Consider the following 72,089-nt stretch of genomic DNA (forward strand, 5'->3'; position numbering starts at 1 on the left):
CATTATTTTCTTTCTACCACTCAGATTAGATAATCTCCATTGGCCTATGTTCAGCTTCACTTATTTGTTCTTCTGCCAGCTTAAGTCTTCTGTTTTGCTCATCTGGTAATTTTTTCATTTCAGTTATTTCACCTTTCAACTCCAGAATTTCTACTTTTTAAAAAAAAATTATTTCTATGGCTTCACTGGTATTTTCTATTTGATGAGAACTTGTTCATCTACTTTAATTCTTTAGACATGGCTCCCTTTAGTTCTTTGAATAGTCTATTACACCTGATTTAAAGTATTTTTCTAGTAAGCTCAAGGTCTGGACTGCCTCATGGACAGTTTCTTTCTATTTTAAAAAGTATTTATTTATTTATTTATTTGAAGGGCAGAGTGACACAGAGAGGGAGAGACACAGAGAGAAACAAATCTTGCATCTGCTGGTTCACACCACAAATGGTCGCAAATACTGGGGCTGGGCCAGACTGAAGCCAGGAGCCCAGAACTCCATTCAGGTCTCCCACATGTGTACCCAAGTACTCGGGCCATCCTCCTCTGCTTTTACAGCCGTGTTAACAGGGAGCTGGATGGGAAGTGAAATGGCGGAGCAGGCAGGACTCAAACCGTGATATGGGATGCCAGCATCCCAGGCAGCAGCTTAACCTGCTGTGCCAAAACGCCAGCCCTGACAGCTTGTAGTGATTGCTATTTTTCCTATTTGTGCACCATAGGAAATGTTCATGTTTCTTCACCTAACAATTTTTTTGAACATTGGATGTGTACAATACATTGTAACAACTCCAGTATCATATCCTCTTCTGAGAACTTACTCTTGTTGCTTTTCCTGGGTTAATTCCATATATTTTGTATTCCTTATATTACGCAGTCACTGAGTTCTCTGATAGATTTTTATAAGTCTTGGTTTTATTTTTAAACAATTTCCCAAAGATCACACCTGGGGCAATGTCATGGCCAGCCAATGATTAGTTAGAACATTTCCTTGAGCAAGCCATGAGGACTTGAGTAGGAAGGCAAACCTTCAGAATCCAGATGGTTGATAAGTCGGCCTTGGCTTTCATTTTATGCTTGCCAAGACCAGCCAGAGTTGAAAGAATGAGATCTTTCCCTTTTCCTGCCCCTTCCTGGATATATGCAATGCCCTCTACATTCCAAAGAATATGTTGAACCTTTTCAATATTCCCTATGATCATCTAATTTAAAAGGTCTTCTTTTATTTTAATTTTTTTTAAAAATTTATTTATTTATTTGAGAGGCAGAGTTTCAGAGAGAAGGAGAGACAGAAAGAGAGAGAGGCCCTCCATCCGCTGGTTCACTCCCCAGATGGCTGCAACGGCCGGAGCTGAGCTGATCTGAAGCCAGGAGTCAGGAGCCAGGAGCTTCTTCCAGGTCTCCCACGTGGGTACAGGGGCCCAAGGAATTGGGCCATCTTCCACTGTTATCCCAGGCCATAGAAGAGAGCTGGATGGGAAGTGGAGCATCCGGGTCTCGAACCGGCGCCCATATGGGATTCCGGTGCTTCAGGCAGAGGCATTACCAGCTATGCCACAGCGCCGGCACCAAAAGTTCTTCTTTCAAAGGTTTGGATCAAGTTCTTCCTTTCCCTAACTGTAATCATAGCCTTAGGTAGCTGCGATATTATTCAAAAATTACTGTTTGGGGGTGTAATGCCTTGGAGATAGGACTTTGTTCTCAGAGCTTCAACACCCTGGGAATGAACATTTGCCAGGCAGTTGCTCGTTCCTTCAAAATGGTGACCATGTGTTAGGCATGGAACTTTTAAGTAAACTCCAAAAGAAATTAGTCCTCTCTATTGGTTGTGAGACTGCTAGCTTTTAATGGCTACATCACTGCTGAGCTGGGGAAGAAGAGAGGAGAGGTCTAGCCCCAAGTTAAAATATCACAGATCCCACTGTTCTTACTGAGAGGTAGACATTTTTCTTGGATGAATGCTTTTCAGCTGATCCTGGTCCTGTGACTTCTGTGTCTTTGTTTAATCCTGGAAGCATTAAATAGCCCATCATTTTGGTCTCACAAATATTTTTATTGCTTTTGTGGGACAGTGGGTTCATCTAGTCCTCACTCACCCATTTTGGAAATCCTTATTTTCAAAGTATGTGCCTCATTCTTTTTAAACAATGCATGACCATAGTATGCATGTAGCATAGTCAGTCTGTTATCATTTTGATAAATGCTTGTTTCCGAATATTTACAAAGAACAAAAGATTATTCTTATTTACGTCTCTGGGCACATATGTGAATAGAATGAAATTCCAAGTTCAGAGAGCAGGCACATTTTGAATTTTAATAGACATTGCTAACTTGTTCTCCAAAATGGCTTTACTAATTCACTTTACAGACAACAGCATATTGGTGCACAATTTCCCTATACCCTTGCCACCCCCGACATAATCAACCTAATGTACTAATAAATCAAATTACACTGTTGATTTAGCTTTTATTTCCCTGAATACCAGTGAGATCAGGCAACTTTTCATGTTCATTGGCATTTTTTCCCTCTTTTGAAAACCCTTTGCCCAATTCGTATTTTTCTTATTGATTTATAAAAGTACTTTATTTATTTTGGACACAAATACCTTTTTGATTTCTATATATTGTAAATATTTTCTCCCATGCTATTGATTTTCTCTGTGTATGGTGTCATACATTGTATAAATGTTTTATTTTATTTAAGTAAAGTCAACTTCATCTATTCCTTTAGGATTTCTGTATTTTGTCTTTCTGAACAACGAATTCTCTATTTCAAGATGATAAACAAATTCCCTTTTACTACAGTTTTGTCTTTTTACACTTACTCTTTTACTCCAGCTAGAATTTCTTTGGTACATGGTATGAGTTAGAGATTTAACCTAATTCTTTTAAAAACGGGTAAATAATTGTCCCTACACTTTTTTAAGATTTACTTATTTATATGAAAGAGTTACACAGAGAGAGAAGGAGAAAGACAGAGAGAGAGAGAGAGAGAGAGAGAGAGTCTTCCATCCACTGGTTCACTCCCCAGATGGCTGCAATGGCTGGAGCCTGCACCGATCTGAAGCCAGGAGCCAGGAGCTTCTTCCAGGTCTCCCATGAGGGTGCAGGGGCCCAAGGACTTGGGCCATCTTCTATGACTTTCCCAGGCATAGCAGAAAGCTGGGTCGACGGTGGAGCAGCCAGGACTCGAACCGGCGCCCATATGGGATGCCAGCACTGCAGGCAGTGGCCTTAACCTGCTACACCATAACACTGGCCCCTCCCGACACTTTTACTTGGGCATTCTTCCAGCACAAATTTGAATTGCCACCTTTATCATATTAAAACAATGCCAGAGATACAAGATTCTATTTCTGGATATTTATTCCCTTCTACAGTAATCTGGTAATTTCTACATCAATTCCACACACATGTAATTAACATAGCTTTTTATTAGACTACAACTTTTCTTCTTAGTAGTGCCTTTAGTCATATAGTAAAACATTTGAAAGTCAAGGCTGCCATTATGCATCTCCAAATGGTTTGCATATTTCTGTTTGATTTCTTCTTGATCCCAAGAGTTATTTTTTCTTAACTCCAACTGTGTTATGCTTGTTTCTTTGTTATCAATTCCTTGTAGTTTTGTTTGTTTCAGAAGATTGACGCTGTTCCTCAAGGGTTTTCTCACATGCGGTACTGTCAGTGAGAAATGTGTCACTCATAATCACATTTCCTTGTGGCCAATCTGTTTTGCTTTCTCTGGAATATCCTAGAATTCTCTTAGCCCTTTACTTTTGAAACTATCGTCACAATATTTGTACCAGCATCCTAGCAGGAAGCCAACACCACACTCAAAAGAAATAACTTAAGAGAGTTTAATGGAAGGTCAATTTACAAAGATATGGACTGGTCAAAAGGAAACAGCAAGGGATGGAGCAGTGCCTAGAGACTAGCCAGAAAGAGTCAGCGACCTTCGGTTTGAAGGGGCAGGGGAAGAGGACTACTTTTGAAATGGTGAGAGCCATAGCTATTTGAAAGCGGCTTCCTGCCAGGAGCTGTGGCCTCAGGTTGCATCATGAAGCCATTGCTACATCATGGCTCAGCTGGGAGGGAGCAAGGTGAACAAACATCTTGACCTTGTTGCCCGGCTGTTCTCTTCCCTTGGCAGTTCCTCTACCTGGCAAAAAAAAAAAAAAAAAAAAAAAAAGAAGTTCAGAAGCAAGGAAGCAAGCCCTGACAGTGCAGGGCCTAGTGGTCAGCCTCTACATACCTAGAACAGGCTGAGAAAGGGTGAGCTGGAGGTACAAAATTTCAGTCTTTTTCATTCACTGCAGTTAGCACACTGTGGCACCTTTCACTCTGCACACTTTCTTTTTCTTTTTGCAGCTCAGAAAAAAAAAGGCTTTAGCTTTTGTTTTGAATAGTTTTTCTAATCTAAGTTCTCTATTCTTTCCTGGAATATTGTATGCGGTGGTTATTAAGACGCATGGATCTAGCGTTCTCATTGTTCAATGTTTTGTACAGTATTCTAGACAAACTCTTTGGCTCTATCTTCTATTTCAACAATGAATTCTTCTCCAATGCCTCTTTTGACTGAGTTTTAGATTTGTGAATGGTTTCTTTCTCAAAATCAGCGTATGAAAGAGTGATCTGTACCCCCATGTTCACTGCAGTTCAAATCAAGTAGCTAAGACATGGAATCAACCCAGATGTTCATCAGCTGATGACTGGATGAAGAAATTATAGTATATATGCACTATGGAATCCTACTCAGCCATAAAAAAAGAGAATGAAATCCATTCTAGGTGTACAAAAGCAGTATCCTCCTTTAAAACTCTGAAAATGTAAATTATCTTTAAGTCTTACTTTGTTTACTCAAATTTACTCTTTCATCTCAATTATCTTGGTTTGGATTCTGTTTGTTGGTGTGTGTGTGTGTGTATGTGTGTGTGTGTGTGTGTGTATTTTCATGATATTGACTCAACAACAAATGTTTGTTGTTTCTTCCCTGTGTCCTCACTGAGCTTTGGAATCTGTATTTGTTTCCGGCACTCTACTTTCAGGGGTGATGGAAGATGTATAGGATGTCCTGCCAGGTAGGACGTAGCAGAGACTAAAACAAGATCAAAATGGCCGCTGTCATTTTTAGACAACACTGTTGTGCAAGTTAAACCTAATCAAATAGGCAAAGAAAAATGAATGAGGTATAAATAACAAAATGGGAAAAAGCATCACTATTTGCACAAGATATCATTGTCCACATAGCACACCCAAATGAGATGGTTCAGAGAAGGCCAGCAGTGAGGTGAAGATAAAGAGATCATTACAATTCTATGACCTGGGATGCTATTTCCAGGAAAGATTGGGCCAACACCTTCCACCCTTGAAAACCTCTATAGAATACATGGAACAACTATTTGAAAACTGACAAACAAACTTTGAAACGAACTTGGAATTGGGAGAAGAAGACCAGAATTCAAAATATCATCTAGATGGTGATAATTTGACCATTTGTACCTTTCTGATAGCCTCCAGCCTGGTCTCAATGCAGCCTAAAACTCAGAAGTTGGTCTCAGTTGCAGAGAGCTCTCCAGGAAAGGTCCTCTAGCTCAGGATTCAGAAATAAGAAAGGGGCTTCCTGGAACTTACAGTCATAGACTGAAAGCCTATAGTCATTTAAATGTCTACAGAAAGGAGGGTCTCCCTTTTTTCTTTTTTTTTTTAAGATTTATTTATTTATTTGAAGGCAGAGTTACAGAGAGGCAGAGGCAGAAGCCGAGAGAGAAAGGTCTTCCATCTGCTGGCTCACTGCCCAAATGGCCCCAATGGCCAGAGCTGGGCTGATCCAAAGCCAGGAGCCAGGAGCTTATTCCAGGTCTCCCACATGGGTTCAGGGGTCCAAGTAGTTGGTCCATCTTCCACTACTTTCCCAGGCCATAACAGAGAGCTGGATTGGAAGTGGAACAGCTGGGTCTTGAACTGGCGCCCATATGGGATGCCCATACTGCAGATGGTGGCTTTACCCGCTATGCCACAATGTTGTCCCAGGCCCTCCTTTCTGATTAGAGGAGCTATTGTCCCATGAGGGCAGAGTCAACCACATTACTGTATCTTTCTCTCTGTCATGTAGCCATAGAACCCCAATACAGACAAAGTCACAGAAAGTACATGGCTGAGCAGGATAAATAAAGCCCCAGATTTATGGCTAGAGGACCCAAAATGGGGATCCCAGTAAATGCAAAGTATCCAGAAGACTTTAGGGAGAAAAGAACTTAGGAAATTGACTCTATAAAATTGTCTATGAACTCCTGGGTTCATTCATAACTTGTGGATCTATGGATTTGATCCTAAACAACATACCAAAAAGGTATCACACAAATATTAATAAAAAGAAACCAACAATGGCTTTATTTTTTAGTTACTTGACAGGTAGAGTTATAGACAGCAAGAGAGACAGACAGAGAGAAAACTCTTCCTTCCATTGGTTCACTCCTCAAATGGCTACCATGGCTGGCTCTGCGCCGATCTGAAGCGAGGAGCCAGGTGCTTCCTCCTGGTCTCCTATACAGGTGCAGGGGCCCAAGCACCTGGGCCATCCTCCACTGCCCTCCCGGACCACAGTAGAGAGCTGGACTGGAAGAGGAGCAACCAGGACTAGAACCCGGTGCCCATGTGGGATGCCGGCGCCGCAGGTGGAGGATTAACCAAGAGAGCCACGGCGCTGGCCCCCAGTGGCTCCATTAATATCAGAAAAGGCACAAAGAAAGTGACACACACAAGGAAGAACATTATATATTGATGAAGGAGTCAGATCACCAAGAATACACAATAATACTAAATGAGTGGGCAGCAATCAGACCCTCAAGGTAGGTGAGTAAAAAATATTATAAAAGGCTGAAAGGGGAAATAGACAAATCCACAATTGTAGCTGGAGACTTCAATACTCCTCTACTATTAACCAAAACAAATACACAGAAAATCAGCAAGGATATAGAAGAACTGAGTAATGCCATCCACCACATAAATTTAGTTGATATTAATAAAACCAGCCCATACATTATTTTCAAGTGCACATGGAACATTCACAAAAATATACTATATATCCTATATTAGTAAATATACTATATAAAGTAGAAGGTTATAAAAATTTAAAATTTAAGATAGCCAAAATTATATGAAGTATGTTTTATGACCATAATGCAATCAAAATAAGAATCAATAGCAGAAAGATAAAAAGTTCCAATGCCTGATAACTTAAAGACATATTTTAAAATAATAAATAAATCTAAAGAAAAATTTAAAAAACATTTTAAATAAAAACACGAAATAGTATAATTTGTGGAACACAGCTACATGTGTAGTCATAAGAATATATAATATTAAATACATCTATGAAAAGAATGTCTTTATTTGATAAACCAAGAGTCTTCCTTGAGATACTAGAAAAGGATGAGCAAAATAAAATCAAAGAAAGCAAAATGAAGGAAATAATAAAGACAAGGACAGGGGCCAGCACTGTGGTGTAGTGGGTAAAGTTGCAGCCTGCAGAGCCAGCATCCCATATGGGCACCAGTTTGAATCCCAACTGCTCCACTTCCAATCCAACTCCCTGCTAATGCACCTAGGAAAACAGTGGGAGATGGTCCAAGTCCTTGGGTCCCTGCACCCATGTGGGAGACCTGGAAGAAGCTCCTGGCTCCTGGGTTCAGATCGACCCAGATCCGGCCATTGCAGCCATCTGGGGAGTGAACCAGCAGATGGAAGATATCTCTCTCTCTCTCTCTCTCTCTCTGCCTCTGCCTCTCTGTAACTCTGCCTTTCAAATAAATAAATAGATCTTAAAAAAGGACATTATTACAAAAAATTCAAGGACAGAAAGCAAAGACATTTAAAATTAGAAAATGGAAAATGAAAAAACATGTAGACCATAAATTGTGAGAAAAAAACAGCATTCAAATTATAACCAAGTTGGTGGTAAGTTTAACCATAGAGAAAAATCAATGGCACCAAAAGCTGTGTGTGTGTTTTTTCAAAGATTGATAACATTTATACAGTGCTAGAAAACTACCAGATAGAAGACACAAATAACCAATATTAGCAACTGAAATGGGGGCTATTATGACAGGACATACAGATGCTAAAAAACATTAAAGATAAACTACAAGAATTTTCTCCAAATGAATGGCGAAGAGAAAAATGGGGGAGAAATGAAACACAGTATCTAAGTAGTGTAGGATAATTACAAAAGGCCGAGCACATGTGTAATAGACATAACAGAAAGAGAAGAAAGGAACAGAAGAAATATCCGAAGTAAAAATGGATGAGAAAATTCCTGCATTGATGAGAGGTGCCCAATCACAGAGCAGTAACACCATTACACCAAACAGGATCCTGGACTAAACATATCTCATTCAAACAGCAGAAACTGATCCCAGGAGGGTAGAGTGAACCCACATTACTTTCTGTCTCTCACTTTCTTTGTCATGTAGCCATTAGACTCCTGATAGAGACAAAGGAAGTGCCTGAGAGAGCAGAGCAAGTAAAGACAAAGTGAAAATCTTGAAGAAGCCCAAGGAAAGAGATACCTCACTTAAAATAACCTGAAATTTTATATACAGTGAAATGATCCTCCAAAAGTGAAGGAAAAATAAAGACTGTAGGAGACAAACAAAAGCTGAGTCTACCACTAGTAGACCTGCACTGAAAGAAATGCTAACAGTGGGGCCACTGTTGTGGCATGGGGGGCTAAACTACCACCTGTAACGCTGGCAGCCTGTTGGAGTCCCAGCTGCTCCACTTCCCATCCAATTCCCTGCTCATGCACCTGGGAAAGCAGCGAAAGATGGTCCATGTGCTTGAGCCCCTGCCATATGGGAGACCCTGATGAAGCTCCTGGCTCCTGGCTTCAGCCTGGTCCAGCCTTGGCTGATGTGACTATTTGAGGAGTGAACCAGCAAATGGAAGACCTCTCTCTCTCTCTCTCTCTCTCTCTCTCTCTCTCTCCTTCTCTCTCTATAAATCTGCCTTTCAAATAAATAAATAAATCTTTTAAATTCCAAAAAAGCCACAAGAAGGCAAAAAGAGAGAGGAACACAAAAAAGAAACAGAAAACAAGTGTAACAAATAAAGTTACATATATTTATCATATTAATCCAGTTATATCATTAATCACTTTCAGTGGAAATGGTCTAAATACACCAATTAAAAGACAGAGACATGCTTCCTATAAGAAATTCACTTTAATATAAAGATATAGATAAATGAAAGGTAAATGGATGAAAGTGAGCATTTAGCCTAGCAGTTAAGAAACTAGTTAGTACACCTGGATTCAAATCCTGGCTCTGCCCCTATTTCCAGCTTCTTGCTGGTACTCCCCCTGGGAGGTTCCACCTAGGTGATGACTGATAAGGTTGAGTGCCTGTCACCAACATAGCAGACTTGGATTGAGTTTCCGACTCTCAGCTTTGGCCTAGCCCAAGCCCAGCATTTGCCGGCATCTGTGGAGTGAACCAGCAGATGGAGTCAGAGAAAATCTCTCTCAATCACTTTCTCTCTCTCTCTCTCTCTCTCTCTCTCTCTCTCTCTCTCTTTCTCTTTCTCTCTTTCTCTCTCCATCTATCTCAAATAAGCAAAAATTTTAAAAAGTCGGTGATGGAGAGTGACAGCCATTGTAGAATAGTGGTTTAAACTATCACTTGGAATGCCCACATCCCGTATCTAAATGCATGAGATTGGGTTCCTCCTAGCTTCTGATCCAACTTCCCACTAATGTGCACCCTGGGAGGCAGCTCAGGTATTTGGGTCCCTGTCACCCATGTGAAAGATGTAGTCATGGAGTTCCTGGCTCCTGGCTTCAACCTGTCCTAGCTTTGGCTGCAGTAGGCATTTGGGGGAGTGGAGCAGCAGATGGAAGATCTCTCTCCATCTGTCTCTATCTCTATCTCTATCTCTACCTCTATCTCTGTCTCTGTCTCTGTCTGTCTATGTGTAGGTCTGTGTGTCTCCCTCTATCACTCTGCATTTCAAATAATAAACATTAAAAAAAGTGATAGGGAAAGACATTCCATGCTAACACTTAACAGAAGAAAATAATAGAGTAGCTTGTTTATTTCAGACAAAGCAGACTTCAGGGCAAGGAAAATTATCAGGTATAAAGGGATGCAGCAAAAGCCATGCGTTGAGAGAAATCTATAGCATTGAATACATACCTTAGAAGAGAGGAACATCTAAAGTCAATAAAATGAAATTTTCAGCTTTGACCAATTGATATTTTGTAAGGACGTAAACAAGGAAGAGAGTTTTTGCAACAAATGGTGGAACAGTTGTATATCCACGTGCAAAAAAGAACCTTTACCTAAATCTCACACCTCATAGGAAAGTTATTTCACAACCAGTGTTAGGGTGCAGTGGGTTAAGTCACCGCCCGTAATGCTGGTATCCCATATGAGTAGCAATTGCAGTCCCAGCTGTTCCACTTCTGATCCAGCTCCCTGCCAGTATCCCTGGAAATCAGTAGAAGATGGCCCAAGTGCTTGGGCCCTTGCACCCATGTGGGAGGACCAGAGGGAGTTCAGGCTCTTAACTTCAACTTGCCCAAGCCCTAGCCATTGTGGCAATTTGGAGAAATGAGCCAGAAGATGAAAGAGCTCACTCACTCTCTCTCTCTCTCTCTCTCTCTCTCTCTCTCTCTCACTCTGTCTTGCAAATACATAAAGTAAATCTTAAGAAAAGTTGAGGCCGGCGCCACGGCTCACTAGGCTAATCTTCCACCTTGTGGCGCCGGCACATCCGGTTCTAGTCCCGGTCGGGGCGCCGGATTCTGTCCCGGTTGCCCCTCTTCCAGTCCAGCTCTCTGCTGTGGCCAGGGAGTGCAGTGGAGGATGGCCCAAGTACTTGGGCCCTGCACCCCATGGGAGACCAGGATAAGTACCTGGCTCCTGCCATCGGATCAGTGCGGTGCGCCGGCCGCGGCTGCCATTGGAGGGTGAACCAACGGCAAAAGGAAGACCTTTCTCTCTGTCTCTCTCTCTCTCACTGTCCACTCTGCCTGTCAAAAAAAAAAGTTGATTAAAAATCGATCTTAGATCTAAATGTACATTTTTAAACTTTAAAACTTAGAAGGGGCCGATGCTGTGGTGTAGTAAGCTAAGCTTCTGCCTGAAGCCCCGGCATTCCATATGAGTTCTGGTTCAAGTCCTGGCTGCTCTACTTCTGATCCAGCTCTCTGCTATGGCCTGGGAAAGCAGTAGAAGATGGCCCAAGTCCCTGGGCCCCTGCACCCGCGTGTGAGACCTGGAAGAAGCTCCTGGCTCCTGGCTTCAGATTGGCGCAGCTTCGGCCGTTGCAGCCATTTGGGGAGTGAACCAGAAGATGGAAGATTTCTCTCTATCTCTCTCTCCCTCTCTCTGTCTGTAATTCTATCTCTTGTATAAATAAATAAAATCTTTTTTAAAAACTTAGAAGAAATACAGAAGAAAATATTCATAATCTCGGCTCAGGTAAAGACTTTTTAGTCATGGCATCAAATGATGACCTATAAAGGAGAAAATTGATAGGTTAAACTAAAAAACAAAATTTTATTCTGCAAAAGATCCTGTTAAAATAATGGAAAGACAAGCTGCAAGCTAACATTTTTTCTAACTACATAGCTAACAAATTTAAATCCTCAAAATTTGAGAAGGAATAAATAAAATAATCACAAATGTTTAAAAAACTTCAAAAGGACATACAAAAGACAAGCACGCAAGAAGTTGTTCAATATCTTCAGAGAAATGCAAATTAAAATAACAATGAGCTACCATGACACATCTGTTAGAATAGCAAAAGATTTTCTTTTTTTTAAAATTATTTTTGTTTATTTTAAAGGTAGAGTTACAGAGAGAGCAAGAGGGAGAGATAGAGAGAGAGGTTTTCCATCCACTGGTTCACTCCCCAAATGGCCACAATGGCCGGGGCTGCACCAATCTAAAGCCAGGAACCAGGAGCTTCTTTTGGGTCTCCCACGAGGGTGCAGGGGCCCAAAAACTTGGACCATCTTCTGCTGCTTTCCCAGGCACATTAGCAGTGAAGCAATCCAAGACTCCAACCAGTGCCTATATGGGATGCTGGTGCCACAGGCACCAGCTTAACCTGTTATGCCACAATGCTGCCCCCGGCAAAAATTTTAAATCATATACTGATGATACCAAGTGCTTTATCATCAAGGCTGTACAGAAACTGGAATACAGGGCTACATTGCTAGTGAGAATGCAAAATGGTACCACCATTCTGAAAAACACCATGGCAGTATTTTAGAAAATGAAATATACTCTTACTCTATAATCCAACAATTTCACTTCTGAATATTTTCCTTAGAGAACTGAAAACAAACATCCACACAAAAGCAAGAATATGCATAATAGTATTGGTCTTTATAGTCAAAATATAAAACTAATCTAAATGCCGTTCAATGGCGAATGGTTAAACAAATCGTTCTACACCTCTACCAGGGAATGTTTCTCAGCGATGTGAAGGGGGAAAACTGTAGGTACATTATTGATTCAGTTACATATGATTGTGCTGCTGAGTGAAAGAAATAAGTCTCAAAAGATTCCATATAGTATGATCCATTTATGTGATATCCTTGAGAAGATAAAAAATATGGAGATCGCCCATGATTAGCACAAAGAGACAGGATGGGGGAATTGCTTAGAGATATGGAATTGACCTGATTCCTGATTGAGGTAATGGTTATACAGATCTATATATAAGGGTATATAGTGGGTAAAGCTGCTGCCTGCAATGCTGACATTCCATATGAGTGCCGGTTCAAGTCCCAGCTGCTCCATTTCCAATCCGGCTCCCTTCTACTGCACCTGGGAAAGCAGTGAGAGATGGTCCAGGTCCTTGGGCCCCTGTACCCTCGTGGGAGACCTGGAAGAAGTTCCTGGTCCTGGTTTCAGCCTGCCCCAGTCCCAATCATTGCAGTCATTTGGGAAGTGAACCAGCGGATGGAAGATCTCTCTATCTCTTCCTCTCTGTAACTCTGTCTTTCAAATAAATAAAATAAATCTTTGAAAAATAAGATTTATTTATTTATTTGAAAGGCAGAGAGAGAGAAAGATATCTAACTTCTACCTGTCGATTCATTCCACAAATGGCTACAACAGCCAGGGCTGAGCCAAGCTGAAGCCAAGAGCCCAGAACTCCATGTGGGTCTCCCGTGTGGGTGGCAGGGCACAAGCACTTGGGCCATCTTCCACTGTTTTCCCAGGCACATCAGCAAGGAGCTGGATTGGCAGTAGAGCAGCAGAGAACCAAACCAGTGCTCCAATATGGGATGCCTGCTTCCCAAGTAGTGGCTTAGCCTGATGCACCATAATGCTGGCCCCAAATTTCTCTCTCTGTTTTCCATGAACTTTTGGAAGTATCCTCTCATGTGAGTGACTATACACCAAAGAAGTAAATTTTACTGTGTGCTAGTTTTTTAATTACTAAATTTGCTTTTTCCTGGCACTTTTAGGTTCACAGAACAATTGAGTGGTAAGTATAGAATTCCCACATATTTCCTGTCTACAATGCAAGCCTTCTCCAGCACTGATATCTTGTTCCAGAGTGGCACGTGTGCTACTATTGATGAACCCACCCTGATCCATCATTATCAAAGTCTATAGTTTACATGAGGGTTCACTCTTGTATTTTTTTTAAAAGATTTACTTATGTATTTGAGAGGCAGAGTTACAGAGAGAGAGAGAGAGAGTGGGAGAGAGAGAGAGAGAGGTCTTCCATCCGCTGGTTCACTCCTTAAATGGCTACAATGACTGGAGCTGCGCTGATCTGAAGCCAGGAAACAGGAGCTTCTTCCGGGTTTCCCACATGGGTGCAGGGGCCCAAGCACTTGGGCCATCTTCCGCTGCTTTCCCAGACCATAGCAGAGAGCTAGATCAGAAGAGGAGCAGTTGGACCACAAACTGGTTCCATTATGGGATGCCAGCGCAGCAGGTGGAGGCTTGACTTACTATGCCACAGCACCGGCCCCTCATTCTTGGTATTGTACATTCTATGGATTTTGACACATTTGTATTGACATGTACTCAACATTATAGTATCCTAAAGAATCACTTTCCTGGCTGGTGCTGCGGCTCACTTGGCTAATCCTCCGCCTGCGGCACCGGCACCCCGGGTTCTAGTCCCGGTTGGGGCGCCGGGTTCTAGTCCCGGTTGCTCCTCTTCCAGTCCAGCTCTCTGCTGTGGCCCGGGAGGGCAGTGGAGGATGGCCCAAGTGCTTGGGCCCTGCACCCGCATGGAAGACCAGGTGGAAGCACCTGGGTCCTGGCTTTGAATCGACACAGCGCGCCAGCCGTAGTGGCCATTAGGGGAGTGAACCAAAGGAAAAGGAAGACCTTGCTCTGTCTCTCTCACTGTCTAACTCTGCCTGTCAAAAAAAAAAAAAAAAGAGAGAGAGAGAGAGAGAGAATCAATTCCCTAAGAATTCTCTATACTCTGCCTATTGACTCTTCTCTCTCCCACAATCCCTGGCAATCACTATCTCCATAGTTTTGCCTCTTTGAGAATGTCATATTGTTAGAATCATATGTGATACCATAGCTTTTTCAGATATGCATGCTTCATTTACTAATATACAATTATGTTTCTTCTTGATAGCTCATTTCTTTTAAGTATTGAATAGTATCTCCTTGTCTAATTGTACCACAGTTTGTTTATCCATTCACCTACTGAAGAATATCATGACTGTGTCTAGGTTTTGGACGTTATGAATAAAGTAGATGTAAACATCTATGTGTGGGGCTTTTTTTGTGTAAATATAAGTTTTCAATTCAATTGTGTAAATACCAAGGAGCACAGCTGCTGGATTGTACAATAAGAGTATGTTTAGTTTTGTACAAAAATGTCTAAGTGCCTTCCAAAGTGGTTGTATCAGCTGGCATGCCTACTAGCAACGCATGGGAGTTCCTGTTGCTCCACATCCTCACCAGCTATTGGTGTTGTCAGTGTTTGGGATTTGGGCCATTGTAGTAGGTATGTAGTGATATCTGTTGTCTTCATTTGCAATTCCCGAATGACATATGATGTTAACCATTTTTTCATATGCTTATTTGCCACCTACATATCTTTTTCAGTGAGGTGTCTGTTCTCTTGTTTAATTTTAAATCAATTCACTGTAATAGTGTGGATTTATTTCTGAGCTCTTTATTCTGTTCTATTGGTCCAGGCATCTGTTTTTATTCTAGTACCATGCTGCTTTAAGGATTATAGCTTTGTAATATATTTGCAAAGAGGTAGTGTGATGCCTATAGCTTTTTAAATTTTTCTCCAGATCGCTTTGGCTGGTTGGGATCTGTTGTGTTTCCATATGAATCTTGGGTTGGCTTTTTTTCCCTATTGTGTGAAAAGTATCATTGGAATTTTCGCAGGAGTTGCATTGAATCTGTAAATCACTCTGGGGAATATGAACATTTTAGTAATATCAGTTCTTCTAATCTTTGAACATGGGATATCTTTTACATTTATTTGCATATTCTTTGAGTTCTTTCATTAATGCTATATAGTTTCCAGTGTACAAATATTTCACCTCCTTGGTTAAATTTATTCCTAAGTATTTTTGGAGCTATTGCTTGAATCTTAGTTCTCCTGGAGTTTGAGGCTGACCTGGTGCTGGGGCAGATCTAAAACCTAGGACCTAGTGTAATAGGCATGGACTCTGTATCTGCTGAAGTGTGGGTGTGCAAAGACCAGTCTGGAGTCTGTGTCCACGACCCGTGAGTCCCAGCCTAGTGCCCAAGGCTATGAGGACCAATACAAAGTTGGCATTTGGAGGTGCCAACCTGGTGCTAGGGGTGGGCCTGAATCCAGAGAATATGGAAGCCAGCTCTAGGGTGGGCCTGGAGACTGGATCTGCAAGACTAGGCATGGATCCTGGGGCTGTGGGTGCCATCCTGCTGCCTAGGGCTATGGGAGCTTGCCTGGATCTGGAGATCAACCTGAAGACTGGGTCCTTGGGGATGGCCTGGAGTTGGAGGCAGTCTGGAGCCTGGGCATCAAGGGCTGGCTGGAGTTTGGGGCCATGAGAGCATGCCTGGTGTATTGGGGTCAAAGGCAAAGTCCTGGGCTTACTTTCCTCTCCTCTCACAGAGGGTATCACTCTGTGTACTATGGTACCTGAGGTTAGGAGATGGTAACGTGAACCTGTCCTTCCTACTCATTTCAGTTTATCTTTCCTCATTTCCGTATTATACCCAGTACTGGGATCTCTCACCTGGTTTTCTTACCTCTTGTGATGGTACTTTGATGCATGTACACAGGCCCTTCACAAAGTTTGTGGAAAGATGGAATTAAAAGCTATATTTATTCTGGCGGTGCAAAAAAAGTTTTTAAATTCATGCATAGTCTTTCATCATATGCATTTTCCATGAACTATTTGAAGACCCCTTAAGTAATTTTTCAAATGGATGTTAACGCAAGAGTTCAAGTGCTGGAAAGTTCTATTCTGCCATCTTGCTGATGCCACTGTTCCTTAGTTTTTGTTTGCCTGAGATTGTCTTTATTTCTCTCTCATTTTTGAAATATAATTTCACAAGGTACAGAACTGCAGGTTAGTAAATTTTTCCTCTTAACACATTAAATACTTCATGCCATGTTCTTCTGGTTTGCATGATTTCTGAGAAGTCAGATAAAATTCTTTGCTTCTCTATGGGTAAGCCGTTTTTTTTTCTATCCCTGTAACTTCTTTCTAGATTTCATCTTTAATTTTCTGAAGTTTGAATATGATATGCCTAAGTGTAATTTCGGGCACATTTATCCCACTTCTCTGAGATACCTGGATATGTGGTTTAGTGGCTGACATTAATTTGGAGAAAATCTCAGTCATTGTTGCTTTATACTTTGTTTCTATTCCTTTTTTTTTTTTCTCTTCTTGGTATTCCCATTAAATGTATGTTACCCGTTTTGTAGTTGTCCCATAGTTTTTGAATATTCTGTTATGTCTTTTTCAGTCTATTTTGTCTTTGTTCTTCAGTTTTGTAAGTATCTATTGTCACGCCCTCAGATTTAGAGATTTTTTTCTCAGTGTGTCCTGTCCATTAATAGGTCCATCAAAGGGATTTTTCATTTTTGTTACAGTGTTATCACTAGCATTTCTTTTTTATTTTCTCTTCAAATTTCCATCTTTCTGCCTATAGTATCCATCTATTCTTATATGTTGTCTGCTTTTTCCGTTGGAGCCTTTAGCATAGTAATCATAGATTTTTTTTTAAAAAAAGATTTATTTATTTATCTGAAAGGCAGAGGCAGAGAGAGAGCAAGAGAGAGAGAGAGAGAGAGGAGTTCCATCCATTGGTTCACTCCCCAGATGGCCGCAACAGCTGGAGCTGCGCCAATCCAAAGCCATGAGCCAGGAGCTTCTTCTGGGTCTCCCGTGTGGGTGCAGGGGCCCAAGCACTTGGGCCATCTTCTACGACTTTCCCAGGCCATAACAGAGAGCTGGATAAGAAGTGAAACAGCCAGGACTCGAACCGGCACCCATATGGGATGCCAGCACTGCAGGTGGTGGCTTTACCCACTATGCCACAGCGCCAGCCCCTAATCATAGATTTTTAAAATTCCTAATCTGAAAAGTGAGAAGTCCAGAATTCCTGCCATATCTGATTCTAGTGTTAATGCTTGTTAAGTATCTTCTAACTGTTCCTTTTGTCTTTCAATGTACCTTACAGTTTTTGTATTGGAAAATGAATCTGAAGTCCCAGATACAAGGAGCAGCGGTAAATACACGTTTAATAATGCAGTGGTCAGGTATAGGGCAGGAAAGAGCATTCTATAGTCCTGTGTTAGGTCCCAGGCTTCTGGTGAGCCTGTGCACCTGAACTGTGACCATCCTGTGTGCTTTGTAGTCTGTTTCCCCTTAAGTGGGTTCAGCTAGCCAGTGGGGCCTGAGTTGGGTATTTCCTTTTCTCCAGGTGAGGGATAGAGCCAGCTGGAGTTGGGTATTTTTCTTCTCACAGGTAAATTCAACTCTGATAAAGCCCGTTCAGGTTAGAATTTGGTAAAATACTTTCTCCTGAGTTCGGGCCTCTTAAGAAAAACAGACCACCCTGGTATATTTAAAAAAAAAAAAAAGGTTACTCCCTTCCCCTCCCTTTGCTGGAAGTATGCAGTGATTTTTCTTTGATATTCTCTGTGAGAATCTGGCAGAGCTCCTGGAGCTAAAATTCAGCAAACCCCAGGTCCCTCTGGAGTCTTTAAATTCTCCTACTGTCCTGTCTCAGGGTCTAGCAATTCGTCAATTACAGTTCAGGATTTCCCACCCCGGCACTAATTTCTGCACAGATGTTCGCTCATGGGTTTCATTTCTGATACATTGTGACTATCTGGATCTGCCCATCTGTCCCTCCAATTTTTGAGGCAGTCATTTGCCCTGTGACCTTACTTCTCTAATGGATCTAAAGAGTTGCCAATTTTTCCTTTTGCTCTGATTTTTACTCATTGTTATGGTAGAGTGATTTCTAAGCTTCTTACATGCTAGCCTAAAGTCAGGGGCATCAAAAGTTAGATTTACAAAAAATAAATCCGACCCCCATCACCAAAATTTCTGAATCAGGAGGTCTCAGTGAGGCCTGAGGAATGGTTGATTGGTTTGTCCTTGATTTGGCTTCTCATTTAAATTTTTATTCTCAGCCACCTGCTGCCCAGAGAGGTTTAGAAACTACTAGTCTAGGTCTCTCTAGGTCAGAATTCCAAGATTTAAATTCCAAATAGTCAATGTGCATTTCTTTGATATGACCTGTAGGTGGTGCTGCTGTAGTATTCCAATTTAATCAGAACACAAAGCTAAAGAAAGACCAGGGTTAGGGAGGAAATGAAGATGAATTCAGAGCCTTAGATCCAACGAGAATAAATGATGTCATTCTGTAGGTGACAGAAAAATAGAAGTTAATTCATACCTGCAAAGAATTATTTGATGTTACCCCGAGTGGATCTGAAATGCCATGTTCCACTCTTTCTTTTTTTTTAAAGATTTATTTTATTTATTTGAAAGAGTTACAGAGAGAGGTAGAGGCAGAGAGAGAGAGAGAGGTCTTCCATCCTCTGGTTCACTCCCCAACTGGCCACAATGGCCAGAGCTGAGCTGATCCAAAGCCAGGAGCCAGGAGCTTCTTCCTGGTCTGCCATGAGGGTGCAGGGGCCCAAGCACTTGGGCCATCTTCTACTGCTTTCCCAGTCCACAGCAGAGAGCTGGATAGGAAGTGGAGCAGCCAGAACATGAACTGGCACCTACATGGGATGCTGGAGCTTCAGGAGGAGGCTTAGCTTACTACACCACAGTGCCGGCCCCGCAAATAACTTCTTCTAGGGTTTTGTTACAGTGCTGAAAAGCTAACTGATGCAGACATCCTAACTATAAATCCAAGAATCAGTTGAAGACCTGATGCAAGCTTAAACTTAACATCTCCTGTTCTGAAAGCACATTCAATGAGAGTTTATTTGACAAAGTAAATAATTTGATGGACCACAAGTCAGACCCAAAGTTAATGTTGGCAGCAATCATCACAGGTAAAGTTCAGGGTCTTGGTTGCTCCAGGAGATGATAAGTTTCTAGCTCACAAGATAGCCATATATAAGGTCAAGTAGGGAGTGGGGGTTTAAATCGCCTAGCTCTGTGTCCCAAGGTGCCATTGGAAGCAAAAACCCTTCAATAAAGTAGAGCTCTGATACCAGTGTCCTGCTACAATGACAGTAATTTCCTCAGCCTTAGACCTGGGCCAGAGCCTGGAACAGTCACCTCTGCGCATGAGCACTCGCCTTTGCTTATTCCCTGGTGCTAAACAATCATAACTAGGAAAATCTCTCCTTCTCTCTCTCTTTCTCTCTCTCTCTCTCTCTCTCTCTCTCTCCAACCCATATCCTCATGCACTAGCTTCTCTTTATCTGCCCAACATGTGATTTACAGTGGCCCTTATATAGGTGTGGCCAGGAGGTAAAGCCACATGACCAGCTTGGTTCGTGAGTCTAGGGTATCTAGAATTTTGGCTGGTTCAATAGTCCAGGCTACTTTTTCTCAGATGAGACTTCCTCTTGAAAATGTGAGCTCATAGCAAGATAGTTCCTCAGTGGAGATGGATCAGTGAACTATACGGCGATGATAGTTTATTGGCCTTTACCCATAACTGAGACCAAAAGGATGATGGTTGGTCTTTTCTATCAGGATATGGATAAAATACTGCTTGAAAGCTCATGAAATCTTTCCTGAGGGGTGTACCAGACTATATGTAAGGAATAAACTATATCTCTATGACCCCACCCAGGTCAGGAGATCCGTGAGAAATGCCACTAGCCTAGAATTTCCACGAAAGTCTACAGCAACACAAACAAAAACCTGGAGTTGAAAGCCCAAAGGTGGTAGTCTGAGCATCCTGGGCTCTCCAAAAAGTTCACTGAAGATAAAATGTGTATGTACGAGGGGATTTCACAAAGTTCATGGAAAAGAAAATTGATAGATTCTGTTGTGAAATATTTTGAAATCCATGCATGGGCAGAATCTTCAAAAACTCCATGGACAATACATTCTATGGGGAAAAAAAAAACTACATATGGATTTTAAAACATTTTTCCACCAAAAAAAACCACTTATCTTTTAAATCTATTTTTCCATAAACATTTTTTTTGTAAAGGATTTTTGTACCGATGGGAGACAGAGCTCAGTCCTCACTGATAGCTACTTTTTCTTATGACAGCCAGGACATTGCCTTGTCCCTCCTGCTTCCTCTTGGTATAGAGGTGCGTCCCTATCAATTTCTTGATGAATTCTAGGGCTCATTTATCTGTGGAGAATTTGAGCAGCTCCATGAGGGCAATGCTCTTGGGGAAAAGCCACACATTTCCCGGATCACGTCCTGAAGTACCCTTTAAAAAGGTCACAGGGATGGCCAGGCCTCCAAACACAAGATAAACAGTTATGCCATGGCCTGTGTCAATTGACTTTTGGCGAAAATATAACTTCCCTACATCACTCCAAATTGTAAGCAAAGTCTTATCCCCAATCAGACTACTGTGGTGAATTGTGTTGAATAAAGGGCAAGGGCTTCCAAAGGGAATATGTCCTATCTCTTTGAGTTCTGAGCAGAAGTAGCAACAGCAAATCAAGGGGACAAATCAAGTTCAGGACTATTCGTGGTAACAGTGAAGCCAAGAGAGATGGTAGCAGGGATACACATGCGGAACAGCAGAGCAGTGCTCAGTGCACAGCTCAGTGGTAGAGGAGAGAAACCTTGCCTGTCCCCTCCCCAAATACACAAGAGGATATGACCCTTGAGGAAAGAACTTTGATATTTGAGAAACAGGCAATCATCATGATCTTATTTTTTGAAAATACTCAATAGTCTGTAAACTGTTCACAATGTAACAAGTGTAAAGGATGCAAAATGGTATATATGGTAGTTCACCATTTGGGAATTATATATCTATATCTACATCTATTTACCAATATATAAGGAGATACAAATTATACCAAAATTGGAACAGGAGTTCCCTTGAGCCAAGAGGATACTCAGTGATTTCATTTCCAGTCTTTATACATTTCTTATTTTTGAATAATCACTTTACTCACATATGAAACATACAACATAAAATGCACCCTATGAAGTATATGACTAAGCGGTTTTTAATATATTCAGAACTTGTGCAATTGTCATCACAACCAATTGTAGAACATGGTCAACACTTCCAAAAGAAACCCCACATCCATTAAGCAATCACTCCTCATTCTTCCATTCCTCTAGCCCCTGGCTACCATTCATTAATTAAGGCTATTTTGTCACTGTGAATTTGCCTATTTTGGAAACTTCAAAAAATGGAATCATATACTATGTGGCCTTTTGTATTGGGTTTCTTTCACTTAACGTGTGTTTTCAAGGTTCATCCATGTTGTAGAATGTATCAGTACAACATTTCTTCTTGTGGCTGAATGCTATTTCATTGTATGGATATAGCACATTTTGTTTTTCCATTTGTCTATAAATAGAAATTTGAGGTGTTTTCACTTTCTATCTGTTGGTAATAATACTGTTATAAATATTGACGGGCAAGTCTTTTTTAAAAAAGATTTAATTTATTTATTTGAAAGACAGAGTTACAGAGAGAGAGAGAGAGAGAGAGGTCTTCCATCCAATGGTTCACTCCCCAGATGGCCACAATGGCCGGAGCTGTGCCGATCCGAAGCCAGGAGCCAGGAGCTTCTTCAGGGTCTCCCATGGGGTGCAGGGGCCCAAGGACTTGGGCCATCTTCTACTGCTCTCCCAGGCAATAGCAGAAAGCTGGGTCAGAGTGGAGTAACCAGGACTTGAACCGGTGTCCATATGGGATGCCAGCACTGCAGGTAAAGGCATAGCCCACTACGCCGCAGTGCCAGCACCAGGATTTTTTTTTTTTACTAATAAATTAGTTGACAATGCCCCCTGTTTGACACCCTCCAGTGACTTTTCATCATGTTCAGTAAACTAACATCTTTGTCTGCAAGTTCAGTGCCTGGCTTTGTCCTTATTTGCATACTCTCCTCCACCTTCCCTCAGCTTCATCCATGCTGGACTGCCTTCCTTCTTACCCTTCCCTACTCCCTCACCAGGCTCATTCCTGACTCAAGTCTCTGGAACTTTCCTTCTGTTTGAAAACTCTTCTCCAAGCTCTTCTCCTTTATCATTGAGATCCCAGCCAAAATTTCACCTCCCAAAAGAGCCCTTCTTTGTCCACTCATTATAACGCAGCCCCTGGAGCCCTCCCTTTCATAACACCCAGATTTCTTTTTTTTAAGGTTTATTTATTTTACTTGAAAGTCAGAATTACACCGAGAGAGAAGAAGAGGCAGAGAGAGAGAGAGAGAGAGAGAGAGAGAGAGGTCTTCCATCCACTGGTTCACTCCCTAACTGGCCACAACGGCCGGAGCTGTGCAGATCTGAAGCCAGGAGCCAGGAGCTTCTTCCCGGTCTGCCATGAGGGTGCAGGGGCCCAAGCACTTGGGACATCTTCCACTGCTTTCCCAGTCCACAGCAGAGAGCTGGATCAGAAGTGGAGCAGCCGGGTCTCGAACTAGCCCCCATATGGGATGCTGGCGCTTCAGGCAGTGGCTTTACCCGCTACACCACAGCGCCAGCCCCATATCCAGATTTCTTCCTTCTCAGTGGTTGTCACTCCTTGGTAATCGTCTTGCTATTCACTTATTATCTAAGTTTGTCCTTCGAAAGGGGGCTCCAGAGGATTGGGACTTCGTTGTGTCCAACACTGTGTCCCCAAGAAGCTAGGACAGTGCCGGCACATAGTAGAAGTTTAAGAAATTCTTCCTGACCAGAGTAATGAAAGGCAATCATGCCTTTTCCTTTGATTCCACTGGTGCTACAGAGACAGCCTAGTTTTTCTCAAAAGAAAATGTAGAAAAAGTAATGGAGGCTAAAAATGAAACAAAGCAAGTATAATAAAGCATAGCAGAACTTTACAATAAAATTCGGGCCACTAAAAGAGTTAGTGAGACTGCATCTACCTAAAAGCCACAGCTACTTAATGGTGAAAGGCTGAAAGCTTCCCACTAAGATCCTTGCCCATTCTATTCAGTGTTGTACTGGAAGTTCTAACCAGCGCAATTAGGCAAGAAAACAGAACACGAGATGTCCAGATTGGAAAGAAAGTATCTCTATTTGTAGATGGTATGATCGTGTATATAGAAAATCCTGAACAATCCACTAAAAACTATCAGTACCAATAAGAGAGTGCAGCAAAGTTAGTTACAGAGTGCTTCCAGGGCTAGGGGATAGCATTTCCTTTCTCTCCCAGAGCTGTTAGAGGAGTCCTCATACTTCCTCGGGTACTGTTTCCATGGAATGAAACAGTTGAGACATACAAAGACACTTTCTGCCTTTCTGTAAACCCTCCCCCCACCCCATCCTCATTGCCCCTTTGTGAAAGGCTGAAGGATTATATTCTCATATCCTGTGCGCCCCGTGAGCTGTGCCAGCCCAGCCAATCTGCAGCCAGAGTGTAGTTATCTCAGGATAAGCAATGGAGGCTCTGTAATGTCTCCTTTCTTAAGCTTTTGCATCCTCTCTCCCTCACCCTCCCTCTCCCTGGGTTTGTTTTTCGCTCGGTTTCCTAGCAAATTTCCTTATGAGAAATTTCAATATTGTCTCATTTGAATCAAGGGGAATAGCGTTTGTCTACATCTCAGTCACTGCAAGGCGAGCTTGGAGGTCAGAGGTCCCTTGAGGCTAGGTGTGGGGGTGCCTGCAGCCAGCACAGCTGGAGATGCAAGGAAGGGTTGAAGCTGCACAGATCTATTTCTTGGACGATGGCTTAAGATACTGGAATGATAGGCTTTTGGCTAAGGATCGAGTGCATCTCACTAGGGAAGAATGTGGTTGCCTGGAGACTTGCCGATCTGATCAAGATGACTTTAACTGGGGGGTGCGGGGGGAGCCACAGCCAAACATGCTCATTTGAGACTGTAAGGCCAGATACTATAGACAGCAGCAAGCATGTCAACTACGGAAGAATAATAGCGAGAGAGACACCCAGTGATTTCCAGGAGAAAATGACTGAGAAGGAAATTGGGTATGGCACTTCCAGCCTCGACTGTCAATATGCCAGTGTGAAGAGTAAGAGCTGAAAACAAAGCACATGGAGATTTTTTAACACAAAGAAATAAAGGAAAAAATCAAAGCTATCGCTAAGACTTAAAGGAAAGGGATTCACATCAAAATATATACATGGACCATTCTAAAGATGTACCTCTGATAGGAGGATTTAGGTTACCTGCCCTAGGCAGGTGTTCCTTTGCCCACCTGCACCGACTTTGTGGCATCCTGAATGTCAAGTTAAGAACAGAGACTCCAAGGAGGAAGCATTAGGGGAAATGAACATGGACTCCACGAACTGGGGAAAGTCATCATTTGCCTTTTCATTTAGTGCCCTGCGCTGCTGATAGGGCAGTGAAGAAATCAGACAAGCTTCCTGCCCTCATGGAGCTGATATTGAGGGTAGATAAACAATAAACACATGAACAAGTAAATAACAGAGGTACATTCACATAGTGGAAAGACTCAGGTGTCAACTATGGATGAATGACAGAGAAAACTGATAGATAAGGAAAGGGAGGGAGCAGCTCTTGAAGATGGGGGAGTGTTGGACAGCCGAACTGCAGAGGTGACTTTTGAGCTGAGTACGAGCAGAGCAAGGAGGTCAGCCATTCAAACATCCCAGGGAAGAGCAGGCAAGCTGAAGGCACAACACAGGCAAAGGACCGTTAAGACTGGTGGAGAAAGTGGAAGAGGATCATCAACTCAGTCCAGTCCTCCCAGATCCAGCCCCTGAGACCAAAATGTGAACGCACATGGTTTATTGGCAACTGTGGGAACGGCGGTTAAAGTGGTGGCAAAGCAAAGGGAAGGGAAGGCAGCCAGAAAAGGGTACCTTACTGAGCTAGAGACACAGTGGGTGATGCTCTTCATACCTGGAGGAAACCCTGGCAAGTGGGGCAAAACACATGTGTCAGAATGACCTCAGCCTCCTCGGGTCATTAGTTGAGCCATGAGCAGAATAACCTTCCAAACTTCCCGAAAATGCAACCAGGTACAAAAGATACGAGAAGCGTGGCCGGAAGTAACAAATCCGAGGCATCTCAGAAGTAGTTGACAGTATATGTTAAAACTAGTTGCCTGTCCTGGCTGCTCCACTTCCGATCCAGCTCTCTGCTATGGCCTGGGAAAGCAGTAGAAGATGGCCCAAGTCCTTGGGCCCCTGCACCCACGTGGGAGACCTGGAAGAAGCTCCTGGCTCCTGGCTTCAGGCTGGTGCAGCTCCGGCTGTTGCAGCCAATTGGGGAGTGAACCATCAGATGGAAGACCTCTCTCTCTCTCTCTCTGTGTGTGTGTGTGTCTGCCTCTGTCTCTGTCTCTGTCTCTCTGCCTCTCCTTTCTCTGTGTGTAACTCTGACTTTCAAATAAATAAATAAATCTTTTAAAAAAAACTGGTAGCCTGGACCAGAGGTAGGAAAGGGTAAGCCGGGGAGGTCAAGCAGGAGTCAAGATCAGCTGACGTCTAATAGCCAGTGTTTTCTCTTTTTTCCACTGGTCTTCTTTTTTAAGATTTATTTTATTTATTTGAAAGACAGAATTATAGAGAGAGGCAGCAAGAGAGAGAGAGAGAGGTCTTCCATCTACTGGTTCACTCCCCAGATGGCTGCAATGGCCGGAGCTGAGGCGATCCGAAGCCAAGAGCCAGGAGTTTCTTCTGGGTCTCCCACACGGGTGCAGGGGGCCAAGGACTTTGACCATCTTCTACTGCTTTCCCAGACCATAGCAGAGAGCTAGATTGGAAGAGGAGCAGCCGGGACTAGAACCGATGCCCATATGGGATGCCGGCACTTCAGTCCAGGGCTTTAATCCACTGTGCCACAGCGCCGGCCCCTCAATTGGTCTTGTTTTGTTTTTGTTTTTAATAGCCAATAATTAAAAATCAGAAGATTCCACATACTGACCTACATTTCTAGCCCTCTTGCAAAAAAAAAAAAATCAAAAGAGCTGACAACTAGTGGATCCATATTTGGCAAAGTGGCAATCTGTTGGAACGGAGTAGCTAAGCCCCATTTGAAAGGGTTATGTACTCTGCAAAGAACTGGCCTTTGAGTTTTGAATCAACAGTCTAGGGTGTTGTACATGCTAAAAGTCTTAAAGTAAATTAAAATGGAGACCAGACATGAAGAATCTCTGAGAAGGAAAAGTCAGTTGAGGCCTCAAGTCACCCAAATCTTTCTTGATTTGCAAACACAAGCAAAACTTAACTTGAAGAACTGGTGCTGTAGCACAATGGGTTAAGCGCCCACCTGCAACACTAGCATTCCATATTAGAGCACTGGTTCGAGTCCTTGCTGCTCTGCTTCCATCCAAATCACTGCTCAAGCACCTGAAAAGGCAGCAGAAGATGGCCCAGGAACCTGGGCCCCTGCCACCCACATGGGAGACCCAATGGGAGTTCCTGGCTCTTGGCTTTGGTCTGACACAGACCCAGCTGTTCCAGATATATGGGGAGTAAGCCAGCAGATAGAAGATCTCTTTCTGTCTGTAACTTTCTCTTAGTCACTCTGCCTCTCAAAAAATAAAATAAATCTTAAAAAGACAACTTGAGCTATTACTTATAAATGTGATTTGTGTTATTAAAGAAAGTAGAACTTAAGCTCAGCCACTCGGAAGCAGTCAACAAGCTTATAATTATATAACTAAGGGTTTTTCACTGTGATAAACCAAGTAAGACAACTGTAAAATTGTAAACAACTATTTTCTTCACTTCTGCGTCTGTTCTATGAAAACCTCCCCCCGTGTTGCCTTGGTGAAGTACCTGACCATTTCCGGTTTGGAGTTTCCCAATTTATGACTTGTTGTTTGTTCAAATAAATTCTCTAAGATCACATTGGGCCTCAGTGTACTTTTTAAAGTTACTATGTATTCATTAGAGAAAGAGAAGGAGAGAGAAACAGAGAGAGAGAGAAGGAGGGAGAGAGAGAGAGGGAGAGAGAGAGAGAAATCGACTTGCTGCTTCACTCACCAAATGCCTACAAAAGCCAGGACCAGAATCGACCCAAGAAGGAACCCAGAACTCAATCCAGGTCTCCCACGTCGGTAGCAGGATCCCAGTCACTCGAGCCATCCCTGCTGCCACCCAGGATCTGCATTAGCAGGAAGCTGGAGTCAAGAGCTAGAGCTGGGTATTGAATTGAGAGGCAGATGTCTGTCATAGTCGGTGTCTTAACCACTGTGCCGAATACCCATCCCTGTCTTAGTTTCCTTTTTAACAGGAGTTAGAGTTTTGTTCAAAGCACATGGGCTGGTTGCAAGCAGGGGATTAATGGGGTTATGGAAATAAGTTCCAGTGGAGAAGAAAAGCCAATACAGGACTTAAGTATGTAATTTGGAGTGGAAGTGACAGGGTATACTGACACAGAGAGAGAAAATGAGGCATCTAAGATTACAGCTGGGTTTTTGATTTTAGTAGGTAGGTAGCTCTGTAATTCATTGAGATGGGGAAGACTGGGGAAGGAACTGGACTGAGAGGGGAACCGAGAGTTCTGCTTTTTTTTAAAAAAGAAGATTTATTTATTTATTCAAAAGTCAGAGTTACACAGAGAGCGGGGAGGCAGAAAGAGAGAGAGAGAGGTCTTCCATCCACTGGTTCACTCTCTAGTTGGCTGCAGTGGCTGGAGCAGTGCCAATCTGAAGCCAAGAGCCAGGAGCTTCTTCCGGGTCTCCCATGTAGATGCAGGGGCCCAAGGACTTGGGTCATCTTCTACTGCTTTGTTAGGCCATAGCAGAGAGCTGGATCAGAAGTGGAGCAGCCAGGTCTTGAACCAGCGCCCATATGGATGCCAGCGCTTCAGGCCAGGGCGTTAACCTGCTGTGCCACAGCGCCAGCCTGGAGAGTTCTGTCTTGAACATGGCATGTTGAAATGCCTATTAAACATCCAAGTGGGGATATTAAGCAGGATATATGAGACTTCCCTTGAATGTGAGTCAGAAGCTCCCTGCGAGGTCAGGAGGACAGACAGGAATTCCAGAGTTATCAGAATATAGAAATGGGACTCCATGTTTATAGCAATATTGTACGTGAGAAATCCAGATGGTGACTTCCTCCTACAAAACACCTAGAAACACTGAATTAAAAAAAGATCACAAATATCCTTTTAAATACATTGCTGAGCTTAAAAGGAGGCAAGCAAAATCCTCAGGGCCAAAACAAAGCACCCAGTTTAAAAGCAGAGCCCTAGGCTGATGCTGCTTTATGAGTGCCCTGGAGGCAGTGCAGATTACTAACCAAGTGGACTTGGAAGGGGCTTGGGTTTGTTTATTCTCTCTCTCTCTCTCTTTTTTTTTTTTTTTTTTTTGACAGGCAGAGTGGACAGTGAGAGAGAGAGATACAGGGAGAAAGGTCTTCCTTTGCCATTGGTTCACCCTCCAATGGCCGCCGCGGCCGGCGTGCTGCGGCCGGCGCACCGCGCTGATCCGATGGCAGGAGCCAGGTGCTTCTCCTTGTCTCCCATGGGGTGCAGGGCCCAAGCACTTGGGCCATCCTCCACTGCCCTCCCGGGCCACAGCAGAGAGCTGGCCTGGAAGAGGAGCAACTGGGACAGAATCCGGCGCCCCGACCGGGACTAGAACCCGGGGTGCCGGTGCCGCAAGGCGGAGGATTAGCCTAGTGAGCTGCGGCGCCGGCCTGGGTTTGTTTATTCTGAACCTTCTTATTGCTGGTTTGCAGGGACGGCCATACCACCAAACATCACATTTATTATTAAAAAATGCTCTGCAATTTTGTCTTTTGGATTTACTTTTAATATCATGTATGTTTTGTTATTACACAATTAACCACTTTTGGTTTTTAACAGCATTGTTGAGGTATACCTGCACATGTGTAATGGGTAGAGTTTGAGGCATTTGGAAATACACATACACACACAAAATCATCACCCATAGCCATCATCTCCAAAAGTTTGTGTCCTCCGCTGCCCCATTCCTTTCTGTGGTAATAACACAAGATCTACACTCTTAATCAACTTTTTAAAAAATTTATTTGAAAGGCAGAGTTACAGAGAGGCACAGGCACACACACACACACACACACACACGCACAAAGAAAGAGAGAGAGGTCTCCCATCCGCTGGTTCATTCCCCAGATGGCCACAATGGACGGATCTGGGCCAATCCGAAACCAGGAGTCAAGAGCTTCCTTGGGGTCTCCCATGTGGGCGCAGGGCCCAAGGACCTGGGCCATCTTCTACTGCTTTCCCAGGCCACAGCAGAGAGCTGGATCACAAGTGGAGCAGCTGGGATTTGAACCAGTACACGTATGGGATGCTGGCACTGTAGGCAGTGGCTCTACCCACTACACCACTGCACTGGTCCCTTAACCAACTGTTGAGTGTACAATATGGTATTGTTGACTATAGGCACTAAGCTATACAGTGCATCCCCAGAACTAATTCAGTTTTCCTAGATGGAACCTTAGACTCGCTGAATAATAATTCCTCACTTTCCCTTTCCTCAGTCCCTGGTAACTACAGTTCTATTCTCTACTTCTATTCTATTTGTACTTCTGTGACTGAATTATTTTGCTTAGCATTATGTCTTCCTGGTTAGTCCATATTGTTGCAAATAACAGGATCTCCTTTTTAAAGACTCAATGAGCTACTATTGTTGTGGTGTAGAGGGTGAAACTGCCACATGTAATGCCGGCATCCCATATGGGTGCCGATTCCAGTCCTGGCTCCTCCACTTCCCCACTCAGCTCCCTGCTAATGCACTTGAGAAAGAAGCAGAAGATGGCCCAAGTGCTTGGACCCCTGCACCCACGTGCAAGACCTGGAAGAAGCTCCTGCCTCCTGCTTTTGGCCTGGCCCAACCCTAGTCAATGCGTCAATCTGGGGAGTGAACCAACAGATAGAAGATATCTCTCTCTCTCTTTGTCTCTTCCTCTCTCTCTGTCACTCTGACTTTGATTAAAAAAAAAGACTCAGTGATTTTACATTGAGTGTATATGATACACTTTCTTTACTCATTCATCAATGAACATTTGATTTTTTCCCCATAATCTGTTGATTGCGAATAGTGCTACAGCAAGCATGGGAATGCACATATCTCTTTGAGATTCTGGTTGACTATACACTCAGGAGTGGGATGGCTAGATTACAATGTATTTCTGTTTTTAACTTTTTGTGAAACTTCTGTACTTTTCTTTCAACAGCAGTTGCATCATTTTCCCATCAACCATACAGAGGGGTTGCCATTTCTCCACATTCTGACCGACACTTGTTACACTTTTGTGTTTGATGACAGTCATCCTAGCTAGTATGTGTTTGATGACAGTCATCCTAGCTAGTATGAGGTTGACTCTCATTATGGTTTTGCTTTGCATCTCTCCCACGATTAGTGATAGTCATCATCTTTTTATGTAGTTAGTGGCCATTTGTGTGTCTTCTTTGCAGAAACATCTGTTCAAATCCTTTGTTCCCTTCCTTACATTATTTATTATTTTTATTGAATAATTGCATTTTATTCCATTTTGAGAAATTAAAAAGATACAAAATTCAAAATCTAAAGAGTATACAGAGACAACTAAGGCCCCCTCCTAACCTAGAAATCATTTAATTTCTGTGAAATTTTCAAGAGTCAAAATGGTAAAACTGATAGATTTTTGTTCCATAAATTTTATCAAAATAAAGTTGAGAAAAATGCAGGCTTTTCAAATACATCAGGATTTATTCTCAATGGATCAAATTATGGTTGTAGAAATCAAATCAGATAGTTTTCCTTTCTTTTTTAATTTTTATTTTATTTAAGGTAAACAAATTTCATGTATTTCATACAGATTTCGGAACATAATGATACTTTCCACCCTACCCTCCCTCCTACCCACGCTCCCACCCTTCTTCCTCCTTCCCCTCTTATTCCATCTCTCACTTTTTACAATAATCCTCTTTTGGTTTACTCTATTCTCATAAGATTAACCCCACACCAAGTAAAGAGCCCAACAAATAGTAAGAAAGGCAGAGTTACAGAGACAGGCGGGGGGAGGGTGGTGGAGAGACACACAGAGATCTTCCATCTGCTGGTACACTCTCCAAATGATTGCAACAACTGGAGCTGGGCCAAGCCAAAGCAGAGGACCTGGAACTCTATCTTGATCTCCCACATGGGTTGCAGGGGCCCAAATGCTCAGGTCATCTTCTGCTCCTTTCCCAGGTACATTAGCAGAGAGCTGGATTGGAAGTGAAGCAGCCAAGACTCTAACGGGCACTCATATGGGATGCCCGTGTTGCAGGTGGTAGCTTAACCTGCTGTATCACAATGCCAGCCCCATTTGCTCTTTTTTTAAATCAGTTTGTGTGTGTGTGTGTGTGTGTGCGCACACGCGCGCAATAGTGAGTTTTAGCACTTCATCATACATCTTGGATATTAACCCTTCATCAGTACTGGCATTAAGACATACAGACAAATGGAACAGAATAAAGAACCCAGAATTTGGTGCACACATGTATGGTTAACTGACTTTCAACAAGGGTCCCAATAATACACAATAGGAGAAGGACAGCCTCTTCCATAAATGGTGGTGGATAGCCACATGCAAAAGAATGATATTGGACCTTTATCTTATACCGTATGCAAAAATCAAGTCAAAATGAGCTTAAAACTTAGAATACTTATTTATTTTCATCTTATTTGGAAGACAGAGTATGAGAGAGAGCAAGATCCAGAGAGAGAGAGAGAGAGAGAGAGAGAATATTCTGTTCACTGGTTCACTCCCCAAATGTCTGCAACAGCCAGGGCAGGGCCACCCAGAAATTAGGAGCCAGGGACTCAACCTGAGTCTCCCATGTGGGAGGCAAGGGCCCCAGCATTTGGGTTATCATTTGATGCTTCCCAGAACGCATCAGTAGAAAGCTGAATCAGAAGTGGAGTGGCCAGAACTCAAACCAGGCCCTCTGAAATGGGATGCAGGCATCCCAAGCAGCAGCTTAATCCATTGTATCAAAGCACTTGCGCCAAAATATGTAAAAAAGAGAACAAACTAAAAACCTTAAGTATAAGACATGCAATTAAAACTCCGAGAAGAAAATCCAGGAGAAGGGGCCAGAGTTGTGGCACAGAGGGTTAAGCCACCGCCAGCAATGCCAGCATCCCTGATGAGTGCCCTGCTAATGTGCCTGGGAAAGCAGTGGAAGATGGCCCAAGTCCTTGGGCCCCTGCACCCATGTGGGAGACCCAGAAGAAGCTCCTGGCTCTTGGCTTCAGCCTGGCCCAGCCCCGGCCATTGCAGCCATTTGGAGAGTGAACCAGCACATGGAAGACCTCTCTCTGTGTGCTTCTTCCTCTTTCTATGTAACTCTGCCTTTCAAATAAACAAATAAATCTTTAAAATAACCTAAGCAGAAATCTTCTTGATATTGATCATGATTAAGCAATTTTAAGTAAAATCTCAACAAAAATAAAAAATTTTTTCTTTTTTTAGAAAGATTTATCTATTTGAGAGGCAGAGTTACAGACAGACAAAGATCTTCCACCCGCTCTTTCACTCCCTAAATGGCTACAATGGCCAGAGCTGGGCCAATCCAAAACCATGAGCCAGGAGCTTCTTTTGGGTCTCCCACGTAGGTGCAGGGGCCCAAGGACTCGGACCATCTTTCACTGCCCTCCCAGGCCATAAGCAGGGAGCTGGATCAGAAGAGGAGCAGCTGGGACTTGAACCGGCACCCATATGGGATGCTGGGAGCACTGCAAGCAGAGGCTTAGCCTACCACACCACAACGCCAGCCCAAAGTATAGTATTCCATTGCATGAATACCCTACAGTTCACTTATTCTACTGCTGGTGAAGGTTCGGATTGTTTTTCAGTTTGAAGCTATTACAAATAATAATGCTGCTAAAACATTGTCTTACACATGTCTTTGGATGGACACACATATGTTTCTACTAAGTGTATACATGGCCGGCGCTGCGGCTCAGTAGGCTAATCCTCTGCCTTGCGGCGCCGGCGCACCAGGTTCTAGTCCCGGTCGGGGTGCCGGATTCTGTCCCAGTTGCTCCTCTTCCAGGCCAGCTCTCTGCTGTGGCCAGGGAGTGCAGTGGAGGATGGCCCAAGTGCTTGGGCCCTGCACCTCGTGGGAGACCAGGATAAGTACCTGGCGGTGCGCCAGCCACAGCACGCCGGCAGCGGCGGCCACTGGAGGGTGAACCAATGGCAAAGGAAGGCCTTTCTCTCTGTCTCTCTCTCTCACTGTCCACTCTGCCTGTCAAAAAAAAAAAGTGTATACAGAACTGCTGAGGGCTAAGGAATATATATAGAGAGAGCTTCAGCAGATACTGCCAAAGTGGTTATACAAATGTACCCACCCATCAGTAGTGTATAAGAGCTCCAATTGTTCCACTTTAATTGAAAGTTTTTAATACTGGATTTTATTGTCATTTTACATTTTGCCATTCTAAGAGGTATGAAGACATGTCACATTATGGGTTTTTTTCATTTTTATTTAATAAATATAAATTTCCAAAGTACAGCTTTTGGATTACAGTGGCTTCCCCCCTCCCATAACTTCCCTCCCACCCGCAACCCTCCCATCTCCCGCTCCCTCTCCCATCCCATTCACATCAAAATTCATTTTCAATTATCTTTATATACAGGAGATCAATTTAGTATATATTAAGTAGAGATTTCAACAGTTTGCACCCACACAGAAACACAAAGTGTAAAATACTGTTTGAGTACTAGTTATAGCATTGATTCACATAGTACAACACATGAAGGACAGAGATCCTACATGAGGAGTAAGTGCACAGTGACTCCTGTTCTTGACTTAACAAATTGACACTCCTGTTTATGGCGTCAGTAATCTCCCTAGGCTCTTGTCATGAGTTGCCAAGGCTATGGAAGCCTTTAGAGTTCGCCGACTCTGTTCTCATTTAGACAAGGTCATAGTCAAAGTGGAAGTTCTCTCCTCCCTTCAGAAAAAGGTACCTTCTTCTTTGATGGCCTGTTCTTTCCACTGGGATCTCACTCACAGAGATCTTTAATTTAGATTTTTTTTTTTGCAAGAATGTCTTGGCTTTCCATGCCTATAATACTCCCATGGGTTCTTCAGCCAGATCCAAATGCCTTAAAGGGCTGATTCTGAGGCCAGAGTGCTGTATAGGACATCTGCCCTTCTATGAGTCTGCTGTGTATCCCACTTCCCATGTTGGATCGTTCTCTCCCTTTTTTATTCTATCAGTTAGTATTAGCAGACACTAGTCTTGTTTATGTGATCCCTTTGATTCTGAAACATCTGGATCCTGAAGATTTTTTCTTGTTTTTCTTTTTGTATAACATTTTCAGAAAGATTTATTTATTTATTTGAAAGGCAGAATTACAGAAAAGCAGAGAGAGTGAGAGGTCGTCACTGCTGGTTCACTCCCCAGATGGCCGCAACAGCCTAAGCTGGGCTGATCCGAAGGCAGGAGCCAGGCAGGAACTTCTTTTGGGTCTCCTATGTGGCTGCAGGGACTCATGCACTTGGGCCATCTTCTACTGCTTTCCAAGGCCACAGCAGAGAGCTGCATCGGAAGTGGAGCAAGTGGGACTTGAACCTGCACCTATATGGGATGCCGGCACTGCAGGTGGCTGCTTTACCAGCTATGCCACAGCACCGGCCCTTTTTTCTTGTTTTTGCAAAAGTTTTACAGATATGTGTTTTACTTTTAAGGTCATGGCCCCTTTCCCCTCTATGGACGTCCAACTGTTCTAGCACCGTTTGGTGAAAAGACTCTCCTTCCTCTCCATTACATTGGATTCATCTTCATCAAAACTCAGATGGACAGGAGCCAGCATTGGCATCCCATATCAGAGTTCCAATTCAAGTCCCATTTGTTCCGCTTATGACCCAGCTTCATGCTGCTATGTCTGAGAAGGCAGCAGATGATGACCTCACCGCCACCCATGTGGGAGACCAGGATGGAGTTCCTGGCCCCTGGCTTTGGCCTGGCACAACCTGGGCTGTTTCAACCGTTTTGGGAATGTACTTGCAGATAGAAGATTCTTTCTCTCCCCCGCCCCCAGATGATTAATTTTTTGAATTCTGTTTCTGGTATTTCTTCAGTCTCTTCACTTTCACATTCTAGTATTGAAGTGTTATCGTGTTCCTTTGGGGGCATCATATTTTCTTCCTTATTCTTGTTTCTTCAATTGCTGTATTTATTTTTAGGCATTTGTGGAGGTATTTATTGGTTTATTTTTTTCCCTGTGATGTCTTTTACCTTTGGACTATGCCTCTGTGGAGTAGTGGAGTGTCTGCTCTTTCAGTGAGTACCCTGAGGCATGTGCTGGGTGTGGCCAGGGAGCTCTGTTCAGTGCTTCAGGGTGAGGGGAGTGTCCAAGGTCACTCCCAAATTGGTGTGGTAAATCTCTCTCCCTCTCTCTCTTTTTTTTTTATCAGAAGGGAGATTTAATCTGCTCTGTTGGCATACTCTCATGCTCACCTCCTCTCCTCCAAGGAGACTAATGCCTGGGCGCCTGCCCCAGTGGGTACCATATTCACCTGCACTGCCACAAGAACCGCATAAAGGATCTGTGCAGTCCTTGGTGTAAGCATGGGTCCCACAGCAATGACCCTCACCTTGGAATCAGGGAGCCCTGAGCATGTGGAACAACCCACAGTGACTGCCCAAAGACCCAGCCACACCCTGCACCCTCCCACCCAGCCACAAGTTTTCACAGTCCCAGCACACAGGGCTCCCACAGTCATGAGCACTTAGCACCCTTCAATTCTCCCAGCCAGACTCAGGCATCTCTTCCCAGCTGATTGCTGGGTGTGCAGACATGAGCTGGTGTAGCTGTTATGTATGTCCAAAATGGCGCCACCCCTCTCTCTGCTTGTTACAGGACACCCGTGCTGGGTGGTTGTGGGGGGAGAGAAACATGCTCCCTTTTTCCCCTGTAGGTCAGTAGGTAAACTGTCCTGCACAGGGCTCAAAGCCAGACTTATGCCAGGCTCTTCCCACACTTTATTTCTAGTGGCTTGGGCTGTTGCTGTCTGGTCTCATCTCTCCAAAGTTGGTGCTCAGGCTCTTGGCTGCTGGGGTCCTGAGTTGTGGGTGTCCACACCCTCCACGTAGGTCCACAGTGTTCCTTCCTGTAATTTGCGTGGATTTTCCTCTGCTATTTTCTCCATAACTCTTCCTGGAGATTGCAGTCCCTCCACTTTTTTTAAACTATCTTCCCCTAGACTAGAGCAGTAAGCTCCCTCCTTATTCTGACTTCTTGGCGCCTCTCCAAACCATCCTGCATTAGAAGTAAACATGAAAACTCATGACACCACCAAATTCACTAACAGAGCAAGTACAATCATTATCCAATCAACAAAGCAACAGATCTTAGTTCTTATCTATCAATACTAACCTTGAATGTAAGTGGATTAAATTCACTAACCAAAAGACATAGGTTGGCTGAATGGATTAAAAAAAAAAAAAAACGCAACCTGCTGTATGCTGCCTCCAAGAAATTCACAAAGACATACACAGACTAAAATTGAAGGGCTGGAGAAAGATATACCAGTCAAATGGAAACCAAAAGCGAGGAAGCATAGTGATCCTGGTATCAGACGAAACAGACTTTAAATGAAAAATTGCAAAAAGAAATAAAAAGGACATTATATTTTGATTAAAAGTTAAATACAGCAATAAGAAATAATGACCATAAATATATATGCATCCAACAAAAGACCACTCAGATGCATTCAGCAAATACTATTATACCTAAAGGGAAAGACAGACTCCAATACAACAATAGTGGGTGACTTCAACACCCCACTCTTATCAATGAACAGATCATCCAGACAAAAAAAATCAATAAAGACAAATCAGAGTGGAAATATACTATTGAACAAATAGATCTAACAGATATTTATAGGACATTTCACCCAGCAGATACAGAATACACATTCTTCTCATCATGGAATATTTTCTAGGACAGACCATATATTAGGCCACAAATCAAGTCTCAGCAAATTTAAAAAAATTCAACGCATATTGTGTATATTCTCAGACTATAAAGGAATAAAATTAGAAATCAGCAACAAGAACAGTAGAACACTCATAAGTATTTGACAAACAACATGCTACTGAATGACCAATGGGTCACTGAAGAAATTAAAAAAGAAATAAAAAACTTTCCTGAAATAGACGAAAATGAAAATAAAACATATCAAAAATCAGTGTGGGCCGGCACTGCGGTTCACTAGGCTAATCCTCTACCTGCGGCGCCGGCACCCTGGGTTCTAGTTCCGGTCGGGGCGCCGGATTCTGTCCCGGTTGCTCCTCTTCCAGTCCAGCTCTCGGCTGTGGCCCAGGAAGGCAGTGGAGGATGGCCCAAGTGCTTGGGCCCTGCACCCCATGGGAGACCAGGAGGGAGCACCTGGCTCCTGGTTTCGGATTGGCGCAGCGCGCCGGCCACAGCGGCCATTTGGGGGATGAACCAAGGGAAAAAGGAAGACCTTTCTCTCTGTCTCTCTCTCTCTCTCACTGTCCACTCTGCCTGTCAAAAAACAAAAAATCAGTGGGATACAGCAAAAGCAGTAGTAAGAGGGAATTTTATAGCATTAAGTGCTTATATTATAAGAAATGTCTCAAATTAAAGATCTAATTATGCATCCTGAAGACTTAGAAAAACAAGAATAAAGCCGGCGCCGCGGCTCACTAGGCTAATCCTCCGCCTTGCAGCGCCGGCACACCAGGTTCTAGTCCCGGTCGGGGCGCCGGATTCTGTCCCGGTTGCCCCTCTTCCAGGCCAGCTCTCTGCTGTGGCCAGGGAGTGCAGAGGAGGATGGCCCAAGTGCTTGGGCCCTGCACCCCATGGGAGACCAGGAGAAGCACCTGGCTCCTGTCATCGGATCAGCGCGGTGCACAGGCCGCAGCGCGCCAGCCGTGGCGGCCATTGGAGGGTGAACCAATGGCAAAAGGAAGACCTTTCTCTCTGTCTCTCTCTCTCTCACTGTCCACTCTTCCTGTAAAAAAAAAAAAAAGAAAAAGAAAAAAGAAAAACAAGAATAAATCAACCCAAAATCATCAGGAGTTGAGAAATAATAAGGATCAGAGCAGAAACCAATGAAACTGACAGCAAAAAAAAAAATGAACAAAATAAAAAGTTGATTTTTTTAAGAAAAACAAAACAGATGATCCTCTAGCCAGGCTAACAAAGAAAAGAGAAAAAACTCAAATAAATAAAATTAGAAATGAAAAAGGAGACATTACATCCAAAACCACTGAAATACAAAGGATTGTAAGAAACTGCTATGAAGAACTATATACTAATAAACAGGAAAACCTCAAAGAAATGGATAAATTCCTAGTTACATATAACTTACCAAGATTAACTCAAGAAAATATAAACAATCTAAACAGACCCATAACAAGCAATGAGATTGAAGCAGTAATCAAAGTGTTCCATCAAGGAAAAGCCAGGACCTGAGGCTACAACACATTCAAAGAGGAAGTAATTTCAACACTCTTCAAACTATTCCAAAATACTGAATAGGGTAGAACTCTGCAAAACTCTTTTTATGAGGCCAGCATACTAAACCCAAAGATACAACACAAAAAGAAAACTACGGACTTATATCCTTAAAAAAAGATTATATATTTTTTGAGAGGAAGAGAGAGAGAGAAAGGTGTTCCATCCTCTGGTCCACTCCCTAGATGGACACAACAGTTGAGCTGTGCCGATCCGAAGCCAGGAGCCAGGAGCTTCCTCAAGGTCTCCCACGTGGATGCAGGTGCCCAAGCACTTGGGCCATCCTCCACTGCCCTCCCAGGCCATAAGCAGGGAGCTGGATCAGAAGAGGAGTAGCCAGGACTCGAACCGGCACCAGTATGGTATACCCATGTCACAGCTTAGCTATTATGACACATTTCTGGCCTTATGACCTATATCGTTAATGAACACAGATACAAAGATTCTCAACAAAATACTAGTAAATCAAATCCAAAAGCACATCACACATCATGACCAAGTGGGATTTATCCCGGAAATGCAAGGGTGGCTCAACATTCACAAATCAATAGATGCCATACATCACATCAAACAGAATGAAGAACAAAAACCATGTGGTCCTTTCAACAGATGCAGAGAGGGGCCAGCGCTGTGACATGGTAGGCTAAGCCTCCTCCTGCAGCACTGGCATCCCATATGGACGTCGGTTCATGTTCTGGCGGCTCCTTTTCTGATCCAGCTCTCTGCTATGGGCTGGGAAAGCAGCAGAAGATGACCCAAGTCCTTGGGCCCCTGCACCCATGTGGGAGACCCGGAAGAAGCTCCTGGCTCCTGGCTTCGGAGCGGCGTAGCTCTGGCATTGTGGCCATTAGGCGGAGTGAACCAGCAGATGGAAGACCTCTATCTCTGTCTCTGTCTCTCTCTCTCTATAAATAAATAAATGGTCTTAAAAAATAGATGTAGATGGAAAGCTGAAACAATGTGGCAAAAAAGTATTCTACATGAAGGATGAGTGAGAGCCCAGTGGAAAGTGGCCATCAAAGAAGGATGTACTTTTCTCTAAAAGGAGGAGAGAACTTCCACTTTGCCTGTAGCATTGTCCAAATATTGATGGAGTTTGTGGATTCAAAAGGCTTCCATAGCCTAGGCAGCTCATGTCAAGAGCCTTGGATGGTCACTGACGTCATACATAAGAGTGTTAATTGTTAAATTAACAACATGAGTCACTGTGCACTAACTCCTCATGCAGGACCTCTGTCCTCAATGAGTTATATTATGAGAGTTAACTGTAAAACTAGTTCTCAAACAGTTTGTGTGTGTGTGTGTGTGTGTGTAAATTGTTGAAATCTTTGCTTAGTATAGAGTTTGTCTTCTGTGCACAAAATTAATTGAAAATGAATCTTAATGGAGAATGGGACGGGCAAGGAGAGGAGGAGGAGGATGAGAGGTGGGATTGTGTATGGGAGGGCAGGTATGGTGTGAAGAATAAGTATATTCCTAAAGTTGTATTTATGAAATTTGCATTACTTTTTTTTTTTTTTTTGACAGGCAGAGTGGACAGTGAGAGAAAGAGACAGAGAGAAAGGTCTTCCTTTGCCGTTGGTTCACCCTCCAATGGCCGGCGCGGCCGGCGCACCGCGCTGATCCGATGGCAGGAGCCAGGAGCCAGGTGCTTTTCCTGGTCTCCCATGGGGTGCAGGGCCCAAGCACCTGGGCCATCCTCCACTGCACTCCCTGGCCACAGCAGAGGGCTGGCCTGGAAGAGGGGCAACCGGGACAGAATCCGGCGCCCCGACCGGGACTAGAACCCGGTGTGCCGGCGCCGCTAGGCGGAGGATTAGCCTAGTGAGCCGCGGCGCCGGCCCAGGAAATTTGCATTACTTAAAAATAAATTAAAAATAAAATGAATGTAAAAATAAATAAATAAAGTCATACAAATAGATGTAGAGAGGGGCTGGTGCCATGGCTCACTTGGTTAATCTTCCACCTGCCATGCTGGCATCCCATATGGGCACTGGGTTCTAGTCCCAGCTGCTACTCTTCCAGTCCAGCTCCCTGCTGTGGCCCGGTAGGACAGTGGAGGATGGCCCAAGTGCTTGGATGCCTGCACCCATGTGGGAGACCAGGAGGAAGCACCTGGCTCCTGGCTTCGGATCAGCACAGTGCCGGCCATGGTGGCCATTTGGGGAGTGAACCAACGGAAGGAAGACCTTTCTCTCTGTCTCTCTCTGTCTCTCTCTCACTGTCTATAACCCCACCTGTCAAATAAACTTAAAAAATTTTAGAAAAGATGTAGAGAAAGTATTTGATAAGATTCAACACCTCTTCATGATAAAAACATTCCACAAATTAGGAATAAAAGGAATATTCCTCAAAATTATAAAGGTTATATATGACAAACCAACAGCCAGCATCATACTGAATGGGGAAAAATTGAAAGCATCTGTCCTCAGATCTGGAACAAGACAAGGATGCCTGCTTTCACCACTCTTCTTCAATATAGTGTCGGAAGTTTTAGCAAGAGCAATTAGGGAGGAGCAAGAAATAAAGAGCATCACAATTAGAAAAGAAGAAGTCAAATTATTCGTGTTTGCAGGTGACATGATATTGTACATGAAAAACCTGAACACTGCACCAAAAAGCTGTTAGAATTGATAAATCAATTCAACAGCCTTGCAAGTTACAAAGTAAACATACAAAAAAACCAGTAGCTTTCTTGTATGCTAGTGATGAACTCACAAAAAGAGAAATCAAGAAAGAAATCCCATTCACAACAGCCACAAAAAAAAAATCAAATATTTAGGGACAAATTTAACCAAAGAAGTATAAAAGATCTCTACAATGAAAATTATCAAACATTGATGAAAGAAATCATCAAGGACACAAAAAATGGAAAGATATTCCTTGCTCATTGGCAGGAGAATCAATATCATTAAAATATTAGTACTACCTAAAGCAATCTACAGATTCAATGCAATTCCCATCAAAATTCCAATGACATTCTTCACAGAATTAGAAAAAGCAATCCTAAAGTTCTTGGGGAATCACAATAGACCCAGAATAGCTAAATCAACCCTGAACAAGAAAAATCAAGCTGGAGGCATCACAATACCTGACTTCAAAGAACAATGCAAAGCTATAGTAATGAAAACAGCACTGTAGTGACATAAAAACTGATACATGGATCAATGGAACAGAATAGAGAGGCCAGAAATTAATCCACATTCATACAGCCAACTGGTTTTTGACAAAAGTGCTCCGACTGTACAATGGAGTAAGGATAATCTCTTCAACAAATGATGCTGGCAAAACTGGATACTGGACACACACACACACACACACACACGTAGAAGAATGAAACTAGACCCATACCTCTCACCATATACAAAAATCAACTCAAGACGGATCAAAGATCTAACTAAATTTAACACCTGAGATTATGAAGGTCCTACAAGAATATTTAGGGAAAACAACCCAAGACATTGGAGTAGGGGATGACTTCTTGGACAAGACCCCCAAAGCACAGGCAAAAAAAGCAAAACTAAACAGATGGGACTATATCAAATTCAGAAGCTTTTGCATAGCAAAGTAAATGATCAATAGAGTGAAAAGACAGCCAACAGAATGAAAAATTATTTGCAAACCACCTATCTGACAAAGAATTAAATCCCGAATATATCAGCAACTTAAAAAACTCAACAACAACTACAACAAATAAAACCATCCAGTTCAGTTCAGAAATGGGCAAAAGACTTCAACAGACAATTCTCAAAAGAGTAAATACAAATGGCCAACAAATATATGAAAAAAAATGCTCAATATCATTAGCCATCAGGGAAATGAAAATCAAAATAAAAATGAGATATCACCTCACCCCTGTCAGAATGGCTAAAACCCAAAACACAGAGAGTAACAAATGCTGGCAAGAATGTGGAGAAAGGCAAACACTCAGACACTATTGGTGGGAATGTAAATTAGTACAGCCACTGTGGAAAGCAGAGTGGAGATTTCTTAAGAAACTAGAAATAGACTTGTCATATGATCCAGCAATCCCACTACTGGGTATATAAAAGATTTGGACACAATGTATCAAAGAGATACCCGCACCATCATGTTTATAGCAGCATTGTTCACAATAGCTAAAATTTGGAAGCAACCAAGGTGTCCAGTGTGGGGAGCAATCCGGACTAGACTGAGTTACTGGAATTAAGACTTATTCTATGCATCTGCTCTCCCACAATATGGCGCTGGGAGAGAAGTAAACAGCTTCTGCACAGCTGCCTCCAGTTCAACCAATAAACTGTAGGACTTGCTCCTGATTGGAGGAGAGCAGCGTACTCGGCGTGTGGGTAGCCGAGTTGGGATTGGCAGAGGAGGACTATAAAGGAGGAGAGAGACGGCATGCACTGGGAACATCTAAGGGGAACATCTATCCGAATAACATCTGTGCAGCCCCCGAGAAAGCCGGCCGGCGGTGTGCCGCTCCCCTGCGGAAGTGGGGAATGTGGCCAGGGGGAACTGCCCTTCCACGGAGGTGGAAGGGATAGTAGCCAACCCGGGAAGAACCAGCAGCAAACCCGGAGAGGGCCGAGCAGACGAAAGAACAGCGCAGGGTCCTGTGTCGTTCCTCCACGAAGAGGGGGAGCGACATAATGGTGCCGTGACTCGGATAGGAAACTTAGGAGGGAAAGACCGGGAAGAAGTGGGAAATTACTGGAGAGAGAGACTAGCAAACAGCCTAGGGAAAAGCCGGACGAAAAAGGTGCCGGAAGAAGCTATTGAAAGCCTAGGCATAGACTCGGATATGGACTGTGGGAAAGAAGTTAGGATTGTATCAGAAATGGATAGATTCCTGGACACATGCAACCTACCTAAATTGAACCAGGAAGACATCGAAAACCTAAACAGACCCATAACTGAGACAGAAATTGAAACAGTAATAAAGGCCCTCCCAACAAAGAAAAGCCCAGGACCAGATGGATTCACTGCTGAATTCTACCAGACATTTAAAGAAGAACTAACTCCAATTCTTCTCAAACTATTCAGAACAATTGAAGAAGAGGGAATCCTCCCAAATTCTTTCTATGAAGCCAGCATCACCTTAATTCCTAAGCCGGGAAAAGATGCAGCACTGAAAGAGAATTACAGACCAATATCCCTGATGAACATAGATGCAAAAATCCTCAATAAAATTCTCGCCAATAGAATGCAACAACACATCAGAAAGATCATCCACCCAGACCAAGTGGGATTTATCCCTGGTATGCAGGGATGGTTTAATGTGTGCAAGACAATCAATGTGATACACCACATTAACAGACTGCAGAAGAAAAACCATATGATTCTCTCAATAGATGCCGAGAAAGCATTTGATAAAATACAACACCCGTTCATGATGAAAACTCTAAGCAAACTGGGTTTGGAAGGAACATTCCTCAATACAATCAAAGCAATCTATGAAAAACCCACAGCCAACATCCTATTGAATGGGGAAAAGTTGGAAGCATTTCCACTGAGATCTGGAACCAGACAGGGATGCCCACTCTCACCACTGCTATTCAATATAGTTCTGGAGGTTCTAGCCAGAGCTATTAGGCAAGAAAAAGAAATTAAAGGGATACAAATTGGGAAGGAAGAACTCAAACTATCCCTCTTTGCAGATGACATGATTCTTTATTTAGGGGACCCAAAGAACTCTACCAAGAGACTATTGGAACTCATAGAAGAGTTTGGCAAAGTAGCAGGGTATAAAATCAATGCACAAAAATCAACAGCCTTTGTATACACAGACAATGCCATGGCTGAGGAAGAACTTCTAAGATCAATCCCATTCACAATAGCTACAAAAACAATCAAATACCTTGGAATAAACTTAACCAAGGACGTTAAAGATCTCTACGATGAAAATTACAAAACCTTAAAGAAAGAAATAGAAGAGGATACCAAGAAATGGAAAAATCTTCCATGCTCATGGATTGGAAGAATCAATATCATCAAAATGTCCATTCTCCCAAAAGCAATTTATAGATTCAATGCAATACCAATCAAGATACCGAAGACCTTCTTCTCAGATCTGGAAAAATTGGTGCTGAAATTTATATGGAGGCACAAGAGACCTCGAATAGCTAAAGCAATCTTGTACAACAAAAACAAAGCCGGAGGCATCACAATACCGGATTTCAGGACATACTACAGGGCAGTTGTAATTAAAACAGCATGGTACTGGTACAGAAACAGATGGATAGACCAATGGAACAGAATTGAAACACCAGAAACCAACCCAAACATCTACAGCCAACTTATATTTGATCAAGGATCTAAAACTAATTCCTTGAGCAAGGACAGTCTATTCAATAAATGGTGCTGGGAAAATTGGATTTCCACGTGCAGAATCATGAAGCAAGACCCCTACCTTACACCTTACACAAAAATCCACTCAACATGGATTAAAGACCTAAATCTACGACCTGACACCATCAAGTTACTAGAGAACATTGGAGAAACCCTTCAAGATATTGGCACAGGCAAAGAGTTTCTGGAAAAGACCCGGGAGGCACAGGCAGTCAAAGCCAAAATTAACTATTGGGATTGCATCAAATTGAGAAGTTTCTGTACTGCAAAAGAAACAGTCAGGAGAGTGAAGAGACAACCGTCAGAATGGGAAAAAATATTTGCAAACTATGCAACAGATAAAGGGTTAATAACCAGAATCTACAAAGAGATCAAGAAACTCCACAAAAACAAAACCAACAACCCAATTAAGAGATGGGCCAAGGACCTCAATAGACATTTTTCAAAAGAGGAAATCCAAATGGCCAACAGGCACATGAAAAAATGTTCAAGGTCATTAGCAATCAGAGAAATGCAAATCAAAACCACAATGAGGTTCCACCTCACCCCGGTTAGAATGGCTCACATTCAGAAATCTACCAACAACAGATGCTGGCGAGGATGTGGGGAAAAAGGGACACTAACCCACTGTTGGTGGGAATGCAAACTGGTCAAGCCACTATGGAAGTCAGTCTGGAGATTCCTCAGAAACCTGAAGATAACCCTACCGTTCGACCCAGCCATCCCACTCCTTGGAATTTACCCAAAGGAATTTAAATTGGCAAACAAAAAAGCGGTCTGCACCCTAATGTTTATTGCAGCACAATTCACAATAGCTAAGACCTGGAACCAACCTAAATGCCCATCAACGGTAGACTGGATAAAGAAATTATGGGATATGTACTCTTTAGAATACTATACCGCAGTAAGAAACAACGAAATCCAGTCATTTGCAACAAAATGGAGGAATCTGGAACACATCATGCTGAGTGAAATAAGCCAGTCCCAAAGGGACAAATACCATATGTTCTCCCTGATCGGTGACAACTGACTGAACACCAAAAAGGAAACCTGTTGAAGTGGAATGGACACTATGGGAAACGGTGACTTGATCAGCATAGCCCTGACTGTTAATGGACAACTTAATACATTATCCCTCTTAGTAGTTTTTTTGTCTGTTCTACTTAATATGACTGGTTTAATTCTGTAATTAATACACAGTTATTCTTAAGTGTTGAAATTTAACTGAAATGTGATCCCTGTTAAACATAAGAGTAGGAATAAGAGAGGGAAGAGATATATAATTTGGGACATGCTCAAGCTGACTTGCCCCAAATGGTAGAGTTAGAAACATACCAGGGGACTCCAATTTAATCCCATCAAGGTGGCATGTACCAATGCCATCTCACTAGTCCAAGTGATCAATTTCAGTTCGCAATTGATCATAATGAAAGGACTAAGAGTCAAAGGGAGCACATAAGCAAGTCTAGTACCTGCTAACACTAACCGATAGAATAAATAAAGGGGAGAGTGATCCAACATGGGAAGTGAGATACTCAGCAGACTCATAGAATGGCAGATGCCCTAAATAGCACTCTGGCCTCAGAATCAGCCCTAAAGGCATCCAGATCTGGCTGAAAAGCCCATGAGAGTATTTCAGGCATGGAAAGCCAAGACACTCTGGCAAAAGATCTCTGTGAGTGAGATCTCAGGTCTTCAAAGAAGGAGGTACCTTTCTCTGAAGGGAGGAGAGAACCTCCACTTTGACTATGACCTTGTCTAAACAAGATAAGAGTCGGAGAACTCAAGGGGCTTCCATAGCCTTGGAAACTCATGACTGGAGCATAGGGAGATTACTGATGCCATAGACAGGAGTGTCAATTGGTAAAGTCAACAACAGGAGTCACTGTGCACTTACTCCTCATGTAGGATCTCTGTCCTTAATGTGCTGTGCATTGAGATTTAATGCTATAACGAGTACTCAAATAATATATTTCACTTCGTGTTTCTATGGGGGTGCAAACTGTTGAAATCTTTACTTAATGCATACTAAACTGATCCTCTGTAAAAAAAAAAAAAAAAAAAGAAAAGAAAAGAAAAGAAAAGAAAAGAAACTATCAACTCCCAACTTGACTCTCACTGGGATTAAACATGACAATAGGTCTGATCTGATTTCATCATCATTAAAAAAAATCATCTATTATTTTTCACTTTATGTTTCTGTGTGGGAGCAAACTGTTGAAATCCTTACTTAATGTATACTAAGCTGATCTTCTGTATATTAAGATAATCGAAAATGAATCTTGATGTGAATGGAAGGGGAGAGGGAGTGGGAAAGGGGAGGGTTGTGGGTGGGAGGGACGGTATGGGGGGGGAAGCCATAGTAATCCATTATTCGTACTTTGGAAACGTATATTCATTAAATAAAAGTTAAAAAAAAAAAGAAGTTAAAAAAAAAAAGAAGTTAGGATTGAAAGCGAAAGTGAAAGCTTTCATAGACTCGGATGCGGACTATGGCGGGGAAGCTAGGAGATTGAAAGCGAAAGTGAAACCTGGAGGAGGCTTGGACTCGGATACGGACTGTGGGGAGAAGCCAGGAGAAATGAGGGAGGAGTATTGTTGGAGGAAAGCTTGGGGAAACATACCGGGTAGAGAAAAATGTTAGGGAAATTGAAGCCGCGGGGGGCAGGCCAAGGCGGAAACGAAAGCCACTTTGGGATTCTCAAGTTAGCCCGGGAATAGGGGGCGAAAAGTTGAAACCAGAAGCTGAAACGTAAGCCAGATTGGGATCCGTCTGATTAGCCCGGGGAGCAAAGGACGGGAAGCCAGATCGTGGGGCGGAGACGTAAGCTGGGTTGAATTCGCCAGGCTAGCCCGGGGAACTTGGATTGAATGCTAGTGGCGGACACGTAAGCTACGCTGTGTGACTCGCGGAGGCTGCCGCGCGCAGACAGAGCGTGCGGGGCTCAAGTACATAGGGAACGCGGGGCTGGCGCGAGGCCGTGGTTCAGACGCGAAAGGGCTAGTGAGTAACCGCGGAGTGTGCGCGCAAAGCCGAGCCGTGCAGATGAGAGAGGCGCTGGCTGAAGCGGCGCAGAGCCGGGAAGCTGCCGGCAGGGCGAGGCGCCGGGAAGCTGCAGGGATAAGAGAAATAGAAGTTTAGAAGTAAAGTGAGAGAAATAGGAATGCTGGAAGATAGAAGTGGAATGGGAGAGATAGGAATGCCCAGAGATAGAGAAATAGAGAAAGAGAAAGGCCTCCCCACAACACAGCAATGTGAGAGCTTGGATTCGGTCTGCCTGATTAAGTGAGGCGATGAGCACCTGCGGGCGGCTAGCAGCTTATGCGCCGCAGGTCACCGAAGACAGGCACGAATTAACATCAGTAAGGCCTCCCCACAATACAGCAATTAGGAGGCTTGGATTCGGTCTGCCTGATTAAGGCGGTAAGCACCAGCAAGCAGCTCGACCAGAGTATGAGCTGCAGGTCACCGAAGATAGGCACGAACCAACACTAATAAGTCTCCCCCACAATACGGCAATGAGAAGGCTTGGATTCGGTTTGCCTGATTGTTAGGGCTTGTAAGCCCCTGCAGGCAGAGCAGAGCATGCGCTGCAGGGCACCGAACACAGGCACGCATCAGCGCCTAAAAACCTCCTCACAACATGGCGAAGAGAGGACCCGGATTCGGTTTGCCTGATTGATAGGACTTGTAAGAACCTGTGGCAACTCTAGCAAGTAGAGCAGAGTGTGTGCCGCAGGACACCGAAGACAGGCGCGTATCAACGCCAAAAAAAAAAAATAAAAAGAAAGGGGGATCTGTGGGGAGCAGCCCGGACTGGACTGAGTTACTGGAATTAAGACTTATTCTATGCATCTGCTCTCCCACAATATGGCGCTGGGAGAGAAGTAAACAGCTTCTGCACAGCTGCCTCCAGTTCAACCAATAAACTGTAGGACTTGCTCCTGATTGGAGGAGAGCAGCGTACTCGGCGTGTGGGCAGCCGAGTTGGGATTGGCGGAGGAGGACTATAAAGGAGGAGAGAGACGGCATGCACTGGGAACATCTAAGGGGAACATCTAAGGGAACACCTGTGCAGCCCCCGAGAAAGCCGGCTGGCGGTGTGCCGCTCCCCTGCGGAAGTGGGGAATGTGGCCAGGGGGAACTGCCCTTCCACGGAGGTGGAAGGGACAGTAGCCAACCCGGGAAGAACCAGCAGCAAACCCGGGGAGGGCCGAGCAGACGAAAGAACAGCGCAGGGTTCTGTGTCGTTCCTCCACGAAGAGGGGGAGCGACATAATGGTGCCGTGACTCGGATATGAAGCCTAGGCAGGGCTTAGTGTCGTTCCTCCACGAAGAGGGGGAGCGACATAATGGTGCCGTGACTCGGATATGAAGCCTAGGCAGGGCTTAGTGTCGTTCCTCCACGAAGAGGGGGAGCGACATAATGGTGCCGTGACTCGGATATGAAGCCTAGGCAGGGCTTAGTGTCGTTCCTCCACGAAGAGGGGGAGCGACATCCAGCATCACATGAATGGATAAAGAAAATGTGGCATATATACACAATGGAGCATTATACAGCTATTAAAAAAGAATGAAATTCTGCCATCTGCAGCAAAATAGATGAAACTGGAGGATATCATGTTGAGTGAAATAAGTTGGACCTAGGAAGACAAATACTGAGTGTTCTCCATTATATGCAAATATAGTTTTGTGAAACTTTGATACTTTTGTGAAAGCAATGGTTAAGAATGTTATACTACTATAGTTTTATTGATCTGTGATTATTTTAACATTTACTCTCTATGGGAAAAATGGTCATTTTGCCATTAAATTATTGTTTATAGTTGTGTCTACATTCCTACTAAATGAGGGTGGTTTTTGTTTTGCTTTTTTATTTGTTAAACTTCTTATTCAGTGGCATATTAAGCCTTTTTACTGTAATGTGAAATTTAAAATACATAATCTCAGAAACTAAAAAAAAGGGGGAGAAGGAAGGATGGAGAGAGGCTGAGGGAGGGAGAGAGCGAAGAAGGGAATATCATTATGTTCTTAGACTTGTATCTACAGGAGGCTGGTGCTGTGGTGTAGCGGGTAGGGCTGCTGCCTGCAGTGCCAGCATCCCATATGGGTGCCGGTTCGAGTCCTGGCTGCTCCGCTTCCAATCCAGCTCTCTGCTATGGCCTGGGAAAGCAGTAGAAGATGGTCCAAGCCCTTGGGCCCCTGCATCCACGTGGGCAACCCGGAGAAGCTCCTGGCTCCTGGCTCCTGGCTTTGGATTGGCACAGCTCTGGCTGTTGTGACCAACTGGGGAGTGAACCAGCCGAAGGAAGACCCCCCTCTCTTTCTCTCTCTCTCTCTCTGCCTATCCTCTCTCTTTGTAACTTTGACTTTTGAATAAATAAATAAATCTTTTAAAAAAAGAATTGTATCTACAAACCACATTGAAGCTGTTAAATACTAGAACAAGACTCCTATCATACACCGTATACAAAGATCCACTCAACATGGATTAAAGATCTAAATATATGCCACAACACCATCAAATTAATCGAGAGCATAGGGGAAACCCTTCAAGACATTGGAAAAGGCAAAGAATTCCTGGAAAAGACCCCAGAGGCACAGGTAGTCAAAGCTAAAATGAACAATAGGATTACCTCAAATTGAGAAGTTTCTTTACAGCAAAATAAACAGTCAAAAAATTGAAGAGGCAGTCGACAGAATGAGGGAAAATATTTGCAAACTACACAATTGATAAAGGATTAACAACCAGAATCTATAAAATGATCAAAAAACTCCACAGCAACAAAACAAACAACCAAATAAAAAGATGGGCCAAGGACCTTAATAGACATTTTTTAAAAGAGGAAATCCAAATGGCCAACAGACACATGAAAAAATGCTCAGGATCTCTAGCTATCAGGGAAATGCAAATAAAAACCACAATGAGGTTTCACCTCACCCCAGTTAGTGTGGCCCTCATACAGAAATCAACAGACAACAAATGCTGGAGAGGATGTGGGGAAAAGAGCACCCTAACCCACTGTTGGTAGGAATGTAAACTAATAAAGCCACTGTGGAAGACAGTACGGAGATATCTCAAAAATCTGAATGTAGACCTACCATATGACCCAGCCATTTCACTACTGGGAATTTACCCAAGGGAATTGAAATCAGTAAACAAAAGAAGTATCTGCACCTCCATGTTTATCGCAGCTCAATTCACAATAGCTAAGACATGGAAGCAACCTGAATGTCCATCAACCAAAGACTGGATAAAGAAATTGTGGAATATGTGTACCGTGGATTACTACACAGCAGTAAAAAAGGATGAAATCTGGTCCTTCACAACAAAATGGAGCAAGCTGGAAAACCTCATACTTAGTGAAATAACCCAGTCCCAAAGAGACAAACACCATATGTTCTGCATGACATGGGAGAATTAATAGAATAGCTAAAATGAAAGCTATAGAAGCAAAATAGTCACTTTTAGAACTAATGTCTTCAAGAATCCTTGACCTGATTGTTGAGAGACAGTTAACCATTGTTACTTTTTATTGTGTATATCCTTTTTGTTTTATTTTGTCGGTTTTTTCCCCCTGTTTTCTTTCTCTCTCTCTCATCTGTCTACTTCACATTAGATGCTGAACTCTCTATGTAACACAGATTTAATTATATGTATTTTAAAGCAAATGGGAGGCCGGCACTGCGGCTCACTAGGCTAATCCTCAGCCTAGCGGTGCCGGCACACCGGGTTCTAGTCCCGGTCGGGGCGCCGGATTCTGTCCCGGTTGCCCCTCTTCCAGGCCAGCCCTCTGCTGTGGCCAGGGAGTGCAGTGGAGGATGGCCCAGGTGCTTGGGCCCTGCACCCCATGGGAGACCAGGAAAAGCACCTGGCTCCTGGCTCCTGCCATCGGATCAGCGCGGTGCGCCAGCCGCAGCGCGCCGGCCGCGGCGGCCATTGGAGGGTGAACCAACGGCAAAAGGAAGACCTTTCTCTCTGTCTCTCTCTCTCACTGTCCACTCTGCCTGTCAAAAAAAAATAAATAAATAAAGCAAATGGGAAAAGATCCTAGTTAAAAACAAGGGAAGGAATAAGAGATGGAGGAGGTAGTCCAAAATTGTAAAACAGTATAGTTCTGGGGCCAGCACTGTCTCTCAGTGGTGGGCACCAGTTCTAATCCCAGCTGCTCCTCTTCCGATCCAGCTCTCTGCTGTGGCCTGGGAAAGCAGTATAAGATGGCCCAAGTCCTTGGGCACCTGCACCTACGTGGGAGACACATAAGAAGCTCCTAGCTCCCGGCTTCAGATTGGCACAGCTCCGGCCATTGCAGCCATCTGGGGAGTGAACCAGTGGATGGAAAACCTCCCTCTGTCTCTACCTCTCTCTGTAACTTTGCCTGTCAAATAAATAAAGAATAAAATAAATTTAAAAAACAGTATAGTTCTACATACATGCATATAGACTTACCTCTCAGGGTACAGCCTAAGAACTAATCATGGGGCTCCAAACCCCTAAGAATTGTTGGTATAAACACCATCCTCACTGTTACAATAATTATATTAAATGTTAAAGGCAACAGATAGACAGGTCTAAGTTTAAAAGTGATGACATAAGTAACATCAAGTACCCGGTAAAAATAATAGAATTAAAAAAGGAAGGAAGGACCAACATGGGAAGCAGTCCACACAGCAGACTCCTAGAATGACTTTCACAGTAAATAACACTCTGACCTCAGAATCAACCCATAAGGCTTCCTGGTCGGGCTGAAAGGCCTGCAAGAGCATCTCAGGCATGGAAAGATAAAACTCTATGGGGAAAAAAATCCTACACGGAGGATCTCTGCGAGACCTCAGAGGACAGGAAGGGTCATCAAAGAAGGAGACACTCTTCTCTGAAGGGAGAGGAGAACATCCTCTTTGCCTATGGCTGTGTCCAAATACCAATGGAGTCTATGATCACAAAAGGCCTCCATAGCCCTGGCAGCCCATGACAGGAGCCTCGGATGATCATTGATGTCATAAAAAAGAGTGTTAATTGTTAAAGGAACAACAGTCAGTAGTCACTGTGCACTTGCTCCCCAGGTAGGACCTCTGTCCCTATTGAATTGCAATATGAGAATCAACTGCAAATTCTCTCCCCAATCTGCACTCTATATGTTGTGTGTAGGCATGGAGGCAAATTGTTGAAATCTATATATATTGTTGAAATCTATATATAAAGTCATACTAAAAATGATCCATAATGAAGAAGGAGATGGGAGAGGCAATGGGAGGTGGGATAGGAGCAGGGTGGGGGCATGGGCGAAAGAACCATTGTATTCCTAAAGTTGTATCTATGTAAAAATGCATTCATTAAATAATAAAAATAAAGCAATTTTAAAAAATTGGTATATTTTCCAATATTTAATATAACTATTAACTATTTCCAATGTTTGATATTAAATATTTCTAATATTTAATATAATCTTCTTAAAATTGCTATAATTATCCAGTGAAACCATATGGGGCTGGAGGGTTTTTTAAATCAAGATTTTTAAATTTCCTTAATAGCTATAGGAATATTCAAAATATCTGTTTTTATTGGGTAAGTTTTGATAGTGTATGGTTTTTGAGAAACTGGTCTGTTTAATCTAAGTTGTTAGATTTATGAGTGTAAAGTTGCTCATAGTATTTTCATATTACCTTTTTAAAGATATTTTTATAACTCTGTTTACTTGAGAAATAAAGATAAGCAAATAGAAAGAGAGAGAGAGAGAGAGCCCCTATATGCTGGTTCAAATGCCCGCCAAGACCAGGGGAGCAAAGCCAGAGCCAGGAACCTGATCCCAGTCTCCCACGTGGGAGGAAGGACCCATCTATTTGAGTCATCACTGCTGACTACCACAGTCCACATTAACGGGAAACTGGAGTCAGGAACAAGAACTAGGCATCAGACTCAGGTGCTCCAGTGTGGGACATGAGTATCCTAACCAGCATCCTAACTGCTAAGTCAACTGCCACCCATTCAAGACCTTTTTAATGGTTTTAGGGTCTGCATTGGTATCCCGTCTCATTCTTTTTTTTTTTTTTTTTTGGAAGCCTTTTATTTAATGGATAAAAATTTTCATATGTACAGCTTTTAGGGGTATAGTGTTTCTTCTTCCCATTGCTGCCCTCCCACCCCCACTCCCTTTCCCATCCCACCTCCCACTCCCTCTCCCATTCCATTTTCCATTATTGGAGAGTTGTGTCTTTTTTCTTTTTCTTTTTATCAGTCTTGCTAAAGGTTTACCACTTCTATTGATCTTTTTAAAGAAGAAGTTTTTTTTTGTTTTATTGATTTTTCCCTATTGTTTTCCTTTTTCCTATTCATTGATTTTTGCTCTTGTCTTTATTGTTTCCTTATGCTTGCTTTGGGCTTGTTTTGCTCTTCTATTTTAGTTTCACCAGGCAGCAGCTTAGATTATTGATTAATATCTTCTCTTTTTCTAAATGCAAGCAGTTAATGCTGAAAATTTCCCAATCAGCACTACTTTACTTGCATCTCACATATTTTGATATGTTGTATTTTCATATTAATTCCATGTACTTTTAAATTTCCTTTGAGATTTCTCAACTGACCATGGATTATTTAGATATCTGTTTTTTAAATGTTCATGACTTTAGAGATTTTACTTTTGTCTTTTATTGGTTTCTAGTTTGATTCCATTATGGCCAGAGGTTATACTTTGTATGATTTCAATTGTTTAAAAGTTTGAAACTTGTTTTATGGTCCGGTAAGTGGTCTATATTGGTTAATGCTCCCTAGGCATTTGAAAAAAAGTATATTTCACTGTTATAGGAGGAATGCTAAATATATTTCAATTAGACCATGTTGGTTTATGGATTTATTCAGTTGAGTTCTTCTATATACTTGCCCATTTCTGTCTAGCAGTTCTGTCAGTGGCTGAGAGGGTGGTGAAGTCCCAGCTATAATTACGGGTTTTTCTATTTATAATTTTAGCTCTATCAGTTTTTGTTTCACATGAGTTGAGGCTCGTTTTGGTGAGTGCACATATGGTATCACAATGCCTTTTTGGTATATTAATCCTTTTATGGTTATGCAATACCCTTCTTTATGTCTAGTAATTTCCTTTGCTATGACATATACTTTCTAAAATTTTAACATATCCACTCCTGTCTTTTGATTTGAATGATGTATGTTTTACTTTTAACTTGCCTATGTTGATAAATCTGAGTTTCTTGTAAACAGCAAATAAGTTATTTAGAGCAACACTTTATTAATCTCTGTCTTTTAATTGACATATTTATACCATTAACATTTTTTAAAAGATGTATTTATTTATTTGAAAGTCAGAGTTACACAGAGAGAGGAGAGGCAAAAAGAGAGAGAGAGAGAGAGAGAGAGAGAGAGAGAGAGAGAAAGGTCTTCCATCCGCTGGTTCACTCCCCCATTGGCCGCAACAGCCAGAGTTGTGCCAATCCGAAGCCAGGAGCCAGGAGCTTCTTCTGGATCTCCCACATGAATGCAGGGGCCCAAGCACTTGTGCCATCTTCCACTGCTTTTCCAGGCCATAGCAGAGAGCTGGATCGGAAGTGGAGCAGCCTGGTCGCGAACCGGTGCCCATATGGGATGCTGGTGCTTCAGGCCAGGGTGTTAAGCCACTGCACCACAGCGCTGGCCCCATAGACCATTAACATTTAAGTGTGACAATTTGCTTCTTTATTTCTGTTTCCTCTGTTTCTCATTTCTCTGTTTCTCTTTTCTTGCTTCCTGTGTTATTTGAACGTTTTTTAGTGTTAAGTGCATCAACTTATGTAGTTATCTCATTGGTCTTTATTGTTATTACAATACACATACGAGTATATAATTTATCATATACCACTTGCATCAACTTTTTACTACTTTAGGTTGTTTTAAAATATACCCAGGACTTTGTTTTGTTTTATTTTGTTTTTATTATTTATTTATTTGAGAGGAAGAGTTACAGACAGTGAGAGGGAGAGAGAAAGGTATTCCATTTGCTGGTTCACTCCGCAAATGGCCACAACAGCCGGAGCTGTGCCTATCTGAAGCCAGGAGCCAGGAGTTTTTTCCAGGTCTCCCATGTGGGTGCAGGGCCCAGGGACTTGGGCCATCTTCTACTGCTTTCCCAGGACATAGCAGAGAGCTGGATTGGAAGTGGAGCAGCCAGAACTAGAACCGGCACCCTTATGGGATGCTGGCGCCGCTGGAAGAGGATTAACCTACTGCACCACAGCGCTGGCCCCATGATTTTGTTTTTAATTGAGATATGATGAGGCCAACAGACCAGCAGATGATTATCATTAAAAAGATTGTTACAGTTCCCAAGAGGAGCAAGCGCATCATGCCACACAGGGCCACATGGAGAAGTACCAGGATCAGTCAGAAGGCAGAAAGAGTGAGAGGAAACTGGACAAAAAAGCTTATTGTGGTTTCCATGGGAAGGAATGGGCAAGGTAGGGCAGATAGCTTTGTGCTACAGAATGGTCCTCATGTATCTAGCACCCAGCCCTGGGGTTACTAGGACAGAGGAATATTGCCACATGGAGTGTGAAAGCCAGCTAGAGAAGATGTTCCGAGTATGGGTTCTGGATTCCTTAGTTTGCATGTGAAAGGTATGCTCTCTTGGTGAGTGTACCTCTAGGAAGTGGCCAAGTCCTAGGAGGGGCAGTTTCTCCCCAGCAAGGTCCCAGATGACAGAACATCAAAGCAAAGGAAAATAAGAAAATATCATTTCCCAAATACTCTAAGATTCTTTCTTTTATGGTTTCCTTTCTGTTTGAAAAAGTACTTTTAGCAATTCTTTAAGGAGGAGTCTATAGTAACCAATTCTTTTGGTCATCTTCGGTGTGAGAATGTCCTTATTTTGCCTTTATTCCTAAAAGCTAGTTTCACTGGATATAGAACTCATGGTTGACAGCTTTTTTTCTTCTTTCAGCACTTGAAAAATATGCCACTTCCTTCTGGTCCTCATGATTTCAGATGAGAAAATCTGCTATAATTTGAAGTAATGTTCCCATATAGATAATCTGTCATTTTTCTCCCTTTTTTTTGTCATTGTTTCCCAATATGTATCAGGGTGCACTTGTTTGTGGGTTACCTTTTTGTGGGTTGCTCAGTTTCTTGAAAGTTTTTGTCATTCTTTATCTACTTTTTAAAATATTAATTTATTTGAAAGAGTTAGAAAGAGAGAGATATTCTATCCCCTGGTTCATTCCCCCAAATGGCTGCAACCACAGGAGCCTGGAGCTCCATCAAGGTCTTCCGCATGGATGGTGGGGTCCCGAGTACTTGGCCTCTTTTCCCCTGCCTTCCCGGGCTCATTAGCAGGGAGCTAGATTGGAAATGGAGCAACTGGAACTGGAACTGGCGCTCACATGAGAGGCTGGCAGGTGGCAGTTTAATCCGCATGCCACAACACTGGCCACCCATTATTTTTTTGTTTGTTTGTTTTTTATTTTTTATTTTTTTAACTTTTATTTAATGAATATAAATTTCCAAAGTACGGCTTATGGATTACAATGGCTTCCCCCCATAACGTCCCTCCCACCCGCAACCCTCCCCTTTCCCACTTTCCCACTCCCTCTCCCCTTCCATTCACATCAAGATTCATTTTCTATTCTCTTTATATACAGAAGATCAGTTTAGCATACATTAAGTAAAGATTTCAACAGTTTGCTCCCACACAGAAACATAAAGTGAAAAATAATAGATGATTTTTTAAATGATGATGAAACCAGATCAGACCTATTGTCATGTTTAATCCCAGTGAGAGTCAAGTTGGGAATTGATAATTTTTTTTTTTACAGAGGTTCAGTTTAGTATACATTAAGTAAAGATTTCAACAGTTTGCACCCCCATAGAAACACAAAGTGAAATATACTCTTTAAGTACTCATTATAGCATCAAATCTCAATGTTCAGCACATTAAGGACAGAGATCCTACATGAGGAGTAAGTGCACAGTGACTCCTGTTGTTGACTTTACAAATCGACACTCCTGTTTACGGCATCAGTAATCTCCCTATGCTCCAGTCACGAGTTTCCAAGGCTATGGAAGCCTTTTGAGTTCTCCGACTCTTATCTTGTTTAGACAAGGTCATAGTCAAAGTGGAGGTTCTCTCCTCCCTTCAGAGAAAGGTACCTCCTTCTTTGAAGACCTGTTCTTTCCACTGGGATCTCACTCACAGAGATTTATTTTTATCTATTTGAAAGACAGAATTACAGAGAGAGGTAGAGACAGAGAGAGAGGTCTTCCATCCACTGGTTCACTCCCCAGATGGCTGCAACGGCCAGAGCTGTGCTGATCAGAAGCCAGGATCCAGGAGCTTCCTCTGGATCTCCCACACGGGTGCAGGAGCCCAAGGACTTGGACAATCTTCTACTGCTTTCCCAGGCCATAGCAGAGAGCTGGATTGGAAGTGGAGCAGCCAGGACTAGAACTGGTGCCCATATGGAATGCTGGTGCTTCAGGCCGGGCTTTAACCTGCTGTGCCACAGCGCCGGCCCCATGGCTCCCCATTATTTCTTTAAATATTCTTCAGCATCAGTGTTTGATTTTTGTCATTGTCCCAAAGGGACATGAGTCTGTATTCATTTTTTTCCACCCATTTTATCTATATTGTTCAGACTGAATGAATTACATTAACCTGACCTTAAATTCACTGATTTCATTCTCTGTCATCTCCATTCAAATACAGAACTCACTTGGAAAGTATTTAATTTCTATTATTTTATTTTTGGTTATGTAATGTCTATTTGGTTCTTTTTTTATCATTTCTATCTCCTTTATGATAATTTGTTTTTCATTTATTTCCAAATACACTTTAGTTGTTTGCTTAAATATTTTGTGATGATTACTTTAAAATTCTAGTAAGATAATTCCAACATTCCAATGTTGGCATTTGCTGTCTTTTTTTCACTGTGATTTTGGGGGCAGGTGTTTAGCTTGGTGGTTAAGACACCAGTTAAGATTCACATGTCCCATATCTGGTGCCTGGTTTGATGTCCATCTCTGGATTCTGACTCCAGGTTCCTGCTAATACACATCTTGGGAGATAGCAGTGTTGGCTCACATAGTTGTATCCCTCCCACCCACTCTCCAAATGTATCCCTCCCACCCACTCTCCAAATGCCCACCATAGCTAGGACAGGGCCAGGTTGAAGGTGGGAGCTGGGAATTTAGCCCAGGTCTCCCATTCTCCCATGTGGGTAGGAGTGAACCAGTGAATGGAAGATTCTCTCTCTCTCTCTAATAAATAAAATTTTCTATAAAAACAAAGTTATGATGACCCTGATTCTTGTTACAATGGGTGAGTTTTCATTGTATCCCATACATTTTGTCTATGATTTTAGGAAATTATGAGTCCTATTTAAATCTTTATTTTAGTAGGCATTCAATGGTTTAGGTATAGTATACAGGTCCTGGCCTACTTTTGTGGAACTCTGATTCCAACTACAATTCAATTTCAGGGCCCTTTAAAAGTGCTATTTTTATCATCTTGATTTGCTTAATGCTTCTGGACTCCCACGGGTTGCTGCTGGTGATGCATAAGGAGTTTCCCAGGCTATCCCATAAGTATGCTGAACATCTCCTAGGCTATGTCACTTGCTGTGGTGGGGTCTCCCTTGCTGTCGTCACTCAGCCACTTGATTTGTCTTGATGTGGAGCAGGAGTACCAGGCATTATAGGGAAAAAAAGTGTTTCCCCTGACCTTTATTGTCAATAGGTCTTTTTGATGCATCTGCCCTGCTGATGTTGCCAGTTTCACCAGGGCTGGTCATCAGGATTCCCATTTCATCTAGGGTAATGGTGAGTCTACCTGCGCTTCCTTCAGTTTCTAATGGGAAATCAGTAGACAGTATGCCTGGGTAGCCTTCTTCTTTCAGGTTGTGGTCATAAGATATTCTGTTGTACTTGCTTCCAGTCCTAAGTCCTTGATTAGTTCATCCTCCTTTTTAAATATTTATTTTATTTGAAAGGCAGATACATACAAGCATGTGTATGCACACACACACACACACACACACACACACACACACATGGTGGTGGGGAGAAATGCCACAACAGCCAGAGATGGACCATGCCAAATACCCCAGCAGGAAGCTGGAGTCAGGCGTGGATCTAGGGCCTGAACCCAGGCACTGTGACATGGGATGCAGGTGTCCTAAGCAGAACTCCAAGTACTGCACTAAAATGCTGGCCCCCACCTTCCTCTTTCCACCTTTCAGTGTGCTTTTTTGATTGTCTCTTGCATTATTTCCTGGGTGTATCTTATCATTGAGTCTATATCACCTTTCCCAGGAGAAACAATTCTATGTCATCTTATCTGGATCTGAAGTCCCGATTTGTTTTATTTTAATAATTTCTATTTTTTGTCCAGATTCCCTATCTGTTCAATCATTATGGGTGCATTTTAGTTTCTTATTTACAAAAAATGCTTTAACTCCTGGTCTACAAATTCCAACATATGACTTACCTCAGGTTGGTGTATACTGACTTGTTTCTCTTGATATTGAGTCACATTTTCTTCTTTTTACTTTTTAAGATTTATTTTTTTTGAAAGTCAGAGTTACACAGACAGAAGAAGGGACAGAGAGAAAGAGATCTTCTATCCACTGGTTCACTCTCCAAATGGCCACAATGACCAGGGCTGAGCCAAGCCAAAGTCAGGAGTCATGAGCTTCTTTGGGGTCTCCAAGGTGGGTGCAGGAACCCAAGCAATTGGGCCGCTGCTTTCCCAGTCACATTAACAAGGAACTGGATTAGAAGTGGGGTGCCTGGGTCTTGAACTGGTGCCTATATGGAATGCTGGCATCCCAGGTAGTAGCTTTACTTGTAATGCCACAGCATCATATTTTCTGATTCACATGTCTACTAATATTTGAATTTCATCTTTGGCCCTGTGGATCATACAGTATACAGAGTGTAGATTTTGTTTGCCCTTGAAGAGTGTTTGTTCTAGTAGGTAGATAAATCACTAGTTGATAACACTGAACTTGCAGAGGTCTGGTCTTATATTTTTAGGGTGGGTATGTTTCAATAATTTGCCCTTGATCTTGAGATAAATCTCTTCACCATTGTACATAGTGTGTCTTTCAAATTCTGGCTTTCATTTTAGAGCTTGAAACGTTTACAAAGATCTATTTACCTCTTTTACTTGGTGGTAGTCAAACTCTAAACCCTGTCTTCCCCACCATGGGCAGCAGCTGAGATCTCAGCTCAGGATGTTCGACCTTTTGGCTGTTCCTTTCTTCCAGGTCCTTGGTGTGACCTTACACATAGCGAGGCTCAACCAGGGATTTTAGGGGCTCCCTACATGGCTTCCCTTTTGCCAGACTTCCCTCTCGAGTTTCTGGATGCTGTGCCGCTGTCCCCTGAGACTTCAACCCGAAAGTGATGCTACTTTCTGATTAAGTTCGAGTCATCTTGTGTGACACAAAAAGTGGGGCTTTCTCTCAGGCAAAAAGACACGGAATTGTGGATCTCAATTAGTAAGAGTCCATTCTCTTAAGGGTCAAACTTTTTTCCATTCTGCCTGTGTTTGTTCAATTCCCAATGCATTCACATAGTTCGGCTATTTTTCAACAGTAAATTTCAAAATTTTTTTCTAGAGCTTATAATTGTTGGAAGTGAGAAGGTTAGTGTGTCAAATCCTATTATACTATTTCTGGAAGCAGAACTCCTTCTGTTCCTCTTTTAACTTAGAGACTCATCATCTCTGAGCTCAGCTATTGTAGTAGACTCCTTACTGGCTGCTATGCCTCCAGTTGCTCTTGCCAACCATGCTATGCCCTGCTGCTTGAGTGAATTTTGAAGATGTACATCTGATTCTAGTATCCTTGCTTATAATTCTTTGGTGACCTTGCCCTCCCCCCCCACCCACAATATATATATAGAGGCTAAAGTCAAAATTCCTTAGAATGACCAGGCTCCTGCTTATCTATTCAGCTTTATATTTGAACAATGACTCATTTCTATTCATATCTATCTTCTCAGCATACTGAATTCCTTGCAGTTTTTCAATTACACCCTGATGCCTTGCTCTGGGACCTTTGAAGGCCTTGCTTTCTCCCTGTTATTAAAACAAATGAGAAAAAGAATTTAACAAAGTATACAGCAATCATAATTTTAATAGATAAAATTCATTAAGCTAATTTGGTGGGCTTGGTGCTGTGGTAAGAGCTTTGAAAGTACCTTTTCATTGAGTCTTCACCACAACTTTCTGAGACAAATACCCCTATAATCTGATCACAAAACTGTGGCTCAGAGATATTAAGTGATAGAAAGCAATGCTAGTCTAGATTTAGGCTATACTCTACTGTCTATGACTCAAACAAAGTATATTTATGGGACTTGGAAATGAAGAAACTAAGATCGCCCCCTGAGAGTTAAACTGTTTGAATTAACATAAGATGAGTATTAACAGAGATATGCAATGACACCTTAATAAGACAGAATGGCTCCCTTGCCAGCAAGGTTTGACTGTAAGCTGCATGGAAGTCATTGGCATAGCTAAAGAAATAATGTGCCAAACAGAAGGGCAGCTAGGCAGCTATGGGTACACACAGAAAAAGAACCACGGAGGCAAATATGAGTTGTTCCCTCCAGGCACTTTCCAAAGAATATGATATCTTGGCCTGAGGATGCACCCCTGATCATCTTCCTGATGCTTATGGTATGAAAGAAACATCATGTAGATGTGATATGCTAAAATACCTTCCAGGTCACAGATTATGGCAGGAGGTTGATGGAACGCTTTAGGAACAGGCTGAGGGGATTTCACTGACCACAGGGTGGGAGTTTCAGAGGGCCACAGTGGATGAAAAGTGTAGAGGAGAGCAAGATTTGATCAGTTACAAAGGAGTACACAGTGATACAGGGTGAGCATCCCAGCAATAATGAATGACGTGCCAGGCATTACCTATTTGCTCCAGATTCATTCAGTGTTCTCCTGTAAAATGATGTTTCACAGGCCAAGGTATCTCTCCCCTTCTTTTCTTTAGGGGGCACTTTCTGCCAGTTTTTGTATCTTCCTCCACAATGTCAGCTCCCCACTGAACATCTAGAGCCTCCATCACTGTTCCAGATCCCACCTGCTTTCCCTCTTCCCTTGTGTTCTTCCAGAGTCTTCCTGCTGTGCCTGATCTCTATGTGTTTTGTCATCCTCTGTTTGGCTCCTTAGCTCCTCCATAACCTGTGTTACCAATTTCCCATACTAAATTTCCTCTACTTTAAATATCTAAAATGTTTTGTTTCATCTCTGACTCATCCTTGTGGTTTGAATGACTGCTGTTGCCCTCTATCCCAACATCATGTTAGATTTTGACTCTGTTTTTTTGTTTGTTTGCTAGTTTGTTTAAAGACTTATTTATTTGAAAGGCAGGCCTACACAGAGAGGGGGAAATGAAAAGGCAGAGGGAAAGGGGGAAGAGGAAATGGGGAAGGGAGAGGGAGATGAAGAGGGAGAGGGAGAGGGAGAGGGAGATGAAGAGGGAGAGGGAGAGGGAGAGGGAGAGGGAGAGGGAGAGGGAGAGGGAGAGGGAGAGGGAGAGGGAGAGGGAGAGGGAGAGGGAGAGGGAGAGGGAGAGGGAAAGAGGTTCACTCCCAGCCTGGGCCTGGCCAAAGCCAGGAGCCAAGAGTTTCTTCCAGATCTCCCATGTGGGTGTAAGGGCCCAAGCACTTGGGCCATCTTCCACTGCTTTCCCAGGTGCATAAAGCAGAGAGATGGATCAGAAGAGGAGCAGCAGGGACTTGAACTGTTGCCCATATGGAATGTCTGTGTTGCAGGGGGTGGATCTACCTGCTATACCACATGCCAGCCTCTTGACTCCAGTTTTTGAACCAGGAACTCGTCCCACATGGGTTTCTAGTCCTGGCCTCTCTGGTTTCACTTTCATAAGTGAAAATCATGAGCACCATGTCTTTTTCTAAAAGATTTATTTATTTATTTGAAACGCAGAGTTGCACACAGAGGGAGACACACACAGAGAGAGGTTATACATCCTCTGGTTCACTCCCCTAATGGACGTAATGGTGAGAGCTGGGCTGATCCAAAGCCAGAAGCCAAGAGTTTCCTCCAGGTCTCCCATGTGGATGCAGGGGCCCACACATCTGGGTCATCTTCTACCACTTTCTCAGGCCACCAGTTGGGAGGTGGATCAGAAGTGGAGCAGCCGGGACTCAAACCAGCGCCTGTATGGGATGCCAGTGTTTGCAAGTAGATGCTTAACCTACTATTCTACAGAGCTGGCCCTGAACATTATGTGTTAAGGACATAATATTTTCCTGGGACAAATTAGTACTTATGGTATTGGTTAACATATCAGTTTAGAAACCTACTGAGATACCAGGGTAGCTGCTTCATGGCACACATTTACAGTCATTTGCCACATAAACAGTATTTTGATCAAGAACTGGCTGCATTTATGATGGCAGTCCCATGAGGTTATATTGACTACTGATGTTATAGCCATCTTGGTTTGTGTAAGTACATTCACTGATGTCTGAACAACGATGAAATCACCCAACAATGCGTCTCTTATAACATATTCCAGTCAATAAGTGACACGTGGGGCTGGCATTGTGGTGTAGTGGGTAAAGCCACCATCTGCATTGCTGGCATCCCATATGGGCACCCATTCAAGTCCCAGGTGCTCCACTTCTAATCCAGCTCTCTGCTGTGGCCTGGGAAAGCAGTAGAAGATGGCCCAAGTACTTGGGCCTCTGCACCTGTGTGGGAGATCTGGAAGAAGCTCCTGGCTCCTGGTTTTGGATAGGACCAGCTCTAGCCCTTGCAGCCATTTGGAGAGTGAACCAGCAGATGGAAGAGTTCTCTCTCTGCCTCTCCTTCTCTCTCTGTAACTCTGCCTTTCAAATAAATAAATAAATAAATCTTAAACAAAAAAATTAAGTGACACATGACACATGACTGTATTGAACAGAATGTCGTCCTTTCTGGAGGTGTGTTAAGAGGATCAGCATGAGATTTAAAACCTGGAAATGTCCTTCATGAGGAGTCTTTGATGTCACATGATACTGTCTAACAAACGGAAATGATCACATTCACCGCCATGGCCCACAACAGGCACCATGGACAAGCACGCCTCTTCTCATCATACAGGGCTGTAGTTTTGAGCCATATTCTTTTATCTCATACTTATTGATCTGCTTCCTATCTTCCTGAGTGCAGACCTCAGCACTGATACCTTTACAGACCTTATTTGGCCACACTCCTTATTTTATTCTGGCTTTGATATTTTTCTTTCCTCATTTGGCCACAATCTAGACTATTCCTCTGGCTTTGTTGTCTTTGGCTGCTTTAGGTAACTTCTTACCCTACACTTTTGGTTCAACCTGGTCTTCCAGGCTACTTGGACACCTTAGCCAAGGGGCCTATGGATTGTGTTCCACTTGAGTTTTTTTTTTTTTTTCCAAGCTGTAGGAGTGAAATCATAACTGATAGGAAGGGAGTATATAAAACACCTATAGAAAGAGGGAATTCCACAATGGCTATTACGGTCACATGTTTTTATTCTGACTCGGCATCTCTTTAGAGGATTATTCTGTCTAAATTAGTTCACGTAATTCACATGGAGAAAATCACCCCATTTGCCACACTCTCACGGTTGGGAAAATGTCCTCAGCCTGGCTAATCAGAATCCTTCCTTCTCTTGGCCATAATAATTTTTCCAATATGGGCTCATAGAAGCCTTGCCAATGAAATTCCTCCTCTGTATTTTCACTGGAAATACTGGAAAAGATTCAGTTTTCTCTCTGAGATCAAAGACATTAATGGACCATGGAAGCCTGGAGCTGAGAGAGGTCTTCACTACTGCCACAAAAGAAAGGATGAAACCCAGCAAGCAGGAAACAGAGCTACCTGATGCTATAGCTTGAGGCCTGGGTTCAGCCGTACAGGCAATTGTATCCCTGTACTACTTCTTTCATCTTCTACCATTTGGGGTTGGATTTCTGTGGTTTGCAAGTAAGAGAATCCAGACGAAAGCACTTAAACATTTTCCTTCAAATTTCACCTTGTGGCGATGTTAATGTAAATGCACTAACAAAATTTAGATACGTTTGTGTTGGGTGAAGTCAAAGAGTTTATGAAGATGTAATTATGCAAAATATCACTTTCTATCCCTTCTTTGCCCTCCCTACCACAACTCATACATTTCTGGAAGGTACAGGTAAATTACAGAGGTTGAACCTGTGGGAGTTGACTGCATCTAATCTGGAAGACATTCTTATTTTTCTTTCCCTAGACCCTCTGGAGATTTTCCTTGATGAAAATTTGGGCTCCTTGAAAATAGCCCAAGGCTTGGGTTCAGACATCATATATGGAACTTTTAAGAAGCAAGATCATAAAGAGTACACAAGAATTGAGTGAGAAGACAGCTGTGATTATGTTACTGTGAGATAATCTCGTCCTTAAATTTTTATTTATTTATTTTCATTTTGTTTCAGGGAGGGAGGGAGGGAGAGAGAGAGAGAGAGAGAAATTTGCCCTCTACTGTTTCATTTCTCAAATTCCCATTGCATCTGGGTCATACGGAAGGCAAGAGCCTGGCAATCAATTCAGTTCTCCCATGTGAGTGGCAGGGATCCAAGGACTTGAGCCAATACTCATTGCTCCCCAGGGTGCACATTAGTAGTAAGCTATTTTGGGAGAGGAATATCTGGGACTTGAACCAGGCACTCTGATATGAGATGCAGGCATCCTGAGCCACAGCATAACCACTGTGCCAAATGCCTGGATAAACAAAATGTGGTAAATAGATACAATGGAATATTACTCAGCCTGAAAAAGGGAAAATTATGATACAGGCAATAGAAGAGGTAAATCTTGAAAATATGCTAAGTGAAGTAAGCCAGACATAAAAGGATAAATGTTATATTATTCCATTTGCATGGGATACTTATACTATAAGCTTCACGGAGATAGAATAGAGGGTACCAGGAGCCAGGAGAAATGAGGAATGGGGAATTATTGTTTAATGACTATAGAGTTTCTGTTTGGGATGGTGGAAATATTCTGAAAATGAAAAGGAATGTATTTAATTCCATGAAATTTTAAATTTAAAACTGATTAAGACAGTGAATTTTATGTTATGTGTTTTGCCATTCTAAAAATGCAAAGAAAAATAAAGCCAGGATTGCTACTCAAATTAATATTAAAGGGACAGAGAACTGTATACCATGCTAACACTAACCAGAGAGAGCTGGAATGACTTAATTTCAGACAAAAAAGTATAGAACACAGAAAATCGAGACTCAATTTTAAAAGAAGACACAGAAATAGTTAATATGTATGCATCAAACAATAGACTGTTGAAATTGAGCTACATAGAAAAATAGACAAATGCACTATTAAAGTTGTAGACTTCAACAGGCCTCTTATAGCAACTGATAGATCAAGCAGGCAGAAAATCAGTAAGGATATAGTTGAACTAAACAGCAACATCAGTCAACTGGATCTAATTAACGTTTATAGACTACTTCATCCAACAACAGTTGAATGAACATTCTTAGGCACACATGGATCATTCACTAATTAGGTCACATTATGGGTCATAAAAAGCACCTGAGTAATAAAAGATAGAAATCACACAAAGCATATTCTCACTCTACAATGGAATTAATATAGAAATGCAAAACAGAAGGATATCTAGAAAAATATCCAAATATTTGTAAACAACACATTTTTAAAATATTTATTTTATTTGTTTGAAAAGCAGAGTTACAAAGAGAAGAAGAAAGGGAGAGGCAGACAGAGAGATCTTCCATCCACCAGTTCACTCCCCAAATGGCTGCAATGGCTGGAGCTGGGCTGATATGAAGCCAAGAGTCCCAGAGGCTTCCTACAGGTCTCCCACATGGGTTCAAGAATCCAAGCACCTGGGCCATCTTCCACTGCATCCCGAGGCACACCAGCAGGGAGCTAGATCGAAAGTGGATCAGCTGGGATTCAAACTGGTGCCCATATGGGATACCAGCACTGCAGGCAGCAGCTTTACCCACTATGCCACAGCGCCAGCCACTAAACAACATATTTTTATTTTTATTTATTTTTGTAAAGATTTATTTTATTTATTTGAAAGAGTTACAAAGAGAGGGAAAGACAGAGAGAGAGGTCTTCCATATGCTGGTTCACTCTCCAGATGGCTGCAATGGCCAGAGCTGTTCCGATCTGAAGCCAGGAGCTAGGAGCTTCTTCCAGGTCTCCCATGTGGGTGCAGCACCCCAAGGACTTGGGCCATTCTCCACTGCCTTCCCAGGCCATAGCAGAGAGCTGGATTGGAAGAGGAGCAGCTGGGACTTGAACCAGCGCCCATACGGGATGCCGGCGCTTCAAGCCAGGGCTTTAACCCACTTCGCCACAACGCCGGCCCCAAGAACACATTTTTAAATAACACATGAGTCAAAGATGAAATCCCAAGAGAAATTTAAAAACATTTTGAGCAAAATGAAAAATAAAAATTAAACTTTCCAAGGTTTGTAGGAGGAAGGGAGATCAGAAGGAAATACCATTATATACATATATTAAAAAATGCTCTAAAATCAATAATCTAAGCTTCCGTCTAGAAAGTAGGGAAATTTAAGCTTAAATCAAGCAGAAAAAATAAAAAATAAAATTAGAGCAAAAATCAATAAAACTGAAAACAGGAAAGTAACACAGTAAATCAACAAAACCAAAAGCTGAGTTTTTTGAAAAGGTAAATCAAGTTGAGAAGCTTCTAGCTAGGCTGACCAAGAACAAAAGAAGATAGAAATTTCTAATATGAGACATGAAAGAGGTATCATCACTACTGATCCTCTGGATAGTAAGAGGATAATAAAGGAATAATATGAACATCTTTATGCTCACAACTGGATAATTTATTTGAAATGGACCAATACCTTGAAGGACACAAAATACAAAACTCACACAATATGTAATAGATAATCTGCATAAGACTTCATCAAATAAAGAAAATGAGTCAATAATCAATAACATTACAAAAAAAGAAGCTAGCAGGCTGATGATTTGATTAATTATATCAAACATTTAAAGAAGAAAGGATACCAATTCTCTACAATCTCTTCCAGAATATAAAAAAAGAACATTCTCCAATTTTTTAAAAAGATTTATTTATTTATTTGAAAGTCAGATACACACAGAGAGAAGGAGAGGCAAAGAGAGAGAGAGAGAGAGAGAGAGAGAGAGAGAGAGAGAGAGAGGTCTTCCATCCGCTGGTTCACTCCTCTGATGGCCGCAATGGCCAGAGCTGTGCCGATCTGAAATGAACAATTAGATACCAATTAGATACCAGAAATGAACAACTAGAATTTTAAATAAAAAACACAATATCATTTATGATATTACCAAAGAGAAACATAATTAAATATGAAGCTGAAAAAAATGTGTACAAGAGCTACATGGAGAAAACTATATAAATCAGATGGGAAAAAATCAGATGAAAGAAACCAGAGAGGATCTAAATGAACAGATGCATTCTGTGTTCATGGATTGAAAGACTTGACATTGTTAAAACATCCATTCTTCTCAACTTAATCTATAGATTCAATGCAATCCTGAATATCAGCAAGATGTTTTGTAGGTACTGACAAATTCATTCTAAAGTTTATCTGGAAAAGCAAAACATCTGAAATAGCCAACAATACTGGAAAAAAGGAATAAAGTTGGAAGACTAACACTACCCAACTTCCAGGCATGCAATAAAACTACAGTAATTGAGTCAATGTGCCTCATGGTTAAAAGAATAGACAAATGCAGTAGATCAATGGAACAGAATAAAAGTCCAGAAAATGCCTCCCTACAAATTTAGTTAACTGATTTTCAACAAAGGAGAAAAGGCAATTCAATAGTGAAAAGTAAGTTTTTTCAACACTGAACAATTGGACATCCATATGCAGAAGAATGATTGCAAATATACTCTTTATACCTTTCACAAAAATTAACTCCAAGTAGAGCATAGACCTAAACATAAATTACAATACTATATAACATCTAGAAGATAATATGGGAGAAGGTCTATATGACTTTGGATTTGGCAATTCGCTTTTAGATACAACACCAAAAGTTCAATCCATGAAAGAAAAAGTTGATAAATTAGACCTAATTGAATTATACAATTTCTCTGTGTGAAAGACACAAGCCATACACTGGGAGAAAATATTTTGCAAACCACACATGTGATAAAGAACTTTCCTCTAAAATATACTGAGAACTATAAACTCACAATAAGAAAATAAGCAACTCAAATAAAAAATGAGTAAAAATTTTGACAGACACCCCACCTTAGAAGATATACAGATGGAACATAAGCATATGAAAAGATGCTCATTATCATGCCATTAGGCAATTAAAAATTCAAACAAGGAGATACCACTGCACACCAACTGGAATGGTAAAATTCCAAAAGCCAGCAACACAAGTGCTGGCAGGGGTGTAGAACTACAGTATTTGGAAGGAATCCAAAATGGTACAGCCACTTCAGAAGACAGTTCAAAGCTAAATAGAGTTATGGCGATTATGCTCAGATAGTCACCCAATTGACTTCAAAACCTGTGCTCACACAACAATTGGCATACATGTTTATGGCAGCATTATTTTTTAACTTATTTAATAAATATAAATTTCCAAAGTACAGCTGTTGGATTACAGTGGCTCCCCTCCCATAACTTCCCTCCCACCTACAACTCTCCCATTTCCCGCTCCCTCTCCCATTCCATTCACATCAAGATGCATTTTCAATTATCTTTATATACAAAATATCAATTTAGTATATATTAAGTAAAGATTTCATCAGTTTGCACCCACACAGAAACACAAAGTGTAAAGTACTGTTTGATTACTAGTTATACCATTGATTCACATTGAACAACACATGAAGGACAGAGATCCTACATGGGGAGTAAGTGCACAGTGACTCCTGTTGTAGCCTTAACAAATTGACACTCTTGTTTATGGCACCAGTAATCTCCCTAGGCTCTTGTCATGAGTTGCCAGGGCTATGGAAGCCTTTTGAGTTCGCCAACTCCGATCTTATTTAGACAAGGTCATAGTCAAAGTGGAAGTTCTCTCCTCCCTTCAAAGAAAAAGTACCTCCTTCTTTGAAGGCCCATTCTTTCCACTAGGATCTCACTCGCAGAGATCTTTCATTTAGTTTTTTTCTTTTTCTTTTTTCTTCTTTTTTTTGCCAGAGTGTCTTGAATGGCAGCATTGTTTATAATCACCAAAAACTGTAACCAACCTAGACACCCTTCAATAGGGGAATGGATAAATAAACTGTGGTAATCCATACTTTGGAATGCTATTCAGTGCAGCAAAGAAATGAGCTATCAAGCCACAAAGATATATGGAAGAAACTTAAATGTATATTGTTTAGTGAAAGCATTCAGTCTGAAAAGGCTACATCTGTGTTATTCCAGTGATATGACTGACATTCTGGAAAAGGCACAACTGTAGATCCAAAAAATCAGCAGTTGCCAGGGACTCTGAACTTTACAGCACAAAGAGTGAACCTTAATGCACACGGTTTTGAAACATCATGTGGGATGTCATGGAGCCCAAGAGAGAACGCGGACTATGACAAGAGAATCTATACTACATTTATGTGAAATCAGTTCACTGAAAAGAGTGAGAGAATAGGTCCTGACAAAAGTCACTTTGGAAAACTGTGGAATATCTAAGACTAGCACAAGGGACTGCACATCAACATTGTAATCCAGTTGATAAAG

The sequence above is a fragment of the Oryctolagus cuniculus genome, chromosome X (genome assembly GCF_051225735.1).
Source record: "Oryctolagus cuniculus isolate XC-2025 breed Fujian yellow rabbit chromosome X, ASM5122573v1, whole genome shotgun sequence".
NCBI classification, from domain to species: Eukaryota; Metazoa; Chordata; class Mammalia; order Lagomorpha; family Leporidae; genus Oryctolagus; species Oryctolagus cuniculus.